At 39.6% G+C, this 72,089-nt stretch overlaps 4 protein-coding genes across 5 annotated transcripts in view; 2 read left to right on the top strand and 2 right to left on the bottom strand.

The window, feature by feature from the left end:
- The window catches only part of LOC147522451 (CLP protease regulatory subunit CLPX3, mitochondrial-like), a 10,344-nt gene extending 4,362 nt beyond the window's left edge, over positions 1-5,982 (top strand). Inside the window, exons 2-4 of the mRNA XM_086567773.1 lie at positions 2,990-3,226; positions 3,273-3,590; positions 5,881-5,982. Of these exons, the coding sequence (XP_086423899.1) occupies positions 2,990-3,226; positions 3,273-3,590; positions 5,881-5,982 (657 nt within the window). The remainder of the gene's footprint in view (positions 1-2,989; positions 3,227-3,272; positions 3,591-5,880) is intronic.
- Positions 5,983-8,284: 2,302 nt separating this feature from the next.
- Positions 8,285-9,424, bottom strand: EMB93 (Mitochondrial transcription termination factor family protein). The gene has a single exon (XM_086593492.1). It carries the CDS (start codon positions 9,377-9,379, stop codon positions 8,402-8,404), a length of 978 nt encoding a protein of 325 aa, XP_086449618.1. The 5' UTR covers positions 9,380-9,424; the 3' UTR covers positions 8,285-8,401.
- A 13,568-nt stretch (positions 9,425-22,992) lies between these two features.
- LOC147522449 (agamous-like MADS-box protein AGL65) lies at positions 22,993-30,240 on the top strand. Of its 2 annotated transcripts, none has more exons than XM_086593478.1 (11): positions 22,993-23,720; positions 25,094-25,153; positions 25,258-25,276; positions 25,366-25,430; positions 25,545-25,560; positions 25,681-25,742; positions 26,897-26,993; positions 27,729-27,776; positions 27,853-27,980; positions 28,856-29,219; positions 29,817-30,240. In XM_086593478.1, exons 1-11 carry the CDS (start codon positions 23,536-23,538, stop codon positions 29,826-29,828), a joined length of 1,056 nt encoding a protein of 351 aa, XP_086449604.1. In that variant the 5' UTR covers positions 22,993-23,535; the 3' UTR covers positions 29,829-30,240. The 2 variants fall into 2 exon arrangements, with proteins under 2 accessions (XP_086449604.1, XP_086449605.1); XM_086593479.1 differs by lacking the exon at positions 22,993-23,720 and adding an exon at positions 24,716-24,831.
- A 488-nt stretch (positions 30,241-30,728) lies between these two features.
- On the bottom strand, positions 30,729-32,100 carry LHCA4 (light-harvesting chlorophyll-protein complex I subunit A4). Its single transcript, XM_086593487.1, has 3 exons — positions 31,711-32,100; positions 31,089-31,504; positions 30,729-31,002 (listed from the first exon to the last, which is right to left on the bottom strand). The coding sequence occupies exons 1-3, from the start codon at positions 31,914-31,916 to the stop codon at positions 30,863-30,865; spliced, it is 762 nt and encodes a 253-aa protein (XP_086449613.1). The 5' UTR covers positions 31,917-32,100; the 3' UTR covers positions 30,729-30,862.
- Between the last annotated feature and the right edge of the window lie 39,989 nt (positions 32,101-72,089).

The following is a 72,089-nucleotide window of genomic DNA, read 5'->3' as shown; positions in this document are numbered from 1 at the left end:
TAAATGCTGAAAGTATCACTGAATGTTTAAACTACTTAAAATAAACAAATAAGTTTTGAGCCTCTGAATACTTAAAACTTAAGTTTAAGAGGCTTTGAATGCTTAATTCAAAAAAAACAAACAACCCCTAAATCTGGGTTGGTTATTTCCAAGAGACATTAAGTTTGATTTAGGGTGATTTTGGACACACCCGTAGAAACACTTCCATACCCCATAACTAACTAAAGTTTTTGTCATACTCCAATAACTATCTCAATCCAATACTCTCATCCAAATTAATTTGGGGTATTTCCAAGAGCGGCGATAAAAATAAACATAAACAAACACAGATTTCGATTTTTTCCGCATGCCTTTTTTTCTGACAATCTTCTTATTTCCCCATTCGTTAAAATTTGATTTCGATTTTTTTTCATCATCCCCATTAGGTTGGTATTCATCCCCATTACTTTGGTATGGTTAATTCAAATAAAATGTGGATGCTTGCATGTTTATTAGTGAGAGAAATATTGTTAAAGAATGAATTATTGGAGAAGAAATCAAACTCATTTTTTTTTTTATAGAAGAAGAAGAAGAACATGTTGTTATTTTTTAGTTACAAGTGAAAAACTTAGTATTGAGTCTTTAATATATTATAATAAATAAATTATTTTGTCATTAGTACGCCTAATAAAAAAAAAAAGGAATATAAATGTGTCTAAAACAATTTTATTTATTTATTTTAAAGTTGAAATATAGAAATGTTTTTATGGGTATGTCCAAGATCATTTTTTATTTATCAAACTTTTCCTTGTTTAAGCTAAAATCATCATATATACATGACATAATGTGAGACATAACATAAGGAACCAAGTGAGAGAGACACACGAGAAAAATGACTTCTTCTACAAAGGAAAACATATAAATGAGATAAGCCCCATCGGGCCATGCCTTAATAGTGTATATATAGCACTATTCTCAATTTCTCATTACGAAAAGCCATGAATGCAGCTCAAAGATTATGCAAACAAGTGACAAAAAGACTATACTGTCACCTTGTATCCAAGAAAATATGATACAAATATAAACAAAGATTCTAGACTAGAAGTTTTTAAACCAAACAATCCATATAATTCTTGTATCAGTTACGAATTTAAAAAATAATTAATTAAATAATTAAAAGTTCTTAAGTTGCATCCTCACCTCCCCTCTCCCCCAGGTCACAAAAGTAAAGAGCTACTAGTACAGAATCAGGCAACTATATCATTTTTTTGGGTAAAGCTATCAATCTGACCTGGACTGATGAGTCAAGCTGCAGTATGTTAAATACATGAGGTGGGTACATTGGACTGGCTTCATAATGTCGAGGCCAGATCCAAACTGGTTGCTTGCAGGTCTGAACTGGATTAGAAACTCTTGCAGAAAATCTAGCTTATCGGGAAGAGAGTAGTAAATAACTACACACTGATGTAGCTCCAGGGACTGCCAATTGCTTACTCATATCCCAGAGATAGCTGTAACCGTAAGTGGCTTTCAAGTTTCAACAGCCTTAAAATGGATCCTTCTTGGGTCAAAGCTAGCTTAAGTGAGGTTTTATCTATATTTTTTGGTATTTGTTAGTGACGGACCTCATATTGTGTTGGGCAAACTCAAAAAAAAAAAAACAATTATTACAAGTGTGCCATTAGTCTTAAAAAGTAAAAAAAAAAACAATTATTACAAGTATGTCATTGGTCTCAAAAAGTTGATGTGTTGGGCACCTCCCAATCCAACATGACTTTTCCCTTTTCAGCCATTCTCTTTTATATTCTTCTTTTCTTCTTCCACCATACTAAATCTTAAACCATGAAAACTATATCATAACACTAACATTAAATACTAGGGATGAATATGCACGTGACTAGGACTGAATATGCATGTGTACAGTGGTTGAATGAGAAAATTCGAAAACCCCAAGCTTAAATGACCCGGCTAGGTCGTTTGTATTACACACCAAATGGTCTGGTCACACCGTCTGGACTGAGTCCAAAATGATGTGGCCATGTCGTTTGGCATATAGACTAAAAAAAACTTGCCGGTGTGGTCACACCGTTTGAACTTTGTCCCAAACGATATGGCCACACCGTTTGGGACTAGGTCATAAACGACATGGCCTCCTAAACGACATGGCCATGTCGTTTGGGATTTGAACTTGGATAAAATGACTTGTCTGTTTTTTGGCCTCTGGAACAGTGTGTCCACACCGTCTGGACTAAGTCCAGAACGACATGGCCACACCGTTTGGGACCTAGTCCAAACGGTGTAGCCATATCGTTTGGGATTTGAACTTGGATAAAAATGACTTGTCTGTTTTTTGGCCTCTTGAACGGTGTGTCCACACAGTTTGGACTTAGTCCCAAACGACATGGCCACACCGTTTGGACTAGGTCTCAAATGGTGTGACCATGTCGTTTTAGACTTAGTCTAGACGGTGTGACCAGACCGTTTGGTTTGCACAACGAACGACCTAGCCGGGTCGTTTAAGCTTGGGGTTTTCAAATTCAACTTTTACGGACAACCAATGGCACACTTGTAATAATTATTTTGTTTAGACTTTTTGAGACCAATGACACACTTATAATAATTGTTTTTTTTGGGTCTGTCCAACAGAATATGGGGTCCGTCAATAATAGGACTCTATTTTTTTAACTCACAAGTCATAACTAATAAACATCAAGGCATTGTCTGTTAGTAGGAATGCATAATACATAATGTTTGTCATTTTTTTAGGGTTTTTTTTTAACTTAATCCCCTACGGATGTACCTCCCTTTTGAGATAACCCCCCATTTTGAAAATCATTACGGATTGCCCCCCATTACAGAGTTAATTTTTCATATAGACAATTTTGCCCTTATGTCAAATTTGTAAAAACTTCCCATTTTTAACATATGTCTTTGAAAAATTTGAAAATTCAAAAAAAAAAAAAAAAAAAAAAAAAAACAAATTAAAAAAATATGGTTTCATTTGAAAGAGCATTACAAATGGGATGGTGGTTCTTCGAACGAATCGTCAACCCGCAAGATCAGAGCCGAAGTGAATTGCTCTCGCTGTTCTAAACAAATGGATCTTCTTTTCTCCAATCGGGGAGACAGAGACAAGGGCTGCTACCAGGCTATTAATCTCTGCCCCACTTGCAAAACTGCCTACTACTTCCGTCCTCATAAGCTTCTTCCTTTGCAAGGCACTTTCGCCGAGATTGGCCGCATCAAGCCCCCCCAAGGATAATATTAATAATAATAATCCTCCTCCTACTCATTCTGATAAGAATAATCCAGTCAGCAACAACACCGAAGATGATTTCTCAAACCGCCTGAGGGTATCCTTTTGGGAGACTTTGAGGTCCTATGGTGGCGACCCTCCTCCTCCAGGACAACTATCTAGAAATGGCTTGGCAGTTCATACTCCACCCGATCCCCCTTTCCCCCCTAGTCTCAATGTCGTTCGGGCGGCAGGCCTTGCCAATGCTGAAAAGAATGGATGGGGCGGTTCCAATTTAGAAAAGGATTTACCTACACCCAAACAGATTTGTAAGGGTCTTGATAAATTTGTTGTTGGTCAACAAATAGCCAAAAAGGTTATTTTTTTAATTTGTTTTCAAGTTGTTATTTTTTTTCTTTTTTTCTTTTCAATTTTCCAAATTTTTTAAGTTTTCAGATTTTTATTTTTTTTTTTTTTTTGAATTTTTGAATTTTTCAAAGACGTATTAAAAATGGGGGGGTTTTACAAATTTGACATAAGGGCAAAATTGTCAATATAAAAAATTAACTCTGAAATAGGGGGCAATCCGTAACTCTTTGATGTTGGCGGAGTTCGAACTTCATATCTCTGGTATCATCATCCAAAAGTTTTACCGATTTTGCTAGTCGGCACCTGTCATTTCCTTTAACTTTCCTTTGCATTTGCTATCTTCTAATTCTAGATAGAACTAAAAGTACTCACAATTACAAAAAGATCTCGAACTTCATATCTCTGGTATCATCATCCAAAAGTTTTACCGATTTTGCTAGTCGGCACCTGTCATTTCCTTTAATTTTCCTTTGCATTTGCTATCTTCTAACTCTAGATAGAACTAAAAGTACTCACAATTACAAAAAGATCCTAGCATGAGCATGTTGCCATGGTGCATTTAGAACAATAAAAATATGTTAGGTTCTCTCTAACTACTAAAGGTCAATTTGAGTTGAACGTGTGTTTTTTTGTGTGTATTTGGGAAAAGACTCTAATTTCCCATCTAGAAGGAGGAGATACTAATTGGCTCCTCTAGTGGGGTAATAATAGTTAATATGTTTTGATATTCCTTCTTATTCAGCTGTATATGCATGTCCTCTCACCAACAGGGGAAAACAAAAAAAAGGGCATCTAGCTAGATAAATTCAAAGTCGTTTCTCTTCTGTAGGCCAAACAAAAAATGAGAGTGTCGCCGTGATTTTTGCTCACCGCCTCACCCTAGTAAACAAACAAAAGATGTGATAGGTCCTTGCGAGACGAGACTCTATCTCGATGGTATGGCCGGCTCAACTATATAGCGAAATAAACAGCAGTTTAAGGCCCTGCAGCCAAAAGGCCTCCCAATATAATTGGATCTGTCCTCTATTAAATATTAATTCAACCCACTATGAATTCAGCCCGTTATTTCCTTTCTGTTTTTTTAACAGTTAGATATGATTTTAATATAGTGGAAAGTGGAAACTATAGAAATAGTAAGAGACCATTCGTTTTCGGTTGCCTTCTAGAAGGCTTCTCTCGCTTTCACTAATATAAAAGTTCTTCACTCAATCACCTCTTAACAAATATAAAACTTATAGTACAATCAATCTTAGTATTTTACCTCTATCATTGTTCTATTTGCCTTCTCTATAATCTTTTATTTTTTTCTGCATTATTTTAGTATAAAATTTGTTTTATTCTCTCTTTACAATTCTATTTTAAATAAATTTATTGAAATTTGTTAGTTTGATAATACTATGCAAGAAAGAAAAATGAAACTTAAAAATTTTGGGATTATTTTTTATTGTTTGCATTTATATGAATGAAGTTGGAAGACTCTTTATTCGAACTTTGCTTAGGTCCCCAATCATCTTGAGGGGGGCGCCCCTGCTCGAGAGTATGAGTTTACACCACAAAATTTTTAAGTGCAAATTTTTTAAGTGCAACTGATAGCTTGAAGATAAGATTGTTGTTCAGTACACAACAAAAGAGACGGGCTACACGCTTGGCATTGAGTCCGGTTCCTCTATAACCGGGTACAGACACACACATCTCGTATCTCGACGCACCCACACACATCTCGAAGTACACACACAGGTATCGAGGCACACACACACATTTCGGATTCGGATCAACGGCGAGATAACACGGTTACAGAGATGATCTCTGTACCCGGTTGTAGAGATCTCGAGTCCTTTATCATGATGCACAGAGAGGATTATACCTAATACCTACGAGGTACAACCTACAAAATGGCGTGTATGCCTTAACACGAATTGGATCCAACAATGCTGATGGTAGATTTGGTCGCATGGAATGCGGCCCGCTCTACATCCTGTTGGCTTGTTGGGCCAAAATGGCTCACAACCTCACATGATTCACATCTATACAACAAGATGGTCATTAAAACATTAGTAATTTAGTGAAATAGAATAGTGGTAAATGATCCCTTTCTAGGTGGTGAATAAAATAGGTTTCAGTCATTTTGAACTAAAACCTGTAGATATGGGAAACAAGGCAATTCTAACTTCAGGATATATCCTTCTTTTATTTGACTGACTAGCAAACATAGGAAAAACATGTCTACATCTATACCAGATGCTCATTACTTTATTAGTACATTAATGAAATACAATAGTGGTAAATGACCTTTATAGGTGATGATTAAAACAGTATACAGGTTGATCAGTCATTTTGAACCTGTAGATATGGGGAAGAAAGGATCTCCAATCTTCAGAATGTATCCTTCTTTCAGTTGACAGACTAGCAAACTTGGCAAAAACAATGACTATGTGTCTACATTAGCCTTTCCTCATGCAGCTGATGTACAACATAAGAAATCCACATAAACGAGGAGCTTAACCCTCAATTCATGACTTCAGCTAACATGAAATTTACAGCAGTCTTGTACACAAGTTAATATTCAAAATTCAAATTTTACATAGTTTAAAGGAGTACAAGCTCCAGTGACACTCATAATTGTCAGATAACAGTCTGTTTCACTACTTCCACATTTCAAGTCATCTGCAATTTCTACTTAACTGACCACCAGCACGCTATTGCTCTAATCACCTGTCCTATATGAAGCAACTGTGTGGTTAATGGTTTCGGATTGTCCCCCTATTGTTTAAACGTTTAGGATGAAGTCTACATAACTTTGGAACTGAATAGCCTAATCCTTGCGGAGATCGAAACAAACAGGTCAGAACTCAGAAAGCTACTTGTTTAAACCCATTCTAGTTGCCCGTATATCTCAGATATCCATGCAGGGAAGAGTGCAAATACTCCAGAATACATATGCAGGTAGAATAAAGTCCTGAAAACATAAAGCATAACTTTCGTGGTAGTCTTTCTAGCATATTTTTTAGCATAGCTGGAAACCTCGTGGAGCTAAAGTACTGGTGGATGGGAAAAGAGTAAATGCATAGGAACTCAGGGTTGTGCCACATTTTCATCCTGCAGGGCAGGCACTTGCTGATCTCAAACACCTTGCTTTCTAACCATAACTTTGTAGGACACCAACGATTCCATTCACAAGGTTTCTTAACCAAAATACTAAGTTCTTCCCAGATAGTAAACTACTCTCATCTTGAAAAAAATTCGAAGTCCTGACAAGCAAAAAATTGCAAAACCTGGGGACTACTACCACAACCTGTCAATAAATGTTTAAACAGAATCACAACTTTGTTACAACCCTCGTTTCACCTCCGTAAGCATATAATTAAAAAATCGAAAAAAACTAGGAATAAGTCTTCCCACAACCTGTTAAAGTCACCCCAAAGCATAAGATATTTTCTTCAGTCCTTTTTAACGAAGCCAACCGCTCCTTGGACTAACAAGAGTTACTATTAACAACCAATTCTCCTGAATCTTCAAATCATAAACCTGCTTCCGCAGATCATTATGTTTGACCTTACTTTGGGAGTGGATAGTTTCGAAGCTTACAATGAAAATTTGCTGTACTTCCTCTTTTCGTGTGTGCTTGTGTATTAGGGGGGTGAGCGATAAGCTGAAGGGAACGTACTGTAGATTGGAAAAAGAGAAGTTGTATCAAGTCTAGCAGATAGGCCAGAATGGTGTCCTTACAAGAGCTATCCCGCACTATTCCAACATATACTTAATTTGTGAGAAGCAAATAATGTCTTCAGAATTTCACATGAAACAAGTTTATATAAAAACGAAACTCCACTTCTTTCTAAAATTATCTAAAGTCGATATTTTTCCCAATCGATACATGGCATAATCTGATATTCCTAACAAATACACCTCCGAAGGGATTTTATAGCGTTGACCCAGATCCTCCAAAGAAAATACCTCTTCTAAAAAAGAAAGACACCTAGGATTAGACTAAGTCATCAAATAAATGAGCAGCGAATGTTCCTATAGAACACACATCCCGTTCAGGAGAATACAATTTGCTGTTCAGAAAGTACTAGTTGTGCAATTTGTAGCGTGCATGTCCTCTACTGCCTATTATGAAGATAGAATCATGCCTAAACCTAGCACTAAACTTTTTTTTTACCCTTCTAGGTCAGTAGTGTAGGATCAATTATTGAGATCCCACACTTTGCAGCTAGCCCTTCAAGAGTCTCATAATCCATAAAGAAGCCAAGGAGAATGTCATATGGGCAGCATCCTTGAGCAACAACTTAAAATTCCTCAGTACAACAAGTGTCATGACTCATGATCAACAATATATTCGAGTGAAATGGACGATTGGTGCCCCTGGCATGCCTCGTGAAAGAAGGTGTTCATTTGTGATTAAATCTCAAATCTGGCTAGCAGAATTATTAACAGCAACAATCTTGCTTCCACATATTCTCCTAGTGTTACGCATCAAGCTACTGAAACAAGAGACTTACACAACTAAGCACCTACATTTGTATAAAACAATAAACAAAGTTTTTTTTTTTTATGATGGTAATGCTATTTCCTTGATGACATCCCTCTTTCTAGATCATCCGAAAATTTTCCGTATTACTTATTACCAAATAGGCATCAAATATACACCACGATGTAATTAGATAGCAATACTTATCTACAAAATCAAAGAGCACGGGAAATTCATAACACAAATTCTAGATAACACAATTAGCCATTTATCATATTCTTACAAAAAAATTACACTGTATTTGCCTCTATTCATTCAATATATAACAAGAGAAAGGAGCATACCACTTACAATGACTCCAATCTCTTACCAACAGAATGCAATCTCATCTCAACCAACCGCGACTCAAATTCACCATCACTAACCTTCAACATCTCCGACAACGGAAGCACAAACCCTCGTTCCACCAAAAGTCTATGTCTCGGCTTTATCTTGCCCTCCAAACTAAACGAAAAATACTGCGGAAACTTCTTCAACTCCACTAAATCCCCTTTCATCTCATTCAAAAAATAGTCCACCTTAGGCCTAAAATTCCTTTCAATACTAAATGTCAACAAACCCGGCGACCTCAGTACCATGGTAACCGCCTCTCTATAAGACAACCCCAAACTTTGAAGATAATGTATCTTGGGCATCAATGTACCTTGCACATTTGATACCAAAAGCACAGTAGTTTGACTACTAATCGCATTGGCACCCGTGAAACCCAAACTGGTCAAGAATCTCAAAGTCGGCTTTAACTGACACTCCACACTACAAACTAACAATCTAGGACACCTATTAACCGTCTTACGAAGATCCCCAAACGGAATTCTAACATCGTTTAATAAAAACTCAAAAACCGGATACAAATCTTTGTTTACGTCGCAAGTTAATAGTATCGGATGCATGTCGAGAATACGACCAATATCGAAATGTTCGAAACCGAAAGAATATAAACATTTTTCGATATTTTTGATTGAGTCAAGTGAGGATGAACGGATGTCTGGGTTTACGGAAAGGACTTTTGTTGAATTAATGTTTAAGCTTTCGAGGTAGAGTAGTTTTTGGCGGAAGAGTAGACCGGTGTCTGAACCGGGGTTGGTTATATGGGATGGTGTTGTGGGTGAGAGGGTTTTTAGGGGAGTGAAACCTTTTAGATTGTTGTTGGTTTCGGTTTTTGGGTTCGGGTTTAAGTTGGGCTTTGAGGATGGCGGGTGGAGAGATGATGATGAGGAAGAGGAGGGAGTTTGAGGTGGGATTTGCAGAGAGAGACGAATTATCATGTTTGAGAAGAGAGAGAAAGTGTGTGTGTGTGTGTGGGGATAGAGTTTTAGAATTTAGAGTGGAGCATTTTTTATTTCCCTCCAAATATCCGTTTTCGCACTGTTGGTCTGCTCTCAAGTTGGGCTCACATAGTTACTCATTGCGGCATTCACATAATAAATTTTTACTTGTTTCTTAATGTGAGAGATTCAGGATTATTGAGAACATACAAAAACTGGAAAAAGTATCTAAGAAAACAATATGACAAGTTTCTTTAGGCCTAGGAGTGTCCATCTGCTATGTGTTAGATGAACGTGGTACTTATAGATGACAAAATATTGGTTTGCAACTATGCCAAATTCACTAAAAACAATTTATTTTATGAACTGTAAAGGTGTGATATGATAATCCCTTACAAACAGTCTCTGGGGGACTGATATGGATGGATGGGTGAGACCGAGTTCGGCTTTTGGAGCTTAGCGCCTCACATTATCTTACTCGAAGTTTTGGGGTCAAGAATAGAATCAGTCCGGGCGTAGTTCATAGGAGTGGTATTTATAGAGATTCGAGTATATCCTCACCCTCCACGTGTAGAGGATATCACCAACGTGGGGTGTGGATCATGGGAGCATGTGAGAAATATCTACATAGGTCTGCTGTGATGATGAGGAGTGACAGTCTGAGCAAGTAGCTTGCGGCCGTGTCGATGATCGGCGGTCGGGGATTAGTGCAAGTACTCCGTCAGTCATGATTGCTTATGGATAGGGAGTATGTGTCCTTTGCGATGTAGTTCGGCGTGATGTTGCGATCGTCTTGTGGTATTTGTATTGTTGGCTCGTGGATGCGACTGATATCGCAGTCGGTACCTTAGTTCCACTATGCTAAAGCGTCTTTGTATAGAGAATATCACTCCCTACACGGCCCCTCTTAGTAGGTTGTGAAAGCGACCTGAGAGAAACGATTGGCACGCGTACTATGTGATAGTTGGGGATCGCCACGATCGATTATAGAAACGACTAGTGCTAGCCGCGTGAGTTGGTTAGATGCGATCGTGTGACGCGTGTGCAAAGACGTGGCGAGGATCTGGCGATTCGCGACAAAGGGAGCGCGCCCGTTTTTTCGGGATGTGAAAAGACAAGGCAGTTACTTGGAAGTCGTGGGGGCTAGGGCTACGGTGTAATCATAATGCCTTGGAAATTGGAGGGGCGGTTGTTCAAAAATCTTACTTGCTTGGTCGAGGCTTCATTTGGCTACGCCGTTTGGTAGAGAGAACTTCATTAAGTAGCGTCAACCCTCGGGTTAGTTTTACGCCATTTTGAACCCGTTTCCCTTGTTTAGTGTTAAGCTACGTGCTAGAGTTGTTAGGGTGCTCTGTTAGATACCGGTAGCTAGGTTTGTTAAGTTTAGAGGAGAAGAATGTCGGATTCGATGACACTTTCGTTCGACGAAGTCGCGTGAAGTTTCCCTTGGTTGGGAAGAGGAGGAGGAGGCGGATGAATCGGTTGGTAAGGTTTGGGTGAGGAGGATAGGGATGAGGAAAGTGAGTGAAGAAGGCGATGCTCGACCGCTTACGTAGTTCTTGGCGTTGGCACCGGACGCGGTGAGAGGTGAAACCCGGCGAAGTACCGCCTAGGGCTGTGGATAAAACGCCTTGAGGGCGTTTCCATATCGAGGAAAAGATATGGTATAACCGTAGAAGGTCCGGAGATCCCACGAGCGACCGAAGCGTCTGGTCTTTAGCGATAGGTCCGTCCACCGCACCGGGGGTGATCGTCTGTGAGGGGCGGTGAGGGCACATGGCGATACCGCACCGAAGTTGGTTTGTCATTTTTGAACCATTTGTGGCAAAGCGCTGTCGCGGTTCGTGGGTAACACGGCGGTTGTTAAAGGTGTTCGACTGTTGAACGCCGGTGGTGAATACCGGTCGAAGTCGGCGATATTATTGAGCACTTCACTTTGAAGCGATCTAGGGCATACAATTTTAGCTTGCAAACCCGAGCTACTCATGCGCCCGTTCGGATGGAGTGAAGTAACGAGTCTTGGGATAAAAGACCGTTCTGCTAGTCGGTAACCACTTGTCGCGGCGGGTTCGGTGTGGACGAGGGAAAAGCGTGTGATTTCAGCTGGTGGGTACCCGAGACGCTTTCTTAGGTTTTTATTTGATATCGATTGATTTTATCTTGTCGAACATTTGTTGTTTTGTCGTTTGTACAGGATACCCTTGCATGAATGACCGAAAGCGATGTCGAGAGAGGTTTCTCGGTGACTCGGGGACGAAAATCGCCAAGTTGCGAGGTCGCCCGAGTTCTTTAAGGGCGTGGAGGACTGTCGTTCCGGGAAGAAGCTCGAGAAAAGTAGGGCTCGTGGTAAGGGGCGTCAAAATCGTGTTATGGAAGCGTGGAAGTGATTTGGTGACCGGGGAGGATAGAAACCGGGGGCGTCTTGGGGTGGCGACGACCCCTCGAAGTCTTTGGGGCCTCCGGTGCAGGTCGGGCATGGGTCGGGAGGATGCTCCGCCGGCGTTGAGGGCGTTCCTTCCGATGTTCGATTACCGACCGCTAAAAGCTGCGAGGGTGGCCCGGATCGCCGCGGGGTGGTGAGGTGAGGCGAATGGGTGGGAGGGCGGCTCGCAACGAGGTCGAGGCCGATGCGACTTCAGCGTTCTAGGCGGGACGCCTCGGAGGTTGCCCCTGAAGGTCATTCGACCCGGGTGGTTGGAGATGCCTCGGGCAAGATGAAGGGAAGGTTGGCTCGAGAGGGCGGTAAGGAGCCGTCCGGTCTCGCAAGCAAGGACGAATTTGGGCGCAACTGATGTATGTTGATGAAATGGCGGGAAGAAGCGCTCTGTGAAGAGGTCGGACTGCAGCTACAAGTCCGCACCCATAGCCGCTTGCTTGCTAGAAGGGATGACACTTGATGGTGACGGGGAAAGACCTTGACTCAAGGAACTAGAGTCGAATGTGAGAGCGGTGGATAAGGCGATTTGCACGGTAAGTGGAAGTGTTATTACCGATTGTGTTATCCCTTATTGTACCTGCTTGTTGCTTATCGTTTGTTTTGCGGCAATATGTGTAATAGCTGCTGCTGCCGCAGATGGTTTGCCGGAATTATCGGCCCGAAGACAAGCGCCTTGTTTCTTTGAGATGGAGAAGTCGGAGGTTGAGGCCTTGAGGCTTGAGGTCTCCGATCTCCGGCGATATCTCAATCGGAGAAGATGGAGCTGGAAGCTTGGCGCAATTAGTTACAATTTGTCTCGGAGGGCGTCGGCTGTGAAGCGAAGGCGGCCGGGCGAAATTTGAGGCATGAGGTCGATGATCCGAAGAAGAAGGCCATTCTTCGCTATCGCTTCGGCCATTTGCCGTTGTAAAGCTACCGCAATGGAATGGAAGGCGGCCTATCTTGCCATCCGTCTTTGAAATAGAGGAACTGGAGGCGAGGTATGGCGACTGCCGAGGAACCCATTTCGAGGACGCAATAGATCGGACAGTCGACTTCGCTCGAGGTCGGTCGTCTTTGGTTCTCTTGCGGTCGTTCTTGCTCCTGGCTGGTGAAGTGGTTCGCGGATCAACCTCCGTCGTTGGCGATGCGGGTGGGGCGCTAAGCGAAGCGATATTGGCGTCTCTGGTGATCGAATTTGTTCCCAGTCTTTGGGCGTCCCTACGGTTGAAGGCTTTGAAGATGTTGTTTGAAAGTTGAAGGTCGGTTTTGCGTTTGTAAAGCGGCCTCGGCCTAAAACAATAAATTGTTTTCCGGGGTTACAGGCGGTTCATCTTTTCTTTATGCGTGCTTATGATCTTGATGTTTTATTTGGGCTGGATTTTTACGGGTAGACCAAGACTTCGGCTTATCTGGCGACTGTGGTCGATTTGTGGTCTTCGGTTTGCTAATTATTTTATATTAATGCCATGTTGTTATCCGTTGTTTTTCTTCCTTGCATATTGTATGTGTGTGTTTGATTTGTATGCCCGCAGGTTGGTCGACTTGTGTCGATCTTGAACGGTTTTGCGTGAGGGCGGTGTTAAGCGTCCTCTAGTTACTTCGATATTGAAATACGGAGGTGTCACATGAGCAATGGTCACTTCCATTCTGATCGTGCTTAGCGCGTGTCGCGGATATGGCGGTTCGCGAGATATGAAATGATGGTTGCCGGTTGGATTGGCGTTTGGCGTCTCGATGCCTTAATTAATTTGCCTCGGGAAGAGACGTTTCTTTTGCATAAATAGAACTGTTCGGGAGGCGATGGCATTTGGACTTCCTTTTTTCTTTGCTATCTTCCTCCATTTGAACGAGCGTGTTTGCTTTTGTTGGTCATCTCCACCGGGGTATGGTGTTCTTTTCGTTCTTTTGATCATGCTTGAAAAGATGCTATCTCTTCCTCATTGCCTCTTTTTTGTTCTTTTTGCTTTAGCTTTCCTCATGGCTCGTTATTCGCTTTTTTGGTGTGGGTGAGGCGTCTGGCGTGAGAGCTCTCCTCTACTGATGGAGGAGATGGAGTTCCATCCGCATGTGCTCGGTGACCGTGGCAAGAGGAAGGTGGTGGCATCGGGGTCAAAAAAGGCTAAACGGCCCCGGAGGTCGTGGCGCCCCACTGGAGGTGTGGTGATCAGGTCGCCCCATCGGGAGGACGGTGTTCCTCGGGCCGCCGAACGGATGGACGACCTGGACCAGGGGGGCGACGTCGCTGGTGGGAGTTCGCGCCCTCGCGTTGGGGACGTGGGGAGCGAGTTCTTCTACGTCGGTAGGTCGGGGAAGAAGCGTGCTGTGAAGCGTTCTGACTGCAGCTTCCACTCTGCGCCTATAGCGACCAGTCTTCTGAGGGGTATCGTGCTGGATGGGGACAAGGCTGAGGTTGAGGACGAAGATATGGATACGCTCCTGGGGACCATGGACATGGCGAGCTGTTTGGTGAGTATGCTGTTTGTTAAATTCTCAGTCGTTCTCTCTGATTGATTTTCGTTGTGCTTTTGTGCTTGCAGTTTCTTGCTGGTTATGATAAGTTGAAGAGCGTTGGTGCAACGATCTACGCTCTCGATGTTGATGCCGAGTCGGTTTGGGATGTCTGCGAAACGCTTTCGGGTAGCCGACAAGAGAAGGTTGGAAGCTATGTCGGCTAAATGTCGTCTTTATTCGCGATGAAAATGAGAAACTTCTTGCGTCTGTTGTTGATTTGCAAATGGAGATCCGCGGAGGTGACCGAGTACGCTGTGTAAGCAATGCGGAGGGTTGCTTTCGTAAGGCTCGAACAGCGTATACCGCGCTGTGTAGTGAGATGCACAAAATTTGGACGAAAATTATTGTCGGTGAAGAAGCGGATGGTGCTCAAGAGGCGGTATCGTGTTGTTCTCGCTGAGCTTACCCGGATATGTTCCCTCAACCGGTATTTGTTCGAGGATAAACATGTGGTCGCTCCGTGATGCTGATTTTGTTTATTGGTGAGGATACGTTTTTTGATTTGTCTGTTTTGATCGTGTGTTTTCTGTGCCCCTATGAGGGTTAAACATTAGAGCTGCATTTTCGGCTTGCCCGGCGATTCGCTTCTTTTGATTTTTGGGCTGGTTTCCACTAAAGTGGCGGTTAAGCTCCCTTTGGTATTTCGCGATTTGGTAGCCGACACTGGATTTTACGGGTAGACCGGCCAGGTCGGTGTTCTGGATCGGATTAATCTTGTATATGTTTTGGTTTGATTTGTTCCGGCTTTGATTCTGCGTCGTATTTTGGTTACGAAATGTATTCTTGCTACATGTTGTCTTTGCTATGATAATGTATGGGAATCGCTATGTGGCGTTTGATCTTTTAGGGCCGAAAGGGGGGGCTTTGCCTGTAAGTTCGTGGGCTATGGTGCTCACCGGGGGGCGTTCTTCGTTGATTAATCCTAAAGTGCGGTCCCCGTCTAGTAAGAATGAAAGAGGTTATGAGCCCATAAGCTCCTAGAGCGTCATGCTTTCGTATGGCGTTTTTGTTTAGTCCCGAGGCGTTACGTTTTACGAGGCGTTTCGCTTAGTTGATTCGAAAAGTATATGCCCCAACTTAGCGAGATTCGGAGAGGCGATGAGCTGTAAGCTCTGAGGCGTCTAGCGGCGTATATGGCGTGTTTAGCCCCCGAGGCGTTACGCTCTGAAGCGTTTCGCTTAGTTGGTTCGAAAAGTATATGCCCCCAACTTAGCGAGATCGGAGAGGCGATAGGCTGTAAGCTCCACGAGGCGTCCTGGCTAGCGTATGGCGTGTTTAATACGAGTTACGCTCTGAGGCGTTCTCGCTTAGTTGATTCGAAAAGTATATGCCCCCAACTTAGCGAGATTCGAGAGGCGATGAGCCTGTAAGCTCTGAGGCGTCTGGCGGCGTATGGCGTGTTTTAGGGCGTTACGCTCGAGGCGTTCACCGCTTAGTTGATTGAAAAGTATATGCCCCCAACTTAGCGAGATTCGGAGAGGCGATGAGCACTGTAAGCTCTGAGGCGTCGTCCCGGCGTATGGCGTGTTTATACGAGGGCGTTACGCTCTCTGAGGCGTTCGCTTAGTTGATTCGAAAAGTATATGCCCCCAACTTAGCGAGATTCGGGAAGCGATGAGCTGTAAGCTCGAGGCGTCTGGCGCGTATGGCGTGTTTAGCCCCCGAGGGCGTTACGCTCTGAGGCGTTTCGCTTAGTTGATCCTAGAAAAGTATAGGTCCTCAACTTAGCGAGACTTCGAGAGGCGATGAGCCCTGTAAGCTCGAGGCGTCCTGGCGGCGTATGGCGTGTTTAGCCCCCGAGGCGTTACGCTCTCTGAGCGTTCACGCTTAGTTGATCCTAGAAGTATAGGTCCTCAACTTAGCGAGACTTCGGAGGCGATGAGCTGTAAGCTCACGAGGCGTCTGGCGTATGGGCGTGTTTAGCCGAGGCGTTACGCTCTGGCGTTCACCAAACCGCTTAGTTGATCCTAGAAGTATAGGTCCTCAACTTAGCGAGACTTCGGAGAGAGCGATGAGCACATGTAAGCTCTCGAGAAGGCGTCTGGCGTATGGCGTGTTTAGCCCCCCCGAGGCGTTACGCTCTGGCGTTCACCAAGCTTAGTTGATCCTAGAAGTATAGGTCCTCAACTTAGCGAGACTTCGGAAGGCGATGAGCTGTAAGCTCTCGAGGCGTCTGGCAGCGTATATGGCGTGTTTAGCCCCGAAGCTTGCTCTGTGGGAGGTGTGGTTTGGAGATGTGAGTAGGTCCGCCATTTATGATACCTTCTTGATTTTCTTTTTATTTGAACTTTGTTGTGCACGGGAGCGGGAATTACAATCGTAATACAACTATTGGAAAAATTGCTTTAACAAGTATGTGTTCCAAGGATTAGGCAAAGACATCTTTCCTTCTTGGGTTTTAATCAATCTGGCGCCATTATAGCGACCGTTCCGCGATGTAAGGGCCTTCCCATGTTGGTGCTAGCTTAAGCGTCGTCTTGAGTTTTCTTCAACACGAGATCCCGGTTGAAAAGATCGTGGATGTACTCGTTTGTTGTAAGATCTCTTGAGGACTGTTGGTAGAACGCCACTTTCGGACGGTTGCTAGGTCGCGCCGTTCCTCGAGAAGGTCGATCTCGAGCTAGAAGCGAGTCATTAAGGCCTGTTTTCGACAAGTTCAGATCGGGTTGTCGTGATTGTCATTTCGGTGGGTATGGCGGCTACGTGCCATAGCATAGGGAGAATGGGGACTTCGCCCGGTGCTTGAAGCGGTTGTAGTCGCGATGAGCCCAGTATGTTCTCGGTGATTGGGCGGCGGCTTTTGTTCTTTTCAATTTTCTTTTCAAATTCTCGAATGGCTTTATTGCTGGCCTCTGCTTGTCCATTGCTTTGAGCGTACTGTGGTGTGGAGAATGCATGAACGATCTTCCATTTGGCCAGAAACTCTTTGACTGTTTTCCCTTTGAACTGGGATCCATTGTCCATCACCAGTGTATGTGGTAAGCCGAACCGGGTGATGATATGGGTCCAAATGAAATTTTTGACGTTTGATTCTTTGACGTGTGCTAATGGAATTGCTTCAACCCACTTGGTGAAGTAGTCTGTGGCGGCAAGGACGAAACGAAAGCCGGTGCTCTTCTGAGGGATGAACGGTCCCATAATGTCCATGCCCCACATGTGGAACGGCCAAGGACTCGCGATGTTAATCAGTTCGCGGTGTATGTATGATGTTGCCCAAATGTTTGGCATTTGACACATTTGAGGGACATACGCTTTAAGCGTCAATCTGCATCTGAGGCGAGTAGCCTTGGGAGATCGCCTTGTGTGGGCAAGTGGCGACCTCGGCATGGTTGCGCATTCTCCTTCATGAATTTCAGCAAAAATTAGCTGGCCTTGTTACGGCGATACATCTCGGTGAGGTCCCCCGCGGTTCGCGGAATAATCATGTCGTTCACCAAACAATAGGCTGCGTGCTTGATGTGGAACCTTCTTAGCTTTAGTGCGCTCCTGGGGAGTGTGCCGTCTTGGATATCTTGTATAATAGGCTGCATCGGGATTGACTCGTCGATCTTGGATAGTGGGAGCAATTCGCTAATTGTGCGGGCGTGGTCGCTTGGTAAGGCTGGTCGATCGACCCAGCCGATAAGTAATTGTCGAGGGACCACGATTCGGTTAATGCGAGTGGCTAAATCACGCCAAGCTATCTGCGTGGCGGTTTCGTCCGCAAAAAATGGTAATATCGTCGCTCGCTAAATGATGGAAGTAAATTGTTAACAACTTGAAGGTATTTGGAGAGGTTACCTTCAGCGGTAGTGTACTCTTTTGCAACTGGCGAGCGACCGATTCGCGAGTCACTAAAGATTTGGATCTCTTTTACTCGAAATTTGGATCGCGTAGCATTCCCATTATTAGTGCCGTACTCTCGCCGTTGTTGGGCGTTGCTAAGTCTATCTGAACTGCCTTTTCTACCATAGCTCCCTCGGGGAGACTAAGGCGATTCCATACCCACGCCTCGGGGTTCTTTGGAACCATCGGCGATAGAGACGGTGTGTGCATGCTTTCGCTTTCTTGGGTCGCGACCTCTGTTTTGACCTCCCAATTAGGGTCGTCGGTGGGAAATCGGCGAGGAAATCTGCCCGCGACTGGCCCTACGTGATATCGCGGCGGGGACGAAGTCGATGTGGTGTTAAGCCCGACTCTTGACCCATAATGCCATCCTTGTAGTCTTGTTTTCTTTGTGAAGAATCCTCTTTAAAGGAAGATCGCTAAGCACCTTGATTGGATGAGCCTGGAAATATGGTCTAAATTTTCGTGCCGAGTACAACAAAGCCAGGACGGCTCTCTCTATGTAGGAGTAGTTCTTCTCGGCTGGGGTAAGTGTCTTGCTTGTGAAGTAGATCGGCTTTTCTGAATTGTGTTCGTCCTTGAATAGGACTGAACTAATGGCGAAATCGGATACCGCCAGGTAGAGCCCCAGAGTTTCGCCGTCTGTTGGTTTGGCGAGGACGGGAGGTGTTGTGAGGTACTCCTTGAGGGTAGCGAATGCTTGGTGGCATTGATCGTTCCATGAGAATTGCTCGCCTTTCTTTAGTATTATGTAAGAAGCGGTCGGCATTTGTCGATGCTCGGATATGAATCGGTTGAGTGCGGTGACCATACGACAACTTTTGTATCTGTTTCTTTGTTTTGCGGAATTCGGGCATGTCGATGAGCGCCGAATTTGGTCTGGATTTGCCCGATGCCTCGTTGTGAGACGATATCGAAATTTTCGGAGGGCGCTCCAAAAGACACTTTTCGGATTGACTTCATTCGGTTCGTCTTAGTGCGGAGAACGCTTGCTTTCGAGGTGAGTGAGGTGATCGGTTGCTTTTGCTCTTGACCACCATGTCGTCTATGTAGACCTCCATGGTATCTCCTAACATGTCTGGAACATGTTAGTTACTAGCCGTTGATAGGTCGCTCCTGCGTTCTTTAGTCGACGGGAGAGCGTTGTAACAATAAATTCCTTGTTCGATGATGAGCGATGTCTTCTCGATCTTCTTGACTAGTGGTATCGATTGTACCCGCTATCTGGCGTCCATGAATGATAACGGCTCGTGCCCACAAGTCCGGGTCGACTAGTTGGTCGATTCTTGGTAGGGGAAAGTTTGTCTCTTCGGAGTTTCTTGATTGGCGTTGGTGAAGTCGGCGCACAATCGGACCGTGCCATTCTTTTTGGATTTGCCACTATGTTGGCGATCCACTCTGGGTAGTCGACCTTCCGGATGAAACCGACTTGTTTGAGCTTATCTACCTCGTCGTTGATTGCTTTTTGAAAGCGTAGTGACAATCGTCTAGGACGCTGTCGAACTGGTTTGGCACCAGGGTTGACATTTAACCGGTGGCATGCAACACTAGGGTCTATCCCAGGTACATCGATATACGACCAAGCGAACACGTCTTTATTCATAGACAGAAAGTTTACAAGTTGAGCCTTAAGTGTGGGGTCTAGGTTGGCTCCCACATAGACGAGTTTAGGGTCGTCTTCGGTTCGAGGTTCACTAACGCTTGTCTTGAGTCGTTAGCAGCTAAATGCGCTCGGCGCTTTACGGCGGGCTGTTAATGCGTGCGGGCTCTATGTTGGTCTTGTTGGCCGATGAGATGTCGAGCTGGGACGTCCTCTGTGGTTACGACAACGGGGTCAGAGATGACCGCTGTTGGCGTGACAACAAAAACTGGGGTAGTTCCCTGCCATTCTTCTGGTTGGAGGGGAGGTTGTGGTGGTATCACGAGACTCTGCTTGTTCGTGATGCTTTTCGATGGGGCGACCTCCATTATTTGAACTGTTGGTATGCCCGCTGCTTTGGTAGTGGCTGAGATCGGGGCTGGAGAGTGGAAACTCTTGCTGGAGCCCCAATCTTGTTTTGTTCGCTTAGCTCTCCCTCGACCACTAAATCCTTGGCCATTGTATAGTTGGTAGGTTAGTTCTTCGGAGGAGATGGGAGGTTCCTCGCTCTTGGTTGCGGCAATGATTTGGTTACAATGATGGGCCGGTGGTTTAGCCCGAAGTTCCATCATTCCCTGGGCGGGAAAGCGGATGACGATGCGGCGTGGATGAATGCGGCTGCATCGATGTATCAACGCGTCGTCCTAGAATGGCGTTGTAGGGCGACTTGGTATCTACGTTGGCTGGCGTGTTGAAGGCGACTTTGTCTTCGGGATCCCACCGAGGCTGGGAGGATGATGTCTCCTATTGGATCGACTCACGGAGCCGTTGAATCGAAGAGGGTGCAATGGGGTCTATGAAGACCGACTTTGGTAAGTTCATCTCTTGGATCGTGTGATAGAACAAAATATCGCGACGAGCTGCCGGGTCGATCAAAACTTAAGCTTGCCGGTCCGATCATCGATTTTGGCGTGGACCACGAGTGCATCGTTATCGCGGGGAGGCCGGACCTTGTTGAAGGTCGACCTCGGAGAAGGTGATATCTCCGTTCTTCTTTCCGAAGCTGCGCGGCATGGCTGCGGCTTGTGAAAGAAATTGTATACTTCATGGAGGGCCCTCTGGCGCCGCCGTTTTCCCGTGAGCTTGAGGCGGAATCATCTTGAAGAGTGATCATGTGGATGGTTACGTGCGTGCTCGCGACCTCTGGACGGTGACGGTGATCTTGATGGATCGTTCGGGGCGTCCCTCGATATGAGGCGACTTTGAGAAGCGATGTCGCTCCTTACGGGTGGGGACGCCCGATTCTGCGAGCCATGAGTTTGTGGAAGTAAGCCGTCGTCGGTATATTAGTATCTTGCTTGATGTGCCCCCGCCGATCAGTCTTGCAAGTAATGCTTAAGCCCCGCCAGAGGCCGTCGGTCACCGTGGCGGTTGGCGGTGAAAAGTAGCTTGATAGAGGGCTGAATGCAGGCGTCTGTTGGCTGCCTTATCTGCAGTCGGTAGAATGCGCCGCGCTTGATCTTTTCTAGTATGTAACTAGGAGATCTAGTGAGCTTCGCGAATTCCCGATCGTTTCTTAGTTTTAGTGCGGGCCGGTGCCGCTTGTTTGTCGGGTCGCTTCTAGAGGATGTTGCTGCTGCCGTAAACCTCTCCCTCTTGGCGGCTTCTTCTTCTTCGGCGTTTACGCTTTAGCAAAGCTTCTTGCAGTTTGATGTATTTATCCACTCGGCGCATTTCGATACGTTCGGGTTGGTCTTTCAAAAGCTTTGGTTAGGTCGGTCTTCTACGGGGCGACAGCGGTTAATGAAAGCCACTGCGGCAAATGATTCCTTGAGTCCGCTTTCCATGTCCAAGAGTTCGGTTTTGAACCGGCTTAAGAAGGATTTCATGGGTTTCCTCCCCGCCCGAGTGAGTTGGAAGAGTGAATTGAGGTCACCCCTCTTGCGTCATTTATTATGCGTCTTGGCTTGCGAGCAGTCGGTAAAATTTGTTGAAGCTTCTTATGGAGTCCGGTTCGAGGGAGAAAAACCAATCGAGTGGGCGTCCTTCAAGCTTCTTTGGAAAGAGCACGCATCGTAGATGGTCGAACTCGGTATTTGTATAGCGCAAGGCTTTGAGCATATCGTGCTATATGTTGGCTGGGCATGTGCGACCGTCATATAGTGGGAACCGTGGTTGGACAAAGTGCGGAGGGAGACCTTGTGAAGCACCCGGCGACAAATGGAGATCTTGGCGATAGGTTTTCAACATTTTACGCACTATCATGGTGGAATCCTTCTTGACCGCATTCTTGTCGAGCCTTTGGTTTAGCTTCGGTGATTTGTTGGTGGCGTTGATGGCGTCGTCATCTGCATGGTGCCGGCTAGTGGGGCTTTGTGTATCTACTTGTGCCGCGTAATGTGGCGTTTTCTTGCACGAGTTGGGCAATTTGTTGGTTCATTGTTCCTAGCTGGCGGCCAAAGTGTTGAATTGAGCCGAGGCTTACCATGCCGTGGGCTTGAGAATCTTTTGATTTGGTTTTATTCTTGATTAGTGTGAAAGTGGTTTGGTTTCTCAAGTGTCGAGACCCCCACGAACTGGCGCCAATGTAAAGGTGTGATATGATAATCCCTTACAAAGCGATCTACGGGGGGGTGATATGGATGGATGGGTGAGACCGAGTTCGGCTTTTGGAGCGAACTGCCTACGTATCTTACTCTGAGTTTTGGGGTCAGAATAGAATCAGGTCTGGCGTAGTTCATAGGAGTGGTATTTATAGAGATTCGGAGTATATCCTCACCCTCCACGTGTAGAGGATATCACCAACGTGGGGTGTGGATCATGGGAGCATGTGAGAAATATCTACATAGGTCTGCTGTGATGATGAGGAGTGGCGATCGAGAGCAAGTAGCTGCGGCCGTGTCGATGTTGGCCGGTCGGGGATTAGTGCAAGTACTCCGTCAGTCATGATTGCTTATGGATAGGGAGTATGTGTCACTTTGCCTGATGTAGTTCGCGTGATGTTGCGATCTGTCTTGTGGCGCGCTATTTGTTGGCTCGTGGATGCGACCTGATATCACAGGTCGGTACCTTAGTTCCACTATGCTAAGCGCGTGCTGTATAGAGAATATCACTCCCCTACATGAACCATTGTCAACCATTGGAGAAGAAACACCTGAGACTCAATAATAATAATAATTATTACACGGGATTTGTTGATGATGCACCACTACAAAAAGGGGTACGAAAATAGAAACATTCATCCTTCTAAAGTGGATTTCCATTACAAATCCCCCCGTGTTTTCTGGAGTTGAAACTTTCTTGCAACATATTTTGGTGGACAAGTTTTAAAATTTAACTCCTAAAAACATGCCCATTCTAGAACCTTAAAAAAATAAAAAAATCTCTCTCTCTCTCTCTGTGTTTTCCCATTCAACAAAATAAAAATAAAAAAATCGTTACAACATGATTGGTAGAAATCGTTGAAAAATAAGTTACACCTCCGGGAGTCAATCCCATACACTATCTTCCATATATATAGTTTCCTTACCTTTTTTTTTTTTTTTTCCCCTGTTTTTTCCTTCACTTTTTGGTGATTTTAAGGTTGCCTCCACTTTTTGTCTCTTTATTTGGATTTTGTTGATTAGGTTGAATTTTGTTTACGTAATTCTGTTGCGGCATTGTCTTCTTGGGGTGTGGTGGTACTTGTAATATACCCCTTGAAATATTAATATCATGAAAGTGGATTTTTATTTAAGTTGGATTTATACAGACAAGTATATTAATGCATATGCAAAATAGGTGAATGGTACAAAAATGAAATGAAACTTTGAGGATTTGCCGATGGGGAGGGTTAAGTTGAAGATAAAGAGATTAGAGAATACAAGTGGACGACAAGTGACCTACTCGAAACGGAGAGCTGGGATATTGAAGAAAGCAAGGGAGCTATCGATATTGTGTGACATAGATATTGCCCTTCTCATGTTTTCACCTACTGGCAAGTCTACGTTATGCCTTGGGGAGCGCAGGTACTCTTATGCCTTGATCCTCGTTTTTTTCCAATTGTTCTAGTTGCATTTTTTTAAATTCTAATTATGGGCACCTGCGATTAAACCCTTAGAGCACACAAACTAAATGATCTCTTCAATTTGTATGCAATGACAAGAATTTTTAGTTTCGACCCCAAGGATACTGTGTCCCTTGTTTACATGGGAAGTTTTCCCTAAGTTTGTGAAATTGGTGAAAATTTGATTCTGTCATCATACCCTATGAAATAATTTGCATAATAAAGTTGGTATTGGATTTGATGCCTTGTTTGAGATAGGCACTGTCTGAGGCGTCATGGAGATTTCCCTTGTAGGATTAGTGAGGGGCTGTGGGAAGAAGCAAATTTTGTTCTGATGTTACCCATAGAACAGGGAAATGTTGGTTAACAACAAGATGAAATCAACCTATGGATGTCGTGTGGGAAGGAATACAAATTTGCCAAAATGGGTATGTCAAAATAATTCGTTCTAGAATGTGTAATGACGTTTAAATCGAATTAAGGAAGAACCTTGAGGGGACCCCTGGCCTTAACACTTGTGAGTTGGTTCCTCGGTCTATTTCTCTGTTTTACCTTTCTTAGGAAAGGCCTTAGTGATTTCTCTGATTGAGTTTAGTTGTTTTCCATCGCTTGATGGTGAGGGTTTAGTTGCTTGACGGCAATCCATAGTTCTAGGTCTCCTCTTGTTATTTCCCGTGGCAATTTGTTCCCGACATTATTTAAATAGGCGTCAAAGTCTTTCGTGTTATTTCCCGTGGCAATTCGTTCCTGACATTCTTTAAATAGGCGTCAAGGTCGTTCAAAGTGAAATTGGAGATATAGCCCCAGTTTCTCATTGCTGATTATCTCATTAGTTGTCGATTTTTATTGTGGACAGTTGTATTTTGTGTAAAATAGCACAATCACATGTTTAGTTTGTTCCAGGGATGCTTTCTTCCTCTCTCCATTTAGAGGTCACAATTTTCTGCAAATGGTGCTTTAATGTGTTGATTGGAAGAAAGTTGCAGGAGGCTTTGAAAAGGATAGCTTCTTTCTGTTTTCGTTGTCTAGCCTGTTGTTAGTTGGAGAAGACTTCTGTTTTGGAGACAGATGAGGTCTGAGATTTTTATGTTTTGGACCTTTTCCTGGTTCTCTATGTATTTGTATAAATAGTCGTGTTGACTGAAGCTGATTTAAAGAATCTTTAATAGCATCTTTCTGTTTCTTTCTAGGTTTGTCAGTGATGAAAGCTCTTTATGAAATAAAATGACCTTTTGTTTTCGGTTTACTTAGTCTATCTTGGTTATATCAAATTATACTGTAATGTTTCCTTGTTGAACTCACAAGCCGTGTTCGCCTGTTTTTTCCCCCTGGCAGCTCTATAGAAGAAGTTATTGCCAAATTTGCTCAATTAACTCCACAGGAAAGGGCAAAAAGGTGATATTTAACTCATCTAAATATTATTAACTCCTTAGCATTATTATTATAATGATTAAATCTTCAATGCAATGAGTTGATTCTTCTGCATTTTGTTGAAACAGGAAGTTGGAAAGCCTCGAAGTAAGTCAATTGTTTTGGTCTGTTCTCTTTTCTGGACCATCAGTGCTATATTTTTAAGCTACGTTTTTCTGTTTCTTTTGAGAGTATAGGCGCTAAAGAAAACATTTAAGAAGTTGGACCACGATGTAAATATTCAGGATTTCTTGGGTACAAGGTACATATTTCTTGGTCTTACATTTTTCTTTTTAGTTTAGACCTTATTTTGTAATTTCTATTTAGTTTTGTACCTGACTAAGAAATTTGATATTACCGTTTTGCTTTTTTGCAGTACTCAAACTGTTGAGGTATGCCTCACCGAACTGAGCTTGAATGTTTTTTTTTTTTTTTCCTCATTATTTTTCAAACTGACAAGACTGTCAAGGTGTCAGGATTTTGATGTAAGTTGGTTGAACTGCTTTGGGCAGGACTTGACGAATCAATCAAGGCTACTCGAAGCTCAATTGTCAGAAATGCATAAAAGACTGAGGTAAGACTTTAGATAAAAATATTTTCCAGCTCTTGTATATGATCTCGTGACACTGTATTTCTATTAATTCTGTATCAGTAAGTATTTTAGCTCTTTCTATCTTCTACTGAAGGAGATATTCACACATCATGAACCTATATTCTGTAGTCAAGACTTTTTCTTTTGATAAAACTTCTGTCTACAGTCTACACGTTACACCTTCTTTGGTCAACGTAAAATGTAATTGAGCTTAGAAAACATTCTCTAGCTAAGATAGTGGCTCTCTATTTACTCTGTTTATTTGGAGCAGCAGAACGCATTAGCTCTTTTTTGTTGCAATTTTGACGAAGCATTTTCAGAGGCCTAAGGGTTAAGCATGAGTGGTTAATGTCATGAGCACTGCATGGCAGGAGTTATGAAAGTAAAAACTAAATTAGAAAATTTTGTACATCAGAAAAGTAAGGACAATATTCTGATGAATATTCTGAGTAAGGACTATATCAGAAAAGTAAGGACTTTAAAATTTTGTAGATCAAATGAATAAACAATCTATTGATGCTGTTGCTCAATTTAAAGTTTAAAGTAGTCATTACCTTTCAACACCAGTGTGAGCACATATGGTGCCGAAGTCCCATGCAAGGTGTCAGCAAGGGGGCTTGCGGGGCATCCATTTTTCCCCCCATTATTATCATTATTATTACTTTTATGATTATTATTATTATTATTTATAAATGATTTTTACATGGATCTTTTTTTGAGGTTCCTGATTGCGGAACAACTTGAATGAGAACTTTTGTTTAAGATGCAACCAACTTATGTTGCTTAGGTTGATCTGAGTTGCTGTAAATAGATTACTTATCTGAGACACGGTTTCACCTAAGGATCTTTGGAGAATTATTTCTATGATTGGAAGAACTATAGTTACTAATGCATGTGCCATTGTATTCTTATTTTACCCTAGTCTGCAGCTTCCACTACTATTTGTGGTAGACACATCTTTCGTGTTGCCTAGATATCCTTCATCCAAATTAAAAAAGAAAAAAAAATGGTATTCTTTGTTCTCTCTTGTTGCAGTTTGGGCCTTTGGAAGTAAATTAGATCTATACTTGTACATTTTGACATGCATGTATACTTGCTAAAAAGTGTGAAACTCATATAGTTCTATCATCTTGCAGCTGTTGGACCGATCCTGAGAAGATCAACAATATTGAACATTTAAGGGCAATGGAAGATTCTCTTAAAGAATCACTTAATCGTATCCACTCCCACAAGGTATTCCCATTGTTTGACCTGTTTCTGTACTCCAATAACATTATGTGGCATCATTCACTAGGCCTTTTTCCACCAATATCAGATTGCCTAGAAAATTTTCAGATAGGATGTTGTTGGTTTTTTTACATGGGTTCCCTCTTCGGGTTTGTGTCTCCTTGGTGAGTCCATCTCACCTATCTTGTATCACTATATCACTTTTTAGTGGTCGAATTATCTGACATGGAAAAACATTATGTTCCAATTAATTCTTCCAAGCAAGAACACGTCCTCCATTCACACATTTGGACAGTTGCTGATGATTGCGGTACTTCCAATTCGGCTCTTATTTTTTAAGAGCTCTCAACCTGCCCAGTGCGCTCTACGATTCATGAATACAAACACCGCACAACCTTCTTCGTGGCGAGGGTTTTTGTGTTCATTGTAACTTTCTTTTGCATCATGGTTTAGCAAATTCAGCAGAGGAATGCTGAGTAGAGCATCTTCCATGAATGTACCAAAAGCATGGGAGCGGAGTCGAGATTTGGAGTTGTATATTTTACTTAGAGACGTATAATCAAAGGTTGTACTTGTTACTTTCCTTTGCATCATGATTTAATAAATGTCACTAGAGTAATGACCATGGCCTCATGCATCATGTACAAAGCAAAGCATACGGGACTATAGGAGGGATCTGTTCACATAGAGAGGTACTGGACCTAAGAGTTAGTATTTAAGCACTTTAACTTCTATTGGCAGGAAAACTTTGGAAAGCAGCAGCTAATGTCACTAGAATGCACTACTCAGGTAACACTGGTTTTAGTCCTCCCTCTCACTTGTTTATGTAGACAGAGCTCTTATATGAATCATTTCATTCCTGTAGTTCCAGAATGGTATGCATTTGCCCTTGGGAATGGGCGGTGAGCAACAAGCGCAATCTATTTCATGGCTTCCCAATAATGATAGTCAACACTTGATGTTAACCGAGGACCAAAGCTTGCTACATCAGAGGTAAGCGGGATACGTAAATATTTGTGCTAAGGTTTTCTTCAAATGCGAGTAAATTCAGTTTGAACTTGGAAGTATCTGAAAATTCTCATGCTGATCTTTAAACTTCCATACATGAGGCTTATTTTTTACAATGTTTCTGAGCATGGCATTGTATTCTGAGGACTTGAGGCCTAATTTAACTCGAAGTGCAAAGTTGACTAGGGATAGCATTGTTTTGCAACTTATTTTGCTGTACTGACCGAAAAACTTCTATAGCAGTATACCACTGTTCTGTTACTTGCTTTGCGTGTATATCTATGGGAATCTATCTAAATTACCTATGTAAATTGAGTTTGTGCCAGTTACAATTTATGATTATGATAAAATGATGCCCCTCCCCCCCCCCACACACACACACACACAAAACCTCCTTTCTCTATCGTATTCTAATTAATTTATTATATTTAGGAATTCTTAAACCGCAGGCTCCATCTCCATAAGTTCTGACCAAGGACTCGTGAGAATAGCCCTAGTTAGTGGATGTCTGGTTTTGGTAATGGCCTTAAGAGGGCTTCATAGGGGGTACTCATTCATCCCTGTCATATTATATATGAAAATATTTGCTTGTGATTTTAGTTTTTACAGTTACCAATCTTCTAGTTACTTACTTTCGAGTGGCAATCTGATTATTCTAATCACTCTACGAAGTTCCAAAAGTGCTTCTTTGAAAGTTTGAGAAAGTAATTTATGTTGGGAAATAAACTTCGTAATTGTTATTTGTGTCGTAAAGATGTCAGGGTGAAGCTCTTTGATTCTTATCCTTCTATTGTTTTTCATGTTTCTATAACATTTGTTGTTGTGTCTTGATTGTACTGGATTTGGTTGCGTGTTTCCAGAGACTTGGAGTGCTCCACAGATGCTTCTGTTCCCAGCTATTCTGGATATTTTGGCACAGGAAAGCAGGCAGAGATTGATGGATCAGGACAGGATGGCAGCGCCATGCACGACTTAAACAGGAATGCTTGCTTGAGACTACAACTAGGTGGTCAGTACCATTACCCACCATTCGGTCTCAACTTTTTGTTGGATAAGAATATGAAACCTGATGGGAAGATGAATATGCAAGGGCCTCCTTTGGATTATCAAATTGGTACGAGTTTCGAAGCACCCAGGGATGGATTTGACACCAACCATCATACCTGGGGATCAAGTTCAGTACCTTGTGCCAATGGCATATTTGATGACCACTCCTATCAACAGGTACGAATCTGAACAGTGCCAATGCCATTTCGTCATCGTTTTTTTGTATGGTGTGATGAAATGCTGTCCTTTGATGCATTTAATATTAGCATTTAACTCCAGTGATTTGGGTTTATACCGTTTATTAATGTGCTATCTAGTTGGCCTCAAAAGAAGTTTTAAAGTGGTTTTAACATTTTAATGCCTCGTCTAGGTTCTTGGCTGTTAGTTTGCAGCCCCTCCCCCCCAAAAAAAAAGATATGGTAGCTTCTCTGTTGGACATTGACAAATTCACCCCATCTAAATTTTAGAGTTTAACTATGTGCCCCAATTTTCTGCACGAACAGATTGAACAGTACAGAGAGGTCTCACTTTTGAAAAGTACAGAGCGATTATAGTATGGTAATTTCATTGACGTGCTTGGTAGGCTAAGTGTTAAAGTTAGCGCAAGGCTTAACCGTCGGTTTTTCAATATTTACTAGACTGCTCTCTCTCTCTCTCTCTGGCTTCTAAGTATTCAAGTAACTCGAGTTTTTCAGTTGTGGGACTCTAGATCTAAACAGTAGACTTTTATAGGCTGCTTCCTCGTTCTTATGCGGCTGTAGTTTTTTCTTACAGCAACATAGTTGAGTAGCTGGAGTGATGCTGTCAATCTGTCAACTCAAGTGGATGATAAGCCAAAAGGCCTTGGATCCTCCACTACTACAAACAATTTTGTATGTTAAATATACAGATTATGTGGGTTGACCAAACAGAGGGTGTCAAGATGGTCGATCTACATCATACAGACAACAGAAGCCTATAATGAGAAGCGCGGATCATACTGTGAATGTTGAGACTTGTAAACAAGATGACAGTGCCGATATATGTCATCACATTACCTGATAACATATGCTTAGTATTTTTGTTCACTCTTTTTTTAACAACAACAGTACTATGACAAGGATGACTATCCATTCATTTTTGAGCTGTAACTGTAAAATATGTAGCCTGTAACGATACACATACAATCAACAACAACATTATGTTTTCAGTTCTTTCATTCTTCCCCGTGGAATCCTTTCCTTATAACTAACTAGATCTTCTTTTCTTGATGAGTTCCCGATCTAAAGTAATAACTTGTAAAGAGCGTTGGTTGTTCATTCTTTCTGTTTGAGAAGCATATCAATCGTTATGTGTATATTGAAGGTTATCAATGGGAAGAGGATATACAAATGTAATGCGTGTAATAGGAGCTACATTATGAGTCACTGAATGTAGCAAATTCCAAACCATCTCCAATCACAAGTTTTCCTACTGTATTATCATTCTGTAATCAAGCATGTGGGGATGTTTTTATTTTCTTTTTCTTTTTTTCTCTTACAGGCATCTGTTTTTCAATTACCTGTATCAAACTACATTCCCATTCATAAATTTCTGTTTTTCTCCGCAGATTGTTATATATATATATATAAAGAGTGATGGTTGTTCGTTCTTTATTTTTCTGACTAGGAAACTTGTTAAAAATCTGGCAGATGTAAAAGTTGAAACTTCGCTTAAAGGTAACTTCATTCGATCACCTGTACATTGAACAACTCTTTTCTACATTCAAGTTCATCTCATTGAAATCCTTCTAATATGATCACAGAGAAACATAATACAATTGAGTTTCCTTATAAGTACACTTAGAAACCACCACTGAATGTTTGGACAATGGTGTTGTGCCATGGGTCAGCAATGTGCTGCAGGAGGTTCTCAAAGGGTCCCTTTCCAGTAACGTTGTGTTGGACCAGAAATCCCAAAAATGCCAACATTGCCAGTCTCCCTGCAATCATATATTATAACCAGTTAGTGAATTCTTGAAGTCCTCTTAAATTTAACATGATATTAGTTATGACATAGCAATATTACCATTGGCAAGCTCCTTCTCCTTGGCCTCCTGAGATGGCGCAAAGTTGAGTGGGTTGAAGATGCCACCAGGGTATCCGCATTCATGTGGAGCTAAGCTGTAGTTCTTGAAGATAGGATCTTGGTTCACACTTCCCGGGTTTTTTATATCTTGCCACCTTCTGATCTCTACGTAGTGGAACAGGATGAATTCTATCACAAATAGGGTAGAAGACGATGCAAAGTATTCTTGTTTCCCTGCATCATACCATTCTGGCACATTGATTATACCCAGCTTAGTAAAAACTTCAGGCAACAACATTCCAGCGACACCCAACATAGCCCAGCGGCTGTTTACTAGCTCTGCCTGGACGAACCATCTCAAGTTCTCAGGGTCCTCGGCCAACCCAAGAGGATCAAACCCGTTGTCACCAGCAAGGCTAGAATCAATGTCAAATAATCAGCAAATCAGCCAAGACACATGCAACATCTAATCAATACAGTAACAAGTTACTCTGTGTAGGACTGTAGGTTAGTGGTTCTTCATTTGTAATCTCAGTTTTATACATTATGTCAAAAGAGTACAGTGTGCATAATTAAAATATTTATCGCATGATGTTTTACTATAACAATATGTTTAAACTACCTTCCATCGAGATAGCCTGGTGAAGCCAAACCCGGGAGCCATTCACCCTTTTTAGCTTCAACTTTGAATGAACTGGACGATGATGATACATTACTTTTGATAGAGAAATCTCTTGTCAATTTTCCTGAAGACCCAGTAAGGAACCTCGACTTTGATGTGCAAGGCCGAAAAACGGCAAGAGATGCTTGGGTGGTGACTGTTGCCATCTCTCTGACCTTGTAAGGAGAAGATTTCAGGCAAGGTTTGTAGTATTGGTTTCTATGGTCATGTTTCGTGCATCCTTTTGTATTTAATTTCTAAGGCATTCTTGTGAACCACAATCTTTCACCAAATCTGGCCATAGGTCTTGGTGCTACTCCAATCCAACCGTTGAGATATTTAGTGCAGCTAGAACTAGCCAATGAGGAGCCTTTGCTCCTTATCCATACTTGAACTATTATCATATCCAGTGATCTATCTACTTCTTGTTATTGGTGTGAAAAATCCAATGGGTTCCACTTGGTTGACACCTGGGCAGATTATTTCAAGGAAATCTGGAAAGTAAAGGATGATTCCAAGCTGGAATCTTGATATCCTACCAGTGTATGACAAGTACGTGCTTGGCTGATGCTCTCTTGCAGAACAATGATATTTCATTTTTCTGAGTTTCATACAAGTTTATAGATTCTATCTCTTACTTGGAGAAATTTTATGTAGAGGACACATTAGTTCCTATTTTCAATTAGTGACTGACTGACTGCTCGTATCCTCTTTCCATGAATATTTTTATTATCTCGGGAAGGGCAGCTTCAAGGGAAATATTCTGAACCACCATATTTGGAACTTTGGAAGTATCAATTCCATGGACGCGATTATAATTGAGCAGCCAGCCAACCCACTAAGCTTTGGTCATCAAGCAGTAACTCGAACTCGGCTCATTTTGGGCTCGACTTGAACACGTTTATTCAATAATATGAGTTGAGTTTGAGAGACGCCTCACGAGCTAAGAGCTACTCTTAAGCTCGCATTTTACATAGTTTTTGTTGACACTTATTTGGTATAATTATTTTTGTTAGGCTAAGTCGCGCACCAAACCACAATAGAATAGTGTTTAGAGTTTAGCGGGTTAACATTTTAGGGCCAATGGTTAATCTCCCACCCGCCAGTGTAATAGGCGTACAAGACAAAAGTTAAATTTCACAAATTGCTAGCTGCCACTCTTAATGGCGTATGCCAAATTTATTTGTCTTTCTTCCCATTTTGCCCTTTTCCTACATCTCTCTCTTTCCTAGTCGTCGTCTGCAGTGGCATGCAGCCCAAATATATTCTACCTGCTTTTCAGAGTAGCCTGTGGACCATACGCTATTTTGTTAAAACTCGCGTTGTATATAGGTAAATTAATAGCGATAGCGTAGACAGGTTGGTGTTTTGACCCACCATTGGTTCACAATTTTCATCATCTTTGGTGGGATGACACACCATTGGACTTAGTCTTAGTGTGTTAGATTATAATTACTCGATCAACACATATTGATTGTATTCATATTGTATACACTTTGAAATATATATATACAGTCTTTCTCTTAAAAGTAGCTACTTAAGTTAACTTTAAAATAAGTATGTAAGTAAAATTTCATCTACAAAATAAATTTAAATATATTTTTTTGTGGATATGATATACTCAATATTAAGATCATCTTTACAAAATTTCAACTCATTTGGGAACCTCTAACATTGGCAAAAAATAATTACATAAATTCAACATTTCTGGACCGTTAGATTTTTTTTAAAGATGACAACAATTTTTATCTATGTTAGAGGTTTCCAAATGAGCTGAAATTTTGGAAAGATAATCATTATGGTGAATGCTTCATAACCACAAAAAATTAGGTTTGAATTTATTTTGTAGGTAAAGTTTTACATACGTACTTATTTTAAATTAACTTTTTAACTTTTTTAATATATATATATATATATATATATATATATATATATATATATATATATATATATATATATATATATGAACAACTCCACCTTATAGCGACTTCAAAGTTACTCCACTCATAAAAATGAACTTACAAAATGAACTGAGGACTAATTTTTTGTGGATGTGTACATCTCATGATGGAGAACACCCCCACCAAAAATCAGCTCAATTGAATATGTCTAACCTTGTCAAAAATTGTATCGAAATTAAAAAAATCCGGGCCGGTTGGATAATTTCATAACTTTCTAAATGATTTTTGATGAGGTTGTACATCTTCAAATGAGCTGATTTTTTGTGAGGATGATCTCTATTGTGTGGAAAACATCTCCACCAAAAATCAGCTTCTAGTTCATTGAGTTAAGTGGTGGAGTTCATATTTGGAGTTCATATATATATATATATATATATATATATATATATATATATATATATATATATATATATATATATATATATCGGGCCGACTACCTTGACATACTATTCTAACATACTATCTTGACATATCGAGCCAACCGTAAGATCTTATAGAATCTAATGTCCAGGTAAATGTTTCTAATTAACAACCAAACAAATAAAAAAAGACGGGCAAAATTGACATTTGCATTTTTTTTTCCAAAAGAAAGTCTCGTTTCTTCTTCTTCATTCAACATCGCTTTCATTGCCATAAAATTCCCGTGAAGAAAAAAAATTTGTGCTTTTTTCCATTTCTATAATTGCGCCCTTACAGAACTGTGTAGTGATTATATGTGCATTATAATGATCGATTGCCTGTATCTTTTGATAAAGAGGTGCCTTATCAAACAATTGAGCTCGATGGTATAAAAAATTCCATGGTTGGAGTTCCTGGTGTGAGTAGCATATCGACTGAGCAGCGTAATAAGCTAACTATGGCTGTGGAACATGTTGGTAACCCATCAATTATATGTATTCCGACACTTAAATGCTTCAAGTGCTTTCCAACATAAGAAGCTTTATGTACACCTTCAACTGATTCGATACCCAACTATTGTTAGACTTGGATGGATCAGAGTACATCTTATGTGGACAATTTCTTTTCTAGGTGGTGCATTCTTGACACATAGGTATGCCACGTGGACAATCTTAATTAATCATAAGAAGTTTCCTAATACAACATGAACTCTTAATCTTAAGAAGTTTCATTCTTAATACAACACAACTCTAATAAGTCAATCAATATCTGACAAGAAAATTTTATATGACTCTAATAAAAAAACATTGCTAAATCAACTCCAAAAACTTATGTTAATAATTATCAGTCATTGAATTCCTCACAAAAATTTAAGGGATATGAATTTTAGAAATGATTCCGGCTATATGGCCAGGTCTAAAACCTTGTATATATTAAAGCTCACACAAGGGGTATTTTTCTAGCTCTCTTAAAATTTCACATCATTATCTCCTATTAAAACTTGAATTCCTCTCCTATTGAAAATATAAATTTTCCGCACTTCTAATTAAAACGGGAATCATTCTCATATTAAAACAGGAATTTCTCCTCTATTAGAAACAAGAAATTCTAGCACTTTTGATTAAAACAGGAATCCTTCTCCTATTAATACGGGAATTCCTCCTCTATTGAAAATGAAAAATCTAGCATATCTAATAAAAACGGGAATCCTTCTCATTTTAAAACAGAATCATATTTTTTAAATTAAATCAACTATTTTAAAACTTAATTAAACAATTTAAAAAAAAATTAAAATAGGTTAATGACAAAATCAAGAATCACGCTTTGTTAGAAAATTCATATACGTATAGTTATGATTGTTGAATAAGTTTTCAAAAGAGTCGTTACGTATGCACGAGCCTAGCTACAACAATATCAATATCTATATCTTAATATTAAAGCTCCCACAAGAAGTATTTTTCGAGCACTATTAAAATTCCACGTCATCTCCTATTAAAGCATAAATTTCTCTCCTATTTGAAAAATGGAAATCCTTTTTTACAATGAGAATTCCTCTCCTATTATAATGAAAATTATTCTTCTATTAAAACAAATTCTAGCACTTCTAATTAAAGAGGGAATCCTTCTCCTATTAAAATAGAATCTCTCTCCCAATTGAAAAAATGGGGTTTTTAAAACTTAATTAAAAACAATTTGTTAGAAAATTAAAACGGGTTAGTGACTAAAACGGTAGTCCTAATTTTTTTAAAAAAATCTAAATGTTTTCAAAAGAGCGGTGCATATGTACGGGCCTACAAGCTAGTATTAATATTAAAGCTCTCACAAGGGGCATTTTTCTAGCTCTCTTAAAATTCCACGTCATCAATTTCTATTAAAACAGGAATTTCTCTCCTATTGAAAAGAGAAATTTTAGCACTTCTAATTAAAATGGGAATCCTTCTCTTATTATAATGGGAATTCCTCTCCTATTGAAAAAGAAATATTCAACACTTCTAATTAAAACGAGAATCCTTGTAACGCCCGTATTTTTAAATACGTATTTTTCTATTTTATTAATTAATTAAATTATTTATTTTCAAAATTCGTCGGATTGGACTCGGGATACGTGGGCCTGGTTTTGGGCCCGAGTCGGTGTTGGGCTTGGGTTTCGGACCCAAGTATATAAACACTTTTTCTAGAAAATAGGGTTCCAGAGAATAATTAAATATTAAAAAATGGAGGAGATGAAAAAATTTGGATTTCGGAGGGTGGAGAGCTGACGAAATCGGACTTCGGAGAAATTAAGTAGGATTTGTTCATATGGTGAGTAGCTATTTTGCTATTTCACCGAAAGTTATAGTTTTCAGATATCGATGTATAGGTTTCGTTTTATATTTTGGTTAAACCGTTAAACGGTTGAACTGTTGATTAAAATTGTTGGAACGGTTCAAGCTTCGAGACTCTGTTAATGGAGGCGCTGAGCTCCATGAACTTAACCGCTTTTATTAATAGTTGTGGTTTTGACTGTGGTAGCTCATTCACTTCTGAATAAGCGCTTAATGGCGCTAATGGCGTCATGAGGAAGCGCCAGGTTCGCTTTTAAAACCATACCGATGGTGGTGGTGAAACCGTCATCGGTAGGCGGGTTGAACTTCGTTTTGTGATGTGATTTGGTTGTATTGTGTGCTGTTGGTGATGAGGGTCGAGTGGGGGCAGTGAAGCTTGGAGGCGTTAATGGCGCCGGTGTTGGGCTGTTTTTCTTGGGTTTAATTGGTTGTTGAGTTTTGTGGATGAATGGGTTGATGTTTGGTTGTGAGGGGGTGTGTTTGGGGTAGTGAGGAGGCGTGAATCTTTGTTGGAAGTTTGTCGCTGACCCATTAATGGCGGCAATGAAGGTTCCAGATCCAGTTTTGTTTGAAGTTTTTAAACTTAAGATTTGAGTTTGTGGCTTTTAGTAAAGTTGTAGGGTTGGTTATAGGGAGTGAAACCGTGGGGTCAAAGTGGGTGGTCGATTAGAGCTTGTGGTGGCCGGATTTTTTCTTTGGTGGTGGCTTTGCTAGATTTGTGAGGAAGATGATCGAATTTGGGCCTGGGGCTTGGGCCCGGTTTTGGTTTTTGGTTGGGCCGACTTTGTTTTAATTTTGTTTGGGCCCTTTTCCCATTAGTTGTGTTGGGCCCATTTCTATTTTAAGTGGTTGGGCCGAAATGTTTTATTGGCTTGGCCGAAATTTCAGTGGTAGTTGGGCCGAAATTTCAGTTTAATTTTCGGACCACATTAGTTATGTTGGGCCAGTTCCCTTTGTTTCTTTGGGCCGACCCAAATTAAAGTGTTGGGCCAGTTCCAAATTAATTTGTGGACCAGTTTATATTAAAGTTTTGATTGGGCCGAATCCAATTATTTTTGGACCGAACCACTTAACTGTTTGGGCCAGTTCAGTATAAGTTTTTGGGCCCGTTTCTAATATTGTCTGAGGCCAGTCCATTGGACTTAAAATATATCTAAATGGGTCTTCCAACGTTTAGACTTTCGGGTTCTAAGGTTTGGGCTTGGCCAGTTGGGTCCGAACCATGACCTTAGCCATGAGCTCATGAGCCATGCACCTTTGACCTTAGCCATGAACCATGGCTATGACCCTGAACCTGTCGAACACGAAAACGACAGTTTGACTTTGACCAGGACAGTTTGACTTTGACTAGGACATGTTGACTTTGACCATGGTAGATTGACTTTGACTTTGACCGTTGACTATGAAATGTTGACTTTTCCAGTTTTTCACATTTTTTGACTATATGGATAAATATAGTAATAAAAGATTATCGATATTGTATAACTTGGTTGGTCATTATCTAATTTAGATTTGACGTGAGTAGTGTGTAAAATATATATATATTGGGCTTTGATTGTGGATTGTGGACTGTTTAATTGTGCTACGTTTTATGTTGTATATTGTATGAACAAGCCATAAAATAAAAGGGTACGGAAACCTGCATAATTTGGTTGTCATTATCTAAGAAAGATTTGACATTGATGTTGTGTATTTTTGACACGTGAAGATATTGAGATGTTATATAATCTGTTGAGATATATATATTAATGCAATATTTTTGGAGGTATTTATATAAATGCTCCATTATTATATGTGTGAGATGCTACTATGAGGTAGCATAGTATTGATGAATATTTGCCCACGGGAGTGTGGCGTAGTGCAATAATATATTGGCACGTGAAATAATGAAAGTGGCTATGAGATATAATTGAGATATTTCTAAATATCGTGGCTTAGTGCAATAAGGTAATTGACCTGCACGTGATATAGTGAAATGTTTATGAGTCATTAATGTATGACACTTGAATAAATTACGTAACGAAAATCCTAGAACCTAGCTACCACAACTCATGTGATTGGCCCTCCCCGGCGTTTCGGTTAAAATTTGAATGGCCTTGGGCTGCCCTCCCGGGCGTTCGGTTAAAATTTGAATGGCCCTCGGGGCGTAGCCGAATAGTGACTTGATTATTCCGTTCGCAAAATAGAACGATGATCATAATATTTTATGCCGAATAGTGGCGTTGCTTACATAGATTTGGCTTCCGTGTGAGGATTTACGGTGTGCGGCATCCCGCCAGTGGTGGTTACGCCGCGGAGTGGCTCATTATGTAAGGGAGGCATGTGGATGTACATATTCGGCGTTGGGTTGCGATTGTGGTAGCCAGGGAAACTAGGTAAGACATAGATACGACGTGATTTTAGGGACACGCAAAGAAAGTCTAAAATAATCTAATTATGGTAATATGTTGGTTAATGACGTATCTTTATATAGATGATTGTATATGCTTGGCTGGTTATAGTTTAGTTAGAACCTAAGGCGCCTCGATGGAGGAACTACATGCCTTATTTATTATGAGTATAGTTTGTTGTGTGGTTAGGGAAGTTAAAATACCTCGATTGGAGGAACTACCGCCTTTAGTTATTGAATTTAAGGATGTTGTATTAGTGGATTTGAAAGTTAAAGTTACCGGTGGAGGAACTAACTCGCCGTATGGATTATGTATATATTTGTATAAGTATATGTTGTTTTAGGGCTACTCACACCGGCATTTTTATAAATGTCAACCGATTTGCATGTTTGCTTATCGGGTGTGTTCATTCAATGAACATAGTTGATAAGTTTTAGCAGTTTAGTGTTGAAGAAGAGTGGTTGCTGCTTGTGGTTTGCGTTAGCATTGCATCTCAGGTTGTGTTTTGTTTTCCCTTAAGGTGATATAGATTTTCAGTTGAGATAATATTATTTGCATTTTCATTTGTAAATTGTTTTATAATGAAGAGGACTTTGTTTAAGTTAAAATTTTTATTGGTTTTAATTATCCGCATATATTAAACTGTTTATGGGTTTTTGGGAGTGGAGAGTGCGTCACACCTCGGAAATCGAAGAGTCGGGAACAAATAATATTTTTTCCGAATTCTGTCGAAATTCGGGGCGTGACAATCCTTCTCCTATTAAAAACGGGAATCACACTTTTAAATTAAAACCAGATCCCTCCTCCAATTAAAAAAATTGATTTAAAACATGATTCAGATCTAATTTTAGTCGGGTATGACAACAAGACTGAGAAGAACCGGATCTGTATAGTCATGGGTAAGGAAAGATTGAAGAAAAAACCAGTCAGCTACGGTCGTATCGTTCATCCTATTGGGTTTGTGATTGGAGGTTCTGGGAACGACATCGTCACTCTAGAGTATAGGAAAACAATGACGAGATTTCAAGCCAAATCGATGGTCACCCAGATCATCCTTGTTGCAGAAATTTCTGATAAGGGGTGCGGTGGAGACATCCATATTGTGTCTATGGAGGGCGACAAAATTATGGAGAGTGTTGCATTGAAGAATACGATTTCGTTTGATTCTTTCTGAAGTTCTAAATCGGATAGTTCAATAACCGTTCTGTATAATTTTGACAGTCATGGGATTAATTAATCAATAGTTGAGGCAGCGAGTTTAAAAATTAGTAGACCTTTCGATTGCAAATTGACAATTTGTATGCTGAAGTCTGGTCATTTATGTCAGCATTACTAATTGTAAACTAAATTGGTCTTTGATGGTTTAGTTCAAAACTAAAATTTAGATTTATAGTTTATTTGCTGGTTTTGTTGATGAATGCCTAAATTTGGCTTTCTACGTTGAAATTGTATAAGTTATTTAATATTAGTGGTGCAATTGTGATGCTTATTACAGATCTCTTAAAATTCCACGTCATCAACTCCTATTAAAACAGGAATTCCTCTCGTATTGAAAAAGAGAAATTTTAGTACTTCTAATTAAAACGAGAATCTTTCTCTTATTATAATGGAAATTCATTGAATATTGAAAAAAAAAAATCTAGTACTTCTAATTAAAACGGAAATCATTTTCCTATTAAAAATGGGAATCACAATTCTAAATTAAAATTGGATCCCTCCTCCAATTAAAAAATAGGTTTTTAAAATTTAATTAAAACAATTTATTGAGAAATTAAAACGGGTTTTTAAGACTTGATTAAACAATTTGTTAGGAAATTAAAACGGGTTAGCGATGAAAACATGATTCACGATTTGTTAGAAAATTTTTATATGTATGGTTATGATTGTTGAACAAGCTAAGTTTTTAAAAGAGCCAGTGCGTATGCACGGGTCTACTTTCTAGTTTTAATATTAAAGCTCCCACAAGGAGTATTTCTCTAGCTCAGTTAAAATTCCACATCATCAACGCTTATTAAAACGGGAATTCATTTCATATTGGAAAAAAGAAATTCTAACACTTCTAATTAAAAATGAGAATCTTTCTCCTATTATAATGAAAATTTCTTTCCTATTGAAAAAGAAAAAATCTAGCACTTCTAATTAAAACGGAAATTTTTTTTCTATAAAAAACGGAAACCACACTTCTAAATTAAAACGGAATCTCTCTCCCAATTAAAAAGTGGGTTTTTAAAACAATTTGAAATGGGTTTTTAAGACTTCATTAAAAGAATTTGTCAGGAAATTAAAACAGGTTAGTGGTGAAAACATGAAAAACGATTTGTTAGAAAATTTTATTGAGTAAATTTTTAAAAAGCTGGTGCATCCGCACGAGTCTACTTTCTAGTGTATATATATATATATATATATATATAGTTGTTAGCTAGATAGTGGTTATTGTGGTGTTAGTGGATTGTAGTTGCATTTTAATATTTTCGTTAGATGGGTTTAGCAAGTTATTTTGGTATTGAGGTAAAATTCTATATCTATTTGTGCTCATTTATCTCTAGCTTGTGGTTGAAGTCGAGTCTATACACAATACAAGTCGAATAAAACTCTCGAGCCTATGATCGAATTCAAATTTGTAATCTAGAAGAATAGGAATTTAGAAGAATATGAGTCGAGCTTGAGCACGAAATAAAGCTCGAGCTCGAGAGACACATGAGTCGAGCTTGAGCACCCTAATACTCGACTCGAGTAGCTCGTTGACCAGCCCTACCGGCCACCAACATAATAATTGTAGGGTTAACTAGTATTACCCCCCCATTAGATGAGCCAATTAGGATTTCCCCCCCCCACTAGATGGGAAATTAGGGTCTCCCCCCTAAACACACGGTCAACTTGGTTTGACCGTTAACTTTTAAGTCAAATAATTGAAAATTACACAAATGCCCTCATTGTTTTCAAAAAAAAATATTCAATTTTAATTAAGTGGGGGCATTTATGTCATTTTCATTTGTTTGACTTGAAAGTTAATGGTCAAACCAAGTTGACCGTGTGTTTAGGGGGGAGACCCTAATTTCCCATCTAGTGGGGAATCCTAATTGGCTCATCTAGTAGGGGGTAATACTAGTTCACCCATAATTGTATGGTACTTTGCGTGATTGTAATATGCATTGTGGAAGTGCATAGGTATAGCCGTATAGGAACAGGCTATTTATAGAACCAAGCAGAGACGTTGGGCCTAAAATTTTATAGAACCAAGCAATCCGAGACACTATCTCACTGACCCTACTGAGCACAAAAATCTCTCGTTAAGCCCATGGTGCAACATTGCCGCCTTGCTGATTGCGGGAGTGGGAAGTGGGATTGTGGGAACATGTACAAAATCCACAAAGATCTCAATAATCAGATTTATTTACAGTTCACCTAAGTTATTTCAAGAGACAACATTTTTCCACTCCACAGTAGGGATGTAAAAAATACCTATGGGGACGGGGCTCCTTGGAGACCCGCCCCATTGGAGGGTGCTAAATGGGGATGGGGGGTATGGAGAATCTCCGATTCTTTACAAGCGGGGATGGGGCTGGTATGGGGAATGGAGTCCTCTACCTGACCCCACCCCAATTAAGTTTGTAGTGTATATATTATATATATTTGTTAAAATATTGTAAGAATAAAAATCAAACTCAAGACCTCATTCTTGAAACCATTATCATTTTTTCATTAGGCTAATGTCAAATTCATAAAATGTCATTAATATATAAATGAAAAATAGTTTAATTAGGTAATTATAAATAATAATTATTTTGTGAAAAGTTTGTTAATGGGGAGTGGGGCGGATATGGGGAATCCGGTACCCAGATTGTGCGGGTATGGGGAATGAAATTAAAATTGGGGATGGGGATGGCAAACCCGCCCCATTTACATCCCTACTCCACAACTTGATTATGTAAAATGACATGAATAGCCTTATTCAACTGGGGGTAAAAAAAAAAGCAAAAACAAAACCCAAAAATGTTTATTCTTCTTCCTCAACTCTACTCTCTTGGGGCTGTCAGTTCCCACCAAAAGAAAACAACATTCATTCAAAAAAAAAAAAAAGGTTCTTGGTTTTTCTTGTTGTGTTCCTCTTCTTCTCAAAGTAAAAAAACCAAAACAAAAAGCAAGTTAAAAGAGAGAAAATGAGTTGTGGCAAACTTTAAATTCAATGTTAATTAGCATCATTACTCTACCCGAATCTCATATCTTCTCACCCACTCATTTAGTGATTTTTTTGGATTTGTTCTAACAAGGGGAAAGGGGACGATGCATTTGACTTCTTCACCATTGCAATTGAGGCTTCATTTGAGACAAAAGATTAAGTTGTCAATAGCATACAGTGAACCCATTTACCCATTAACAACCCAAAAATGGTCACTGATTTTAGGGACGAAAATAAAAAACCAGAGTTTGGAGAGGAAGTTGTTTATACAAAAACCATAGCAATTTTTATTTTGATTTTGATATGGTTTTTACCCATGATTCAATAGGCCTTTTGCTCTAAAGTTTTATGTGTATAGTGATACCAATGAGGGGATGTGGTCATGTGGTTTTATCAATGAGGGCAGGAAGTAGTTTGTGTATTAACAATTTTGGGTTCTCATTTATGGAATGGAGAAGAATAAGAGAATCATTTTCCAATACAACAATCAGTATGAGTATGTGTCAATCCACTTTGAAAATAAGTAGAATTGTTAACAACAAACGTGGAAAACTCAGTTCCTATTTCAATTAGACTATTGTATAGGGGTACCACTTTTTCCTGAAACCCGATTTTTCGAATTCTGATCGGATATTTTTCTGAATTTGGCAATGATATTTGTGTTCCGATATCCGATTTTTTCAATAAATAATTAGATCAGAATTGGATATGTTTTCAAAATCCAATCCGATCCAATCCGATTTCCTATTAATTTATGATATTTTAATACATAGTTGTTTATTTCATATAGTTACTAAATTAAAACTACGGATAGTTTACAAACCAAATAAACACCCTAGAGAAGGTAAACATTGTCTCTCTCACAATTTCAAGAAATCAATATTGTCATTCTAGTACATGTTTCTCTTTCTCCCATCTTCTTATTTACTAAATTAATGCATTAACATGAAGAAAATGTTTGCTGAATGAATGTGTTAAAAGATCTAAATTGTTTACTGAATTAATACATTTCAAAATGATTGCAAAATGAATGTATTAACTGGATAAAAAAAAAAATGGTTATCCTAAAAGAGAATCCGATTATATAATTCAAATTTCCAATGTACTTTTAAATTTTGCCGATTCTCCGAAGTCGAGAAAAGAAATTATCATCCGAAAAATAAAGAATATTGCCATTAGAAAAAAAATTGGAAATTTTTCCGAAAACCCTTTTAATTTATCCGATCCAAAATCACCCTTACTACTGTATACTGTATGAAGAAATTCAAATTGTGAACTTGTGATGAACTCATGTGAGTAGTGAGAATCTTTACGCGACCTATTTGCTGCATCATTCCAAGGACTGGTGTAATCTTTGTAGATCAATTATCTTTTACTTCTTTAACATTTTCCTCCCCTCCATGACAAAGGGAATGATTTTAGATGAGCTACAGACTTCCTTCTCCTAGTCGCTTATGTTCGAAACTTCGCAAAAACACCTCTTCCTAAACACAATGCATCGTGTTCATAATCGCACTATTTCAACAATACTCAATAATAAAGATCCTTCAGAGTTCAGACAACACTTTGCAAAGCTTTGAAGCAAGCCCATATTCAATCTCGTCTTTTTTTTCTCGATATAGCCCATATTCAATCTCGTCTTGTTTTTTTTTCTCGATATAGCCCATATCTAATGTGACGGAACATTTGGTGTACAGACTTATTCAAAATATGAATCCAAAATTATATTTGCCCAATTCGAAGTTAAAGTTCGCTGTTGGCTATCATGTAGCTTTAATTTGTCATCAGCCACCAATAATGTATGTGACTTTTCCCCAAAACATCATTACAAATCTAGTTTATCGGGCTAGAAATGGGAAAGAAGAACACGCGCCTGCTTCGGTGGAATTGGGAAACCCAAAGTTTCGGTTTCTTGGGTTACCAAATCGAGGGAGAGGATATAAAGTTCTGATTTCAAAAAGTTCCAGAAAAGGGAGAATAAAAAAGGGGCTACAAGATACACAGGAGCTCAGGGTAGGAAGAAAAAGGAAGTCAGTAAGTGGGGTAGAAAATAACAAAGTAACAATGGATGATGATAGATGGCGCAGACATAGTGAGAGATTGGCTTTTCAACACTCAAAGAAAGCTAAGAGAGAGGCTGATGATCTAAGAGCAAAAGGATTGGGGCATTTACTAATCCCAGAAGATGCACCAGTTATTGAAGTGTCAAGTGATTCAAGAGAATATAGGGATCCAGCAACACCAACTTTTTCTATGGAGTCAAGTGGACAATCAGAAGGAGGCTGGGGACCGGAAATCCCAGAAGAAGAGATCCCATCCGATGCGTTCACGGATGAGGAAGAAGACCCATATGAGGAGGAGAACCTGGCCATGGAGGAAATTGGGAATGAATCACAGGAGGAAGTCTCTGTAGGGTATGCCCCTTTGGATCTTATTCAAGGAAGCCAGGAAAGGGAGGGGTATGAGTCTGATGGAAGTGAGGCCAGGTCAATAATATTTCAACCTCAGCCTTTAGCCATAGATGATTCTACGGTGATTAAAATCCAAGCTAGAAAAGAAAGTAACCAGGGTACTAAGCAGCAATGCAGGAAGAAGGAAGCAGAATCGGAAGGAAAGAGTGGAGATGGGAATCCAAATAAGGAAAGCGCTGAGAGACGTGGGGATAGTCAGGAAGACCATGAACAAGTTCTGAATAGGAAAGGTCAGGATCAGGGGAAGGAAGGCAATGCTATGAGCAGTGGGAGTCTGCAATCACCTCTCCCAGGGTTCGCGGTGGCTGTCCCAACACAGCCACCTCGGTCTCCATGACGATACAAGCCTGGAATTGCCGGGGGATCGGTACCACCACGGCAGTTCAACAACTAAAGGACCAGATAGGAAAGTTCAATGTAGATATTATATGTTTATCAGAGACCAAAGCTACTAAGGAAAGTGTAAATAAGCTAGGCAAGAAGCTGAAATTCAGTGGGGTTTTTGTAGTGCCAGCCCAAGGTTTGAGTGGTGGGCTAGCTATTTTGTGGAAGGAAGATGTGAAGTTGGAAATTCTAGGAGCTTCTCGCAACCAAATCACAGGTAAAATTTTAAATTATTACAATAAGGATCCTTGGTTCTTTACTTTTGTGTATGGGGAACCAGTAGCCCACAATAGACATAAAGTGTGGACAGAACTAAGGGACATTGCCCCTTTAGTTCCAGGTCCTTGGTGCCTTTTTGGTGATTTTAATGCCATATCTAGCCTGGATGAGAAAATTGGGGGTAGGAGTAGATTAACTAAAAGCATGCAGGAGTTTAATGACTTAATAAATGACTTGGGTCTGGTGGATTTGGGTTTCAAAGGACCCAAATATACCTGGAGTAATAATAGGAAACCTAAGAACCACATTCTGGAAAGGTTGGACAGAGCCTTAGCAACCCCGGAGTGGCTAGGGGACTTCCCTAAAGCCCAAGTCAGAACTTGGGCGAATGCTATCTCTGACCATATCTCTTTGTTCATTAATCTAAACAAGTCTGAAGAGAAGTTACCCAGACCTTTCAAGTTTTTTGATATGTGGCTTACTCATGAGACTTGTATGGAGGTTATAGAGGAAGCATGGAACTCGATATCTTTGGATATCCCAGATATCAACCTCCTAAAGAAGATTGAAAAAACTAGGAATAAGCTGACCATGTGGAACAAATATGTCTTTGGCAATATTTTTACAAACATTAAGGCTACTCAAGCCAGTCTGGACTCTGTGCTGGCTAAGCCTTTCAGCATTGCTAATTACAGCAGAGCTAAAGAGCTCAAAGAGGAGCTCATTGAGTGGTATCACAAAGAGGAGGATTTCTGGAAACAGAAATCCTCCAACTCTTGGCTCAAGGATGGTGCTAGGAATACAAATTTTTTTTCATATATCCACCATTTATAGAAGAAGGAAGAACACCATTGAAAAGATTAGGGATACAGATGGAGATTGGAGAGAAGGAAGGAATAAGGTGGGGATATCCCTAAATCAATACTTCCAGGGGATCTTCACCTCAGACCAGCCTGAAAGAAATGATCTTGTCCTTAATCTGTTTCAACCTTGTATTACCACTAGGGAGAATGAGATCCTGACTGCGGTGCCCACTATGGGGGATATCTGGGCTGTTGTGAAGAAGATGGGCAGTCATAAAGCCCCTGGACCTGATGGTTTCCAAGGCATTTTTTACCAGAAATGCTGGGATACCATAGGTCTAGATGTTACTGCCTTTGTACAAGATTTCTTCACACAAGGTATCCTTAACCCTGAGATGAACCAAACACATCTCACCTTGATCCCCAAGATTGATAATCCTGATCATGCCTCTAAGTTTAGGCCCATTAGCCTCTGTAATTTTGGTTATAAGATTATTTCCAAGATTATGGCGAATAGGCTGAAAAGCCTTATGAATAGAATTGTTTCCCCTTTCCAAGGGGCTTTTATCAAAGGCAGAAACATTGGGGATAATGTGGGGATAGCTAGTGAAGTGTTCCATAATATGAAGAATATGAAAGGTAAGGATAATGGGTGGCTGGCTCTGAAGCTTGATATGGCCAAAGCATATGACAGAGTGGAGTGGTCCTTTCTAGATAATATCTTGGAGAGATTGGGGTTCCAAGAGAAATGGAGACATATGGTACAACAATGTATCTCTACTGTATCTTTTCAGGTTATGCTTAATGGATCACCACTAGATGGATTTGTCCCTGAAAGAGGGGTCAGACAAGGAGACCCCCTATCCCCATACCTTTTTATCCTTGTGTCTGAGGTTTTATCCAGGATGGTAGCCAAGGCAGAACAAGAAGATAGGATCCATGGGATCAAGATAAAAAGAGCATCTCCTACTTTGACACATTTGCTGTATGCAGATGATCTTATCATTTTCACCAAAGCCACTATGGTGGAAAGTGGAAATCTAAAGAGGATCCTGGATGATTACTGTGAGGCCTCAGGCCAAAGGGTAAACTATGAAAAATCCAGCATCTTTTTTAGTAGGAATGTGTCTTTCAGGCAGAAAATTAAACTAAAAAAGTTTTGGAAAGTGAGAAATTTTTCCCCAAAAGAGAAATATCTGGGGGTTCCCATAATGCTCACCAGAAAGAGGTCTGAGGGCTTTGATTATCTGGTGGACAAAATCCATAATAAAATTAGAGGATGGAAAGCCAAGGTCCTATCACAAGCTGGAAGAACCACTCTGATCCAAGCTGTGATCCAGGCCACTCCCCTATATGCCATGTCCACTTACCTACTCCCAGTCTCTGTGTGTAATAAAGTGGATAAGGCATGTAGAGAGTTTTGGTGGTCTGGAAAGGAGGGCTCAAAAAGTATCCACACCTTGGGGTGGGATAAGATCTGTAAACCCAAAGAAGTTGGGGGTTTGGGTTTGAGGAAAGCAAGAGACATGAATAAGGCCATGCTGGCTAAGCTTCCATGGAAAGCTGTCACAGATATCAATTCCCTGTGGACAAGAACTATGTTCAGCATATATGGGAAAAACTGGATAGGGGATAGGAAGAAACCCCCAGATAAAGCATCATTTTTTTGGAAAGGGGTGCATAACACTTTCAATGATATCAGTGGGGGGCTGATATGGGCTATTGGCAATGGTGAATCTACTTCAATCATGCATGATCCCTAGATTAAGTGTAACAATAAACCCATTACCCTGGAGGAGTTAGGAGTGTAAGCTCCTGAATGGAACTCCTTGAAAGTATCAGATCTGTTTAAAACAGATAAGAGTGGATGGGATGAAGCAAAGCTGAGCCTCTATCTGGACCCCTTTGTTTGTGCAAGGGTCCTAGAGATCAAAGTAAGACCACAAGTTAACATTGCAGACAAGATGAGATGGGGGTATGATAGGTATGGTAAAATGACTGTAAAGTTAGCTTACCACTACCTAAACCCTAAGGATGAGATGGGCCAGAACTCTGATTGCAATATGCTCACCCTGAAAAAGATATGGAGAGCCCCCATCCCAGCTCAAACTCAGCTCTTCATCTGGAAGATGTATATGCAGATGTTACCTATGGGAAACATACTTGCGGAAAGAAAAATGGTTGGGGACTTTTCATGTATATTCTGTCTCAAAGAGATGGAAAGTGCAGAACACCTGTTCTTCAATTGTGACTGGATAAGAGCTCTGTGGTTTGGCTCACAAGTGGGAACAAGAATACATAAAGACCAGCAGCTCTCACTTAGAGACAGACTGGACCTCATTATGACCTGGTGCTGCTCAGCTGAGCATGAAAAAGGATTGGCAGGCACACATATAGTATACATGCTCCAGCAAATATGGAAAGCCAGGAATGAACTCAAGTTTGAGAAGAGGAAGGCCAATAGATAGAGAATGATCAGGGAAAGCAAAGTGGGAGCGGACAAGTGTTATCAGGCCTTCAGAGAAGCATCCTCTATCCCTAATATCTCCTCATCTATTGACAGAAATAGTATAGACTTTAATTTCCCTGTAATACACAATGAGAGTGTTGTAATTTGGTTTGATGCATCATATTGCAGGGCAACAAGATGGGCTGGAGCAGGAGCAATAACAACAGATAATGAGGGCAATATCATTGGAGCTGCGGTGAGAAGGTACAAGGCAATGGATCCAGCAGAAGCTGAAATGGAAGCAGCAGAAGTAGCAAGTGAGCTGGCAAAAAGATTGGATAGACAACATTTTGTGTTTGAAGGAGATAACAAGGAGGTCATAAAGGCAGTACAAGAGGACAGTTGCAGATGGAATGGAAAGCTGTCGGAGAAGCCATCAAGCAAAAGATGGCAGATGTAAATTCCTGGGTGTTTAGATGGATAAGTAGAACAGTAAATGGGGACTCTGACAGACTAGCCAGTTGGGCGAGACAACAGCTAGACCTCGCAGATCTTCCAAGTTGTTTGGCTGTTAAAAACTGTAGGCCTATGGTCATGTAAGACTGCGTGGTTCTTGCTCTTTTGATTATATAATATAAGTATGATTATTTGCATAAAAAAAAAAAAAAAAAAAAAAGACTTTGCAATCATGAAAGGCATATAAACGAATTGGAACTTCTATTTGAAAGTGCAACTTTTCTGAAGTACACACGAAACGCCAAACGATGTCGACTGGAATTATAGGGAGTGAAGAAGTCCGAATCTAACTGAGAAATGATCCCTTGACAGTTGACAATGGCAATTTATAACAGCTTTTGTAAATGTCATATGGAACATATGACCAAGACTCGAGGAGCACTTGAAATTGTTTGGCAAAGTTAAGACAGACTCTTAGTCATGTGGGCCTTAACCCATGTAGGACACTAGGACTTGACCCTATACTGGAGGCTCAACGTCTCTTGATGAGAATACATGCGACCCTCGCTGACATGGCTGCAAGCATGGTATATATATATATAGTTTGTAGACCCGTGCATACGCACCGGTTTTTTTAAAAATATTTAGATTTTTTTTTAGAAAAATTGGGACTACCATTTTAGTCACTAACCCGTTTTAATTAAGTTTTAAAAATCCGTTTTTTTCAATTGGGAAAGAGATCATGTTTTAATAGGAGAATAATTCCCATTTTAATTAGATATGCTAGATTTTTCCTTAGAAAAGGAATTTTCATTTTAATAGGATAATGATTCCCGCTTTAATTAGAAGTGCTAGAATTTGTTTTAATAGGAGAAGAATTCCCGTTATAATAGGAGATAAATTCCCGTTGTAAAAAAAGATTCCCATTTTTCAAATAGGAGAGAAATTCCCATTTTAATAGGAGAGAAGTTCCCGTTTCAATAGGAGATGACGTGGAATTTTAATAGAGCTAGAAAAATACCCCTTGTGGGAGCTTTAATATTAAGATATATATATATATATATATATATATATACTAGGTATCACCCGTGCCTACGGCACATTTTGTTATGAGGTGTTTATTATGTTGTTTGTGCCTTTGTGGCATTCATTTCCCCCCCCCCCCCCCGATAATCTTGTGGCATTCATTTTGGTATACATACCCAAGTATTTTCAAATGTGTGATCTATGTGGGAATTTCTAGTCATTTTATTTTGAAGTGGTTGTTTATAGTAGGAAACAAAATGACGTCAAAGAATCAACATATCTAAGATATGTCAACCATTCGTGCGCAATTATTCCCGTGCACCTTGGTCGATGCATTTTCACAGTTCTCTGTTGGTCCATGGTGACTATAATTTGAAAGAATAGAATTTTAAACAATAGACATGTAAGCATAATTAATAGCCTAATATTCAAAATAAAAACATTTTATAACGATAACAAAATATGCATAAATGTACATACAACTTGGTATTTATGCAGAAAAATAATAAGAATAAGAGATTTAGAGTTTAGACAATGTTAGTCTTCCAAACTTAATTAGAATGAATTTAAGCAATAAAACCAATCATTTACTTCAAACAAAAGACCAATGCCATCATAGCTTTCAATTGTTACCTTACAATGTTATCTCTTTGGTTGCCAACTATTTTATTGTGTATCTATTTGCCAAAATGTTTCTCGAGAAATTTTTTTTTTGTAAAATTTCTATGTAACAAAGAGTAGCCTAAATTCCTATTTGAGACAACAATGTAAGCAAAGAAGTAGTAAAATAATCATGGAAAGTTTGGAGAAAATATCAAAGCCATTACAATAATGTAAGCAGAGAAATAAAAGAAACGCACCGAAGTGTAGCAACGAAATAAATTAGCTGGTCAAGGTTAGACGAAGTGCAAAAGATTCCAAGCGGGGAAACATGTGCGTGATGATATGCTCAACAACAAATGAACTATATGCTGAGATTAGTTTTGGAAACAATTCATTAAGAACAAAATTTTTGGACTTCTCCATCTGCTAAACACTTAAAGTAATCTACTTACCTGATGATCTATTAAAACGTCATTTGTTTGATCTACTTTCTACTCTACTTACCTGTGTTCAATAATAAAATTTTGTTTAACCCTTGCTAACTATAGAACTAATTTTTTTATATGCCTCATTAACACAACACTAAAGAAAACCACACAAAAAACATGATTTCAAGCAACCAACTCAATCAAGCATTTTCTGATGAGATAGTTCTCCTACAATTACTTGGAATAACAACATCAAAGATTGTAAGTACAAAGTACCCTCCATTCTCAAACCAATCACTACATCACATGTGTCCACACATCAGGTCGTATCTTCACAGCTTGTATATCACTAGGTCGTACCACGTCACCAAGACGTAACCACGACCCAAACTCAGATCGTCCTAAATATCAAATACAGCCATACATGGAAACAAATGATCTACCACAATCCTGAATGAAGCTCAGTCAACGCACCAATGAAGGTGACATTTACTTTATAACAACATAAGTAATGACGAATCATCAAGAGAGCACAAAATATAGATCTACACTTGACAATGGGATGAAGCAAATAAGAAAAGCCAGATCAAACACCTATAAGTAGAGAGAGATGAACTACGTAAGACTTGATTCAAATTACCCAAAAAACTTAATACATAAGCAACTCTTATCCCAAGAAAGAGTATAGCCATTCCCCATCAACCTCAGCATCAGGTCATAGATAGAAATCTACACATTTACATTGGCGCCGTCTGTCGATTCATTTTTTGAGAAAAGCACAACACACCATTTTCTCAAGCCCACCAAATTTGGTAAAAACCACCATGGAAGGACAACTCAAAGCTTTAGCGCATCAACTCTCCAAGATTCTTTTATAGCCCTTCAACAAGAGAATCAAACTCTTCGCGAACAAACAACATCCAACACCAACAACATGGATCCCGACGCCATTGATAACAACGGCATCGCAACACTTACAACTAGGGCTGTCAATGGATCGGTTTGGGTAAGGTTCTGGAAAATTCGAACCCGAGCCGATAAGAAAGTTAGGAACCCGAAACCAAACTGAACCGATAAGAAAATTGAGAATCCGAAACAGAACCAAACCGATAAGAAATATTGCAAACCAAACCCAAACCGACCCGAACAAAAAACTATAAAATCAATTAAATCAATTAATTTCAATCACATAATTGATAAACATATACAAAATTAATCATAAATATTACTAAAATGTCATCTTATTGGTTCGGGTTCATATCGGATCGGTGGAGGGCAAAACCGAAACCAAACCAATATCTTATCGGTTCGGTTCGGTAGAAAATAAATCAAATTATCCCAACCCAAACCATTTTTTATCGGTTTGGTTCGGATCGGTTATCCTAACCCAAATGACTTCGCCCAGCACTTGGAAAAATCAAGCGAAAAGGCCAGTGCAACATATATCGTCTAAAAGATGCTCCAATCTTACAGAGCGTCACCATTCACCGCTAAAATTTGGGACAAGCAGCCTCCCAATGATTTCATCCAGCCAAAGTTTCCAATGTACGATGGTAGCTTGTGTCCAGGTCATCACGTAACTCGGTTCAGCCAGATGCTTTATAGCGCTTAAAACTTCGATTACCTGAGATGCAGAGGCAAACGAACCGACTTATAACTGCACAAAACTCAAAAGAAAACGTTGGCATACCCAAAAACCTAAAATCATTACATATACTGACCACGCCAACAAAAACGACGTGATTTGGGCCCACGAATCAGAAATCCCTTTTTCCCGCATAATTTCCAAAAATTTTGATTTTCGAAAGCCCACCCGCTGTGCGACACGTGTTCAATGTTTCAACTTTATTCTTTTCAAACCATTTCATCTTAACGAGTCAAACAGCCTGTAAAGAATAAAGGGAGCTATGTAAGTACCCTCCGTTCTCAAACCAATCACTACAGCACACGTGTCCACACATCAGGTCGTATCTTTACAGCTCGTATATCACCAGGTCGTACCACGCCACCAAGATGTAGCCACGGCCCAAACTCAGATCATCCCAAATATCAAATACAGCCATACATGAAAACAAATGATTTACCGTGATCCTGAAGCTCAGTCAATGCACCAATGAAGGAGACATTTACTTTGTAACAGCAGAAGTACTGATGAATCATCAAGAGAGCACAAAATATGGATCTATACTTGACAACGGCCTGAAGCAAATAAGAAAAGTCAGATCAAATACCTATAAGTAGAAATAGATGAACTATGCAAGGCTTGATTCAAGTTCATCCAAGAAACTTGATATGTAGGCAACTCTTATCCCAAGAAAGAGTATAGCCATTCCTCATCAACCTCAACATCAAGTCATAGATAGAAATCTACAAAGATCGAATACTTGTTTTACCACAGTTTTCTCTGAACTCACAAAACCACCCTACCAACTAAAATGGGACTAGTAGAGTGTCAATTGAATCTAATACATGAATATCACTAATACCAAGTAACATAGGGGATAGGAAAAAATAGTCTACATGTGAAATCCATGTTGCACGGATGCAGACACAAACACGGTGACTCGGTTGTATCTTTAAAGGGTAGAACATGGACGCAGCAAAGGACATGGAACTTAATTAATATTTATAATTTTATTTTATATAAATTGAACATTAAAAACTAAATTAAATGTATTAACATTTATAAATTCAAAACTATTAAAGATAAATAGCCATAAAATTAAGTTTAATATTTCTTAATCAAACTTTAAAAACATGTCATAAGTTTTAACAAAACAAAAAATGAAAAAATTGAGTTTTTTAATATTATTTTGATTTATTTTTTTATTTTTTTGGGTTAAAATCCGCGTCATGACCATGTTGACTGCGTCCGATACGCATCCATGCCACGTCTGCATCTGACGCGGACACAGCCTATTAGTAGGTGCGTCCGTGCTTTAGAGTGTGAAATTGAAGAAAATTCTTGATGATCAAAGAAAAACACAACAATGTAATGTGCGGGAAAAAAAATGTTATGGAAAGGATAACATAGTACTTGAAGATATGATGCATGGGAGAAACTTAGAAGAAAATACATAGGGTGAGAGATGTCTTTCTCAAGAATTGAGTAAACCCTACGAAAAGTTTAAGGTTGCGCACTCAATTAAAATGAAATTGCATTCATGAAAGGTTATCAAATTTAACATTAAATGAGATCATCATAAAATTCATCTATTACTAACCATTCAATTAATAGGAATGAAATAAAAATAGGCAATAGAATGTGCCGGGGCAAAAAGTTAACCCGACACTCCCGATATGATGGTGCTTCCGAAAGCTCAAAAGAGATGGGGATTGGGATTTTTTAGGAAGAGAGATTGCACCAACGTTCTGGTTGCCTACGTACCCAGTGAGGAATCCGGGATCAAGTCTCTTCAAAACGTAGTTCTGGAGGATGCAGAAGCCTCCGTATATATAGCAATCCCCTGCCTTGGCGGCCAAGAAAGGGATTCTCGGAGATTGCCGTTCTTGATGAATCATAGTATGATCTTATCTAAAATAGGATCATTCCCCAAGATTTCATTCTATCCTTGCGCAAGATCTTATCGGATTGCACTAGGATTTTTAGCTTCCGCGGATCGGATTATTGGATCAGAATCATCCGAACGGATTGGATCCATGGATCTGGGCCACTCGGATGGGCCCTGGACCTGTTCTGAACTTTGATGGATTCGAAGACCGAACGATCCGAAAGTGTTTATTTGGACGACCAATCGGATGGTCATTTCTTTGGGCCCATATCTGGTCCATGGTTCGAGTACACTTTAGACTGGAAATATAATGTATGGTACACACATTGCCCCCTCTTCAATAGAGGAGCAAACGAAGATGAAGGTGGTATGTTGAAGAAGAAGAAAAAAAAAATGGAAAAAACCAAAATGATATAATAGGGAAAGGGGAACGTGTAACGGGAAAATATAATGTATGTTATAGAGATGGACGAAAAAATGTGAGATAATCAAAAGAAACAAGAGTAGAAAAAGTGAAGGGTATAAACGGAAATGACCGTTTTAGGTAAATAGTAAAGAAAGAAAAATGACAATGAGATGTAATCTAAAAATAGAGAAGTGGGTGTAACTCAATAAAGGACAAGAAGTATAAGAGGGGCTAAAATCAAAAGGTGAGAAAAGTAAAAAGGGGTTGAGGGTTAAATAAAAAAGGTTTGTAATAAATGGGTGGTTGGATAAGTTAAAAGAATGAGATAACAATTGTGTGGGTGGGGATCAAAAGAAAGGGATAAGAAGATAAAGAAGAATAAGGAGAGAAGTGAAGAACTAAGCCCTACCATGTAAGTGTGTTTAAAATTTTCACTTAATTCACTTGTGTAGGTGTCACTAGATGTGAAATAGGTAAAACTTTGCATGTTTAGCTTATGAAGTTTAAAGAATTATATAAAACCCATAGCTTTAATACTTTAGTGAGTAAATTGAGTGACCAACTTAGTGATATGGTTATGGGAGATGTTAACTTGGCCTAAAAATAAACCAAATGAGTTGAAAAAGAGTTGACCCGGGAAGGAAACATACTGACCCGGCCTAAAAACTAGTGACCCGGAAAGTAAACAGTTTGACCCGGTACGAAAATAGATAAAATTCGCCATATCCATATATAAGTAAGTCTGGACCGGCCTGTAGACCGCCGGAACCAGCTTGTATACCAGTGACCCGGCAGGGAAAAGCCAAAATAGCAAGAAAAACGCCTGGAACAGCTGGAAAATATGTGACCTGGCTGTAAAAACTCCCGAACCAGCTGAAACCGTCCTGAACCGGGTAAAAAAAACGCCTGGACAAGTTGGAACCGGCTGAAAAATGCCGGAACCAGTGATAAAAATGCTGGAACCGGTTGAAAAGTTGTTGAACCGGTGGGAATAACGCCTGAATCGGCTGGAATATGCTCGAACCGGAGGGGAAACTACTGAACCGGCCGGTCACCGGTGCCAGTTGCCGGTGGTGCAGTAATTGTGGATTGTGGGTTTTGGGCTTCATGGATTTTGGGTTGTTGAATAACGGGTGTTTTGGATATTGGTTTTGGGCTTGTGAACTTTGGATATTGTGTGGATAGTGGAAATTAAATATTGGGCTTTGAAATGAAGGGTTGGGTCAAGACCACCTAGCAAATATCTGAGGTCAGGATTCCTAGTATGCCTTGACCACACTAGCCCATACCTCAACCCAGCTAAGAAAACGAGGGCGACTTCAAGAGTGCACCTATCACTTAGTTCACTTCTTTGGGGCAATTCGAGAGTACGACGTCGGTCTGATAACCTGTTAAGTAAGCGTAATGATAAAACATAAAAATTGAATAGTTTACCTACGAAATGAACGATGAACTCAAAACGTAAGTAAACTAAAACTATTTACGTGTCTATATTTATCAAAGTTTCTACTCTCAATTCTATCGAAATAGAGTGGAGTAACAAATTCGTTCCACTCCTAGTTCTCTAGCATGGAATGTTTTCTAATCTAATTAATCGGGTTTAAGTCTAATGAGAGCTTTACGAAGGGTGTTATACTACGATACAATATGAAATTGATTATGTTGAATTTAACTACGAATGCTATGGAAATATGATTGTTTTTGAATCTAGATAAAGGATTAGAGGGGAATTGAATCCACCTCGAATCCAACTTAATAACCTAGCATAGATTCTTGTATCTCGATTCTTACGGCAAGAAATTCGAGTTCTAATCCCTAGTGTTCATGGCATTTCTACCGAACACTAACTAGCATGTGAGGTCGTCCACCCATTCTCATGGCGAATCACGACCTTCTAGAGTGGAATAGATTCTACAATGCTTCTACACTATACCACTAAGTTTTCACACACACACGCACTTCGAGGTGTTTTTCCACTCTTTTATACGTCACCCATGGTTGGAATTGAGTGTTTTATGGATCATTGGATTGGAAATTTCTCTCGATCATTTCCATAACTCATTCGCCAAAATCGGGCCAAGAACGGCTGCAAATTGAATTTGAAATTGCTTAAAACCGGAAAATTTCGAATTCAAATTGGGCTTGGGCCCAAACCGCGACGCATCGTCTGTCGTCCTCCTTCCTTCCCAAAAACATACAGTTCTTTCCTTTTCAATCCGGGTTACCAAGGTTTAAAACAAGGTTTAAAAAACAAACCTTAAAAAAAAAAAAAAAAAAAAGGAAACCTAACTACACCCACGCCAAGAAATTCAAATCCAACTAAAATCTTCTCCAAACCATTACCACCACCACCCTTAACTCGAAAACAACCACCAATTCAAGTAACCACCATCACCACCATTGTTTTAGTTGTTTTTCTTCAAACTCGCCTCCCCACGTCTACAAAACCATTAGTTGTCTCGTAAACTTCAATGGAGCTACGACGAAGAATTTTTGCCGAGCACGCGTTTCTTGTAAACTGACTTCGCCATTTTACGACGCCGGAGATGATTAGGAGGGATTGGAACGGGTTGTGGTACTCGATCGAGGAGTTCTATCACTATGATTTGGTAGAACAGTTTTATAAGAAGCGAGAATTGGAGGGGGATAGGATTTTCATAAAGGTAGCAGGAACGAGGAGGGGAAGTAACGAGACAGCCGTTAGTTGAACTGTTAGGAATTACGCTTTGAAAGCAACCTAGTAACGACAATTCGTGAATCCAAAGATACTAGAGTTCCCGCTTTGATGAAAGATACCGTCGTGGAGGGTGAATACAATCCGACATCTCATTCGTCCGCCCGATCCATCCAAATTCGAACCAATCAACCGGGTCAGAGCTCGGTGGATTGGTAGGAACGCCCCGGGAAAGACAAAGTCGATTGATATCGGCCCGCAATGTCTGCACGTTCTCTGGATTTTGCAAACGAATAAGTATAATTTCTGCATCCTTGATTTAATGTTTAATGTGATTAGAGGAGTGGGAAAGAGCTTGGTGCCTCTTCCCGTATTGATCACTAAGATCATGCTCTCCTTTAGAGCTATCGCATTATCTGCTCCTATTAAGATCAAATTGCATTCCAATGCAAGTATCTATACGGATTGCATCCAAGAGACGTGGCCGTTGTCTGAAGGAAAGGTGGTTGAGAATGAGGATGAAAGGGAGGATATGACATGTCTGGATGACGATGCATTAGATAATTGTAGTTCTAATTTAGAATGCATGCAAGTGTTGCAACCTGGCTTGCGTTGCGTTTATGGTATTTGTGAAGATATCCGAGATAGACAGATTGTAGTTCGGAAAAAGCAAACAAACCTTCGACGAGACTTGAAATGCTCGAAAGCGGTTCGGGACGATATCTTGTCTAACATGGAGACTATCCACCGCATCATCAACAAGCCCAAAGATGCATTACTCAGATCGGAGAGGAGGCACGCGGCTTTGTTCGAATAGAGATGCTACGACGATGCCACCCGTGGAGGACTCTCGCTTCACCGAAGTCCGACAGTATGCGTCGTCGCCGAAGGATAGATGGTTCAAGCCATTCTCCATCCCAGGGCCAATCTCCATCTCAGGGTCCATCTTCATCACATAACTAGGTGTTCACCATCAGTTGTGTTCGCTGTTATATTATGATTTTGTTTTATTAGTTGGATTTTAATTTAGTTGTTAAATTTAAATATTAAGAGGTTTGTTTTATGTTGTTTGGTTTTAAATTTTAGTTTTAATATAATTCGTTATATGATCATCTGCTGTAAAGTTGTCTTGGAGGAAAGGTTGAGAATTTGGCCGACATCGGCATATCTATGATCCGGTGGTGGTGGTAGCATGAAATGTAGGAGAGTTTAGAAGTTACTATTCTAAATCCAAAGATGAAAGATACCGGGATTTTTAGAAAATCACGAAAATGGTTTGTTTCCGTTTCGGGTTTGGAATTTTTCTATTTTCGAAATTGCCTTAACACAATTTGGGAACTTGCCGATTCGTTTTGGAAGCTTCGGAACCTATTTAAACTCCCCTTCATTCTACACTAACAAACCACACTACACCCCACCATCATCCCACACCTTTCACTCCAAGCTTTTCCTTCTTTTTCCTCTAAACTACGTTTCAAGATTTTACGAGCGCACTGGCGCTACTCGCATACACTTTTAGAAAGTTTAGTCGAGAGCGACTTCGCTTCAAACACCGTAAGTCTAAAAACTTCGAAGCTTTTGACCGCTACCAAACACCGTAAGTCTAAAACCCACGAGCACTCCACCACGCTTCAAAGAGAGCGCACCGCTACCGCCATCTGTGGAACACGGAAGTTCCAAATTTTTGCGGTTCATTCTAGGATTTTGGAACTGTTCAAGGAGTCGTTGAGATGACATCTCCTATAGTCATACCGAGCAGTCTTTCGAAGACATGTTGGGAACCGGAGACCTATGGACATTGGTTCCGACCACGGGATCCCGCAGATTAGGATGGCATCATCTACGGGTAAGTGATGACGATTCATATTTACCACAGCCTTCATCGCTTATTTCTACGACCACGCGTTAAATTCTATTTTAATCGGGATGGAGAACAAGAATTCTCCGTCGTGAGTCGATGACACGACACATAAATTCAATAAAAATATGGTCGCTTTAGTTTCGTGGATTACCAATACCGACTCGTTCACACATGGGCATATATGACCGATAATGCATATCTTTATGATTATACATATTTCCATGAGTATTTATGGGGGAGGGTATTTCGAGTAATGGACCGAGGGATATAGCATTGCCCTTGGTAGCCTTTCCCTAAACGTAGGCACCACCATGTTATTCATCCTAATGAATATTTTGGGGAATGGCGTTCATTTCGCAAAAATGCTGGCTGGTGACATTTTCCTCGCTTTTTAGGAGGGGCGTCGCCGATATGACATCCCCCGAAGTTTTAGTCGCTAGTCTTAAGAGAGCCCAAAGCATGAGGCATAAGTATCTTCTTATGCCCGTTTCGTAAGCCGCATCATGCGTAGTTGTTTACGTGATTACGTGAACAATTCACGATTGGAAAAGGGTTGAAGTCATGAGACCCACCAATTGGGTGGTTCGCTCATTCGCGAATAATGACTTGGTTGGGATGGCGGTGCGACCTCATTTGGTCGCCCGTATATCCCATCGGACATAATAACACTTAACAGGGTTAGCATTAATAGATGATAAATGGCCAAGCTTGGCAAGTTATAATGGTGGCGGGAGCGAAGGAACCTCATCTCTTTCCGAGGAGGAGGATGTTTAAAGCGGGGAGATAAGGTAAGTTTTAGTTTTGTTATTGTCTGCTTATGTCCCAAGCAAATTAATTCTGTTAGCCCCATAATGGGTGGAACTCTTATAGAGTTGCGTCAGTATTTTTATTTTCCCTATATTAGTATGTTCTAACCTTGTTTTGCAGATGTCCCAGAATTTCACGCGTTTCCATGGTATTTTTCTACCCTCTTTATTTAAATGCTTTGAGGACAAAGCATGCTTCTTGTTTGGGGGGGCATAGAAACACGTGTAATTAAGGCATCTGTTAGGATATAGAAATGTATAATATGCATTTGTTTTCAAGTTAAAAATTTTCAAAAATATAAATAAATAAGTTTATGCTATACACTTAGGAATATTGGTATTGTTTTCTTTCTCTATGCTCTTAACAATCTAGAAGTCTCACGTAGCTTTTGCATCAGAATAATTGTTAGAAACTTAGGTTAATATGTAGGTAATAATCTTTGCATCTATCTATAAATATATTACATGAGTATCTATGATTGTTAGTAGTAAGTTTCACGAAAGCTAGGCTAGAGTACTTATTCTACAAATCCTCGTGAGAATATAGCCTAAAAGCCTTATATGAGCGAAACATTTGAGAAATGACATAAAGGGAGAAGTAAAATCCGGATAGAGAAATCACACGTCCACTTGCTTGATCACTATGCCATATCCTAAGCGAGAATTTAGGCCCTCTTTGGATCGATATAGCCGAGAAATTCAAACCTATGAATTAGTTTCCGCTTAGTAAGCCCCTTTGAGCCTTTCTTTTTAGCCTTTCATAACCCACAAATCCTTTACCCCATTACAAAAACAAAACAAAATAAAAATAAATAAAAATAAAATCAACCTACCCAATCTAGAATAAGTCCGAGAATAGAATGAGAAAGAAAAAGAAGAAGAAAAACCGGTGTAAACAAAAAAGTTAGTTAATTGCTGAGGAAAATAAAGAAAAGAAGTTTCCATCCAAAGAAAAGAAAAATAAAAATAGAAATAAAATAAAAACTCCGAAAAAATAGAATAAAAGGATTTAAAAGCCAAAGAAAAAGAAAAAAAAAATGGCTAAGGATGGAAACAAAGTGTAGAAGAAAAAGTAAATAACAAGGTTTTCTCTAAGTTACATAATATGAAGACTCTACTATCTCGGACTTGTCCTTTTGAATATCCATTTCCTTCCTTCTTAAACCATCTCCTAATCCCATGAACACCTAATAAAGACCTCTAGCTCAATTAGGAATAGGTTAGTGTGATAGTAAGTGGCAGATCGTTTGATCGACTCCGGCTTCCTTGTTGTCATTGAGATTGTAAGGTAAAGTGTGCCCACTGCTGCTTTGGAGTAAATTAAACTTGAGCGGAAAAATCGAGTGGTTTTCGTCTTGACATTTATGTGAGGACCTACTTGAGGGGACGCTATTCGAGTTTTGAGAAACTAACACCGCTAGGCATTTCATAGTATTACTCATAGTATTTATATTTGTATCATAGATGATTGATTATTATGCATATATTAGCTTAGGTTTTTGACTTGGTTATTCTTATTCATTTGCTAGTGAGATGTATAGATAGTTGGGACATGAATGAGGAAACAATAATTTAATTTCTTAGTCGTTGGAGTATAGTTGAAGTTTGTGAGTACCTTCACTGGAAAACTCTCACGAGGCTATAACTCGTCCACTAGGGAATTCCTAGTGGTTTAAGGCCTTGTTGCATATGGTCAATGCAATCGCACTCAGCGAAACGAGAGTAGTTAGAACTCCATTTTTGGTCACTTATTATAATTTCTCATATTTGCTTGAGGACAAGCAAAATGCTGTTTGGGGGTGGTTTGATAAGAGCCCAAAACTGTAGTTTTTAACCCTGTAATAGTCATACTTTTAGACCAATTATGTTTATAGGGTTAAATTTCACTTTTTGAGCACTTATCACAACTCCCAAGTAGCCTTTTGCTAGTCTCTTAGCAAATAAGATAAAAAGTAGATAAGTGATCAAAATCACATCCTAATAACAAAAATAAAATCTTAACTCATTTTCGCAGGCATCGCGATTGCATTTACCATATGCAACAAGACTTTAAACCTTTAAGTTCTCCAAAAAGGACGAGTTATAGTCTCGTGAGGGTTTTCAGGTGATATACCCACAAAATCAATCAATAGCATGTTCAATAATGATAGTATTTTTCAGAGAGAGAAATTCCTTACCCACTTAGTGCTTACTCCAACAGACGATCTCCATTGCTAACTACATTACTGCAAAGACTCATAGATTATGATGGGAGATAGTAAAAATTGACAAAATTCTCAATCAAGGCTTATGTGTGTACTTAGTCAATCTCATATACTCTCCTATCCAAGAAACGGAATCCCTAGTTTACCATAAGTAGATAATCTCGACTTTCAATTCTCACCGGTCATACTCTCAGAAAAGAATCTCTCAGAAGATGGTCTACTATTTTACCTCATGTATGTGGGAAAAAGAATAATGAATATGAACATCCCACATACTACCTTGAAAAACGGACTTCTAGATGACAGTAGTCTGATGGAAAGAATGCCAATCACATATGAAGTGTCGGGTCCTTCACTTTAGCATCCTCTCACCTATTCTAGATTTCGTACCAAACTGTAGTGATAAGTCATGGGTTGTAACTTGGCTTAGGTATTGGTTTATGAAGGAAAGGTAAAAAGGATTCTAAGGTTGTTTCTGAAAACACTAAGGGTTTTGCTTCATTCTTTGGAAGATTTCTTCAAATTCTATACTACAGAGAAAATTCTTCCTTTGTCTTAGCTTTTCCATCCATTCTGTTCAACTTATTTTATTTTATTTTTTTAAACTCAGTGGTATATCCTTGATTAGTACTGGATATGCTTGTTTTCCACTAGCTTCTTTCACTTACAACAGAATGATGGTTTTCATTGTATCTCTCTGATATTTCCTTGTAATCTTTTTTTTTTGTGCTTTTTCTTCCTCCTTGTTCCCCTCGTATTCTCAGAAACATATGGGTATGGCTGATAAAGATTTTGGTTATACTCCTTGTCTGGAGTTGGGTAAAGGGTAAAGGGTAAAGGGTTTTATGAAAGAAAATGGCTTATTGTAAGGCTTAAAAGGGTTTAACATGATGGTCCTACTAGGTGGGATAAATGCTGAATGGGTTTACTTCTTGACTTATCAGTATGATACTCTATTTCGAATAGACTACAAGACCTAATGGCTATCTCCCCAGTTGATGTCACTTTGTGATTAACCAAATCAACAAATAATGAGACTATATTACAACGATATAAAGAACAGAAAGATGTTGAGTCACTAAGACTCGGATTTTTCGTAAGAACTCTCCAAAGAATGGGTATAAAGCTCAAGTCTCACATGCTAAGTCTAAAAAAATCTGCTTCCAGTTTACTAGGGATTAAATCTCTCTTCTAACAAACGTACACAAAACTGACCAAGTACTATGGTGGTGCCTTGATAAAGAATTCTATCAACAAGAACTATGTCCGAGCATAATAAATAGTCTAAGTGGTAATGAAATTAGCAATATCAACTATCTATCAAACTCAACACTAAGTAGTATAGAATATATATCCCAGACTCATCATTAAAATTCATTTTTCTCATGCTACTGATATAGAAACAAAAATATTTTTGTTTTTGAAAACTAATTTTTGAAATTCATTTATCAAGTACACCCTCCCCCAACTTAACATATGCATTGTCCTCAATGTATATAAATTAAGTAAATGAAATGAATGGGAAAAAGGGAAGATGTTACCATTGATGCCGAATATCAAAATTAATTCCCAAAAATAAGAACATTTCCTTTTACCAAGATTTTTTTTAGGTCTTTTTAAGTCAGATCCCTAAGACTATATATCATGCATTATCAATTTGGAGTGAGGAGATCAGATTTTCTTACCCAAATCTGCAAATGTTTGGAGGACGAGGAGGTCTCACATTGTAGGTTGTCAAAAATACTCCTTGATATGCTGGAAAGATTGCTAGTGAAGTTGCTTCTCTACCTTGAACTATTTCTGGTCTGGTGATTGTGTGATAGGCCTTGTGGTTCCTCTGTGTAGAAGATTGACGAGAATCTTTCTTTCTAAGAGGACAATAGTATCTGATGTGCCCTTTACCACCACAGTAATGATAATGGATGTTTGTCTGACTGCGCTCAAGGTGGGCGGTAGAATGGTACACATACTTCTCTCGTTCAGACAATGATGGTGTAGAAGAAGCTTCAGCAGTGCAATTCTTCTTATCAATATGGTCCACTTTCTGCTTTAGAAGACTCATTTCAATTTCTAGATTCTGTTGTTTTTCCAAAACTTCTTTAAGCTGATTCTCTAGCAATTGATTTTTCTGGGTAGAAGTCTGTTGTTCATCCTTAAATGTAGAGTTCATCTTCTCAAGATATGATACTCTCTCTATCAATTTTCCATTCTGCTCACTTAAATCCTGAATTTTATGCATAGATTCCAAGAACATGGCTAGCAACGCCTCTGTGGTGGGGTTCTCAGGTTCATCACAGTTTTCTGTAGATTGAGCACTCTCAATTGTATCTTCGAATGGGAAAGATTCTTGTATCATGCTATCAAGGAAGTACACCTCTCCACCTTCGGTGTCATCACAATTCTTATACAACAAGTGAAAGATATTTATGTCCATGGACATCTTACCAAAGTTGATTTTCATTTCACCATTGTGACAATTTATCAAAGCTTTTGTGGTAGCGAGGAAAGGTCGGCCTAGAATAATTGGAATTTTATCAAAGGCGTCATTGGTGTCTATCACAATGAAATCCACTGGATAGTAGAAATCGGCTATTTGAACAAGAATATCCTTAACTATGCCTCTAGGAATCTTGGTAGAACGGTCAGCTAACTTCAATTTGACTTTTGTAGGCTTTAGGTTCTCCAGGCCCAACGCTTGGTACACATGATATGGCAAGAGAGTAACACTAGCACCAAGGTCTAAAAGAGCATTACTTGTGAATTTTTCTCCTATCTTGCATGATATTGTAGGACTTCTTGGATCTTTGAGTTTGACTGGAGCTTGCTGATGGATAATAGATGTTGTTTGTCCAGCTAGAAACACTCGCTTTGGAACATGAGTACTTCTCTTTATGTTGCATGCATCCTTCAAGAATTTGGCATATGATGGCAACTGCTTGATTGCTTTGAGAAATGGGATATTGATGTTATCTTTCTCAAATGCCTCATTCATCTCTAAAAATTGCTTATCTTTTTTACTTGAACAAAAAACATAGGAAAATGTTCCTTTGGTACAAGCACATCAGCATGTGTCTGTTCTTCATTCTCTTTGGCATTCTTGCATATCTTGTCTTGGTTATCTTGACAAATGGGAGTTGAAAAGATTTCTCCCACTTTCTTTCGAACTTCATTTGAAATCTTGACCGATTGCTCTGTAGCAATGTCATCATGAGAAGGTAAGTCAACCTTGTTGTCTATCTTCAATCCTGATCTGAGGGTAGTAACTGAGCTGACCTGATCATGGAGGTGATCAGTACTAGAAGTTGTCCCAATGTGGCATACATCTTCACTCTTCGATATTGGTTCCAATAAGCTAGGTTGAATGGCTTGTGTCTTTACAGACAAAGCAATAGTGAGTTGGTCGACCTTAGCCTCTAGAGACTCCATTCTAGAACATTGACTTGCTTGAGATTGCTGGAGATTAAGCTGAGATTGTGCAAGAAGCTCTAGAACACTTTCAAACTTCTGATTTTTCTGTGATAGCAAAGTAATTGCAATCTCCAAGTTGGCAGGTGTGGCATAATTTCTCCTAGGATCAGGCACTAACTCTCCACTTATATTGGAATTTTGTTGAGAGTATAATTGTTGTTGAGGAACCAACTGTGAAGCTTGACTTGTTTGTGGAATATAACTTTGATCTTGAGAACCTGGGGGTCCAGCGTTCTGTCTCCAATAATTGCCTTGAAAGTTATTACAATCTTAGTTGGGCCTCTGAAATAAGTTTATATTATACTCTTCAATTGATGCATGTAGATAGTAACCAGGACATTCTAGAGTTGCATGGGAAGTGTCCGAACATACTTCGCAGTATCGGCTAGCTTGCATGACTGGGAGAGATTTAGCTTGAGACTTGTCGATCTTGGAGGGATTCATGGAGAACTGGTTGAATTTCTTACTCAAAGTTTTAATGCTGGTGGCCAGGCTGGCCAATGTAGACTTCAATTCTTGATCTGCTTGTTCATGTGCTTGGTAACCAAATTGGTTTGGCTCCCCCTCCATCCTAGCGACATCCTCGTTGCTAGTAGTCCATCGTTGTGTTTCTTCAGCTAAATTCTCGAGAAAGTTGTAAGCTTTCTCTCCATCCATCGATATAAACTTGCCTTTGTGCATTGACTGTATCATCTACTTGTTCATCATCGAGAGAGTCCTCGATAGAAAAAATGAGCAAGTATGCTATTATCATAACCATGATGTGGACATGAGACTAGCAGATTATTGAATTTCTCCCAGCTTTGATGATATTCTTCAGTCACCTTCCCTTTGAAATTGTTGATAGCTTGCTGCATGGCATCAATCTTCTGGGGTGGGTAGAACTTGTTCATAAACTTTGTTCTCAACTTCTCCCAGTTGTCTATTGAATTGATCGGCTGTGCAGTTAACCATTCGGAGGCTTTACCTTCAAGTGAGAGCGGAAAAATAATCAACTTGATACTCTCATCTTTGATATTCTAGTTCTTGAAAGTTCTGAGGACTGATAGAAATCTGTTCATGTGAACATATGGATGAACATTGTTTGAACCATTGAACTTCGGAAGCATAGAAATTACTGATGCTCTAAGTTCAAACTGGTTAGATTCTGTCTCTGGAAAAACAATACTGCTGGGTGGGTCTCCAATGATTGGCGAATAGAAATCGCTCAGCTTCATCCTCTGTTGTGCTTGCATGGGTGGGATAGCTTCAGGATTATTCGGTTCCATAACACCTCCATCATTGTGTGCGCCCATTGTATCAATCTTGTCTAGTATTATTGCTATGCGAAGATGATGAAAAACTATCATACTATACTTGAATGCAATTAAACTAATATGCAACTATTCTAAATTATACTAATATGCAAAACTACTTTCCTTCAACTGGGTTGGGCTTTGTAGCTAGTATCTCGCCCGTTGTCTAAAACTGTCTCTTCTAGGGTTATGGTGAATCACTTTGATTGCTTAAGTACCACGGCCCACAGACGATAGTCCATTTGTCAAGATTCAGACAAGAAACACTAGAGTTTGATATTTCACTGTGTTGGCTTACAACTTCAATTGTTGAAAAGGTCCTAGATGTAATTATACTAGAAAGCAATAAAACTAAACTACGATGCAACTATACTAAGAATGAAATAAAAAGAATGAAGATTCGACCAACCTAGATGGTAGATCTTGTCTTCGAGATGTTCTTCAAGCTTCTCTCTTTCTCAAAAGGATGGATGATGCGGCTAAAATTATCTCAAGATCCAAAATTCTAATCTTGAAAGAAAATGTTAAACATAAACAACTTAAACCGGTAGCGACGCCATTTGACCTTTGCCTCTTTTTGTGTGTGAGATGAGATGGTATATGGATGATGTAGATAGATGATGGTCATTGAACAAAATAGAAGCGTATCAAAACCTAATTATCCCTCAATAAGTAAAGGATGAGTGGGGTATCGTTCCACTTTTAAGTGTATGTTTATATGAATGACAGGACTGGAAAGGTGGTTTGAGGGATTAAAAACTATGATTATAGATATTGTAAATTGCTTAACTAAACTAAACTAACTAAACTATTGAGAATCTAAGAGAGGGAATTTAAGATATTATAATCCACCAATACTTTTGATCTATGACCTTCTGCTTCATGGTTGTTCTCACAAGTAGACTACAATTAGGCAATCGAGCGAGTGTCGATGCCCTCTTGGATGAAACATCGTTAACAATTAACTCTATTTAAGGTTGTTCCTTTATGTTACTAGTATCTTCTTTCTTTTTATGTGAGCTTGGGCTGCTATTCAATAAATCACCATCTAAGACAAACACAAGGAATACTTTCCTTACTCTAAAACACTACACAACTAGAAGAAAAGTAAAGAATAATAGTATAATATTCAATTACAATAAATAAAACCCTATTCTAGCATTATATTCAATTGCAATAAATAAAAGTATGTATCTAGCAAATATTCAATTGCAATAAATAAAACCCTAAACTAGCATGATATTCGATTGCAATAAGTAAAAACCTTAATCTATACTTCCATCCCCTGGTCTGGGCAATGGAACTAATAACTAAAAACACAAAGAACTAACATGATTAAAGAACACCAAAACCAAAAGAATCATTAAACCTTAAGCACCAGCTTCATCTCCTCCCTTGAAGGAGAAGATTAGCCTTCTATAAAAAAGGAAGAACGTGAAGAACGAGAAGAAGAAGAGTCGAAGAACATAAAACTAGAAAGACTAATTTATTAAGACTCGGCTAGTTAAAACCGAATCTTTTATTATTAATCTCTCTCTGCCTCAAGTTCTGGAGACAAGAATATAAGTGAATTGGCAAATTACATGAGACACTTAGGTCCTCTATTTATAGGGGTTACAATGAGTTCTAGAAGCATTCCAAACTGCCATTTGTTTCCTAATACAAATAGACTTCTTTCAGAGTCCAACTTCGTCTCCAAAACTGAGAAGGAATTGGCTACAGTGTCGTTTCATGCGTCTAGACGCGCGATCCATGTGCCTCAGACGCGAGCAATGCGGCTGGACACGCGATCCATGCGTCCCAGACGTAGAAGTCTATTTTGTCTCTTCTGCTCTATCCTTCTATCCTCTTTTGCGGGCTTTGGTCCAAGTAACGAATTCTTTGGCCTTGGGCTTCCAAATTGGCTTTAAAATAGGTCCAAGTCGTATATTTAATAGATTCAATTCCTTGGCATTCTCCGTGATTGTCCACAGGCTTCCCATGTGATCCTTAATGTTCGGAATTGCTCCATTTTACCCTTTTTCTCTAATATTCCACAAAACTCTCTTTTTCACCTGTAGAATCATAAAACATAACTTACAAACACTATTAGTCCACTAAGGTGGCTAAACAAGAGGCATAATCGAGGGTTAAATTACACTTTTTGAGCACTTATCAGGGATGCTTTGAGCCAAATTAGGAATATAAACAGAAAGCGAAGATTGTAGATTTTTCCAAACATGAGGACCTGTTTTATTATAGGGTAAGTAGTGGTTAGTTTATATTTATCTTTTTAAATAAAAAAAAGTCAGGTGGTTGAGATATTTGTAACTTCGGGAAGTTATTTCTCTTCAATGAGAAAACAATTTCTTATTAAGAGACCTATAATCTGTTGCTACATTTTGGTATTTGCCTACGTTTTAGGGCACGAAGTCGACGCCGTTTTTGTAGTGGAAAAGTTGGGAAATGGTAAACCTCTCGGGTCCTACTGTCATGTTAACAAAGGTCCGACCCTTCCTCTATTCTCTTGTGACTCAACTTTTCCACTTGGAGCTGAAGATCAAGAGAGGATGCTTTGAACCAAAATAGGAATGTAAACATAAAGCAAAGATTGCAGATTTTTCTAAACGTGAGGATGTGTTTTATTACAAGGTAAGTAATGGTTAGTTTATATTTATCTTTTTTAAATAAAAAAACTTAGGTGGTTGAGATATTTGTGACTTTGGAAAGTTATTTCCCTTCAATGAGAAAACAATTTCTTATTAAGAGACCAATTATCTTTTGCTAAATTTTTGTATTTGCCTACGTTTTAGGGTACGAAGTCGACGCCGTTTTTGTAGTGGAAAAGTTGGGAAATGGTAAGCCTCCCGGGACTTATTGTCATGTTGACAAAGGTCCCATCCTCTGTTCACTTGTGACTCAACTTTTTCACTTGGAGTTGAAGATCAAGAGGGTATAATTTGAACCAAATTAGGAATGTAAACTGAAAGCGAAGATTGCAGATTTTTCCAAACATGAGGATGTGATTTATTACAGAGTAAGTAGTGGTTAGTTTATATTTATCCTTTTTTAATAAAAAAAAAACTCAGTTGGTTGAGATATTTGTGACTTTGGAAAGTTATTTCCCGAGAAAACAATTTATTATTAAGAGACCTATTATCTTTTGCAAAATTTTTGTATTTACCAACATTTTAGAACACGAAATCGACGCCGTTTTTTTTTAGTGAAAACGTTAGGAAATGGTAATCCTCTCGGGACCTACTGTCATGTTGACAAAGGTCCCATCCTCTGTTCTCTTGTGACTCAACTTTCCCACTTGAAGCTAAAGAGGGGATGATTTGAACCAAATTAGGAATGTAACCAAGAAGCGAAGATTGTAGATTTTTCCAAACATGAGGATGTGTTTTATTACAGGGTAAGTAGTGGTTAATTTATATTTATCTTTTTTAAATAAAAAAAAACTCTAGTGTTTTAGATATTTCGACTTTGGAGAATTAATTCTCTTCTGTGAGAAAATAATTTCTTTTGAAGAGACCTATTATCTTTTGCTAAATTTTGGTATTTGCCTACGTTTTATGGTACGAATTCGACGCTGTTTTTGTAATGGAAAAGTTGGGAAATGTTAAGCCTCTCAGGACCTATTGTCATATTAACAAAGGTCCCATCCTCGGTTATCTTGTGACTCAACTTTTCCACTAGGAGCTAAAGATCAATAGGGGATGATTTGAACCAAATTAGGAATATAAATAGGAAGCGAAGATTGAAGATTTTTCCAAACATGAGGATGTGTTTTATTACAGGGTAAGTAGTAGTTAGTTTATATATATCTTTCTTAAATAAAAAAACTCATGTCGTTGAGTTATTTGTGATTTTGGTAAGTTATTTCTCTTCAGTGAGAAAACAATTTTTTATTAAGAGACCTATTATCTTTTGCTAAATTTTGGTATTTGCCTACGTTTTTGGGCACGAATTCGACGCCGTTTTTGTAGTGGAAAAGTTGAGAAATGGTAAGCCTCTCGGGACCTACTGTCATGTTAACAAA

This window comes from Coptis chinensis, chromosome 1 (assembly GCF_015680905.1).
Source record: "Coptis chinensis isolate HL-2020 chromosome 1, ASM1568090v1, whole genome shotgun sequence".
Taxonomy (NCBI): Eukaryota; Viridiplantae; Streptophyta; class Magnoliopsida; order Ranunculales; family Ranunculaceae; genus Coptis; species Coptis chinensis.
This window is presented reverse-complemented; position numbering and strand designations above follow the sequence as displayed.

Bases quoted from the DNA above. Each gene is read 5' to 3' on its own strand.
- LHCA4 (XM_086593487.1), bottom strand. From the start codon at position 31,916: ATGGCAACAGTCACCACCCAAGCATCTCTTGCCGTTTTTCGGCCTTGC. The intron at 31,505-31,710 runs GTAGTTTAAACA...CATTGATTCTAG, and splicing joins CCAGGCTATCTCGATGGAAG to CCTTGCTGGTGACAACGGGT. The intron at 31,003-31,088 runs GTAATATTGCTA...ATATGATTGCAG, and splicing joins GGAGAAGGAGCTTGCCAATG to GGAGACTGGCAATGTTGGCA.
- EMB93 (XM_086593492.1), bottom strand. From the start codon at position 9,379: ATGATAATTCGTCTCTCTCTGCAAATCCCACCTCAAACTCCCTCCTCT.
- LOC147522449 (XM_086593478.1), top strand. From the start codon at position 23,536: ATGGGGAGGGTTAAGTTGAAGATAAAGAGATTAGAGAATACAAGTGGA. The intron at 27,777-27,852 runs GTAACACTGGTT...TCATTCCTGTAG, and splicing joins CACTAGAATGCACTACTCAG to TTCCAGAATGGTATGCATTT. The intron at 27,981-28,855 runs GTAAGCGGGATA...GCGTGTTTCCAG, and splicing joins CAAAGCTTGCTACATCAGAG to AGACTTGGAGTGCTCCACAG.